The sequence below is a fragment of the Sminthopsis crassicaudata genome, chromosome 4, assembly GCF_048593235.1.
Source record: "Sminthopsis crassicaudata isolate SCR6 chromosome 4, ASM4859323v1, whole genome shotgun sequence".
Taxonomy (NCBI): domain Eukaryota; kingdom Metazoa; phylum Chordata; class Mammalia; order Dasyuromorphia; family Dasyuridae; genus Sminthopsis; species Sminthopsis crassicaudata.
The window spans coordinates 401,454,477-401,526,565 of NC_133620.1; the positions used below are offsets into that span (position 1 = coordinate 401,454,477).

Below are 72,089 nucleotides of genomic sequence, written 5' to 3' on the forward strand. Positions count from 1 at the left end.
CATTAGAATTACTTCTACTACTACTATTAGCTGATGTGGGTATTGTTACATATGATGTATAGACCAAAAAAATAACATTTTAAAAATCTGATCATTAGATACCCCTGTGATGTGTGTCTATAGAAATATAGCATATAAAAACAGAAAGGTTCATTGGAGATTATCTAGCTCAAGACAGAATTTTACATATGAGGAAACAGGTCCAAGGCATTTAGACGACTTGCTAAAGTCACATAGATATCAGGGCTAGGATTCAAACAACTCAGATCTTCTGGATGCAAATTCAATGTCCTTTTGACTGCTATACAAAAGGATTCTTTGCTACATGGAGGAATGTATAGTAAGACTTCATTCAACAAAGTTGTTTCATGTACCCACTCCTACCCAATCAAGGTGATTCTGGGCTGTGTGCTGTGTATAGGAGAGACACATGATTCCTGACTGGTTGAATGCAATGACATGCCCCTGCTATAAGGGACTTCAGTTTGCAGTAGAGATACTTCAAGGAAGGAGGCTAAGTGAAGTGGAGGAGGAAGAGAGAGAGACAGGGAGATCATTCACTCCTTTGAGGATTGTCTTTTACATTTTTGTTTGTATTGCCAACACTTAATACAATGCATGGCACATAGGAGGCACTTAATAAATATTTCTTGAATTGAAGAGACAGGGAAGGAGGGAGAGAGACTCAGAAGGAGAAAGGGGGAGAGTGAAAAAGAGGGTATAGACAAGGCTTGGACTTTCCAAGAGTGCACTTGACATCTTATAGCCACAAACATATAATAGGAAACTGACCCCATCATACCCTTTGGTTTCCAGCTCTAAAAACTGCTGACAGTGGACCTCCAGTTGGCGAAATTTCCTCCCCGCTAGTTTAAGAGATCTGATCTAGAAGTCTGCTCTTGAGCATTGTTTGGAGTATTTTAACCTGTTGAACATTTCTGATTTCAATTTTTTCCCCCTGGGAGTTTGTTCACTATTCATTATTTATGATAGTCTTTTGTGTAAGCAGTTTTTGGTGGAAAGGGGTTGGGCTAAGGAGAATAAGCTAATGGGTATGATTTATAATGATTAGAGAAGTAGCTTTTCTTTACAGACCCTTAGACTAGAGATTTGTAAAGAGTGATAAATAGATTTAATTTTGGACTGACACTTCTCTTGGATAGTGGAAGAGAAACCATCCAATCTCAGTCACCAGCTGGCTCTACTACTACTCCCCTCTCTTGGAGTTAGAATGGCTCTCAAGATTGGATCTCAAATTATATCTGGCTACCCTAAAGCCACATCTATATATTTAGACAACTTTAGATACATGTCCTAGACATAAATTAAATTTTTGTAAATGGAATTATTTTAAGTGATTCATTGAGTTGATAGGAAATTCATTTGTAGAATGAAGAATCTTTTTTTGTGAAGTGAATAATCTATTTTGTAAATCCAGGCTTTGAGCCATGAGACTTTTATTAAAGTAGGACAAAAATGTAAAGTGCTTTAAGCTCTTCTGGCTGAAGAACCCAGGAAATAAAAAGTCCCTTTTATTGCCTGTTAAGCGTGGGGATGGCATATGTGAGTGTGAGTGGGGAGAATCTGCATCCAATGTACTACATGGAAATGAGGCAAGCTGCTAAGCAGCCCTGCACAAGATAAAATAGGCAAGCCAGCGATCAGCTGGTCAGAGGCACCAGGAACGTGGTCCAGCTCTGTAATGACCAGTAGAGTCTTGGCTGACTTTACTTTCTCCCTGATCTGATCTGCCTTTCTTCCACTTGGCGAGCAATAAGAAGCAGGCTTGACTATACTCCTCCCTTATTCTGAAAGTCACTGTCTCCCTAAACTCTTAAATCTCACGTCTAAGTCTCACATTTGAAGATTTACATGAATTGATGCTAAGTGAAGTGAGTAGAACCAAGAGAACATTGTACACAGCAACAAGAAGATCATATAATAATCAATGCTGATGTACATAGCTGTTTTCAATAATGAGATAATTCAGGTCAGTTCCAATGGTCTTGTGATGGAGAGAGCCATCTGCACCCAGAGAGAGAACTGTGGGAACTGAGTGTGGATCACAATATTGTTTTTTCACCTTTTTTGTTGTTGTTTGCTTGCTTTTTGTTTATCATTTTTTCCTTTTTGATCTGATTTTTCTTGTGCAGCATGATAAATGTGGAAATACGTATCAAAGAATTGTATGGGTAACCTATTTTGTATTACTTGTTGTCTAGGGGAGGAAGATGAAGGGAAGAAGAAAAAATTGGAACACAAGGTTTTGCAAGGGTAAATGTTGAAAACTGTCATTGCATATATTTTGAAAATAAAAATCTATTATAAAAATTTTAATTTTAAAATATAAAATCTAATATAAAATTTTAAATCTATTATAAAAATTTCCAAAAAATCTGACCCTAATTTAGTTTTATTAGACTCAGCTAGCTAGCATGAGTGGACAGAATATGAGCTCTGGAGTCATTCAGGAAGATTTGAGTTCAAATTTAACCTCACTTCAAACCTATGAAATGCTGAGCAAATCACTTCACCTCTGTCTGCCTCAGTTTCTTCAGCTGTAAAATACGGATACCTTCCAAGGCTGTTGGGAGAGTCAAATGAGAAAATATTTGTGAAGCTCTTAGCATGTGCCTGGCAGGTAGCAGACACCTAATAAATGTTTGCTTTTTTCTTTTCTATACAGTAATGATGACCAGTGAGATCCACAGGGTTCTTTTTCATGTCTGATTGGGATCAGGAGTCGCACATACTTTCATGTCTTAACTGGGTATAATAAGGAAAGTCAGTATATCGCCAGCCAGTAGCTAAAGGATAAGTGGGTGGCTAATGTCTTATATGGGAAGGGAGGTAGCTCATTACATAGAGTATCAGCCCTGGAATTAGGGAGACCTGATCAAATTGAACCTCAAATACTTCCTAGCTAATGATTAATCGTGTCTACCTCAGTTTCTCATCTGTAAAATGAGTTGGAGAAGGAAATGGCAAAACTACTCTAGTATCTCTGCCAAGAAGACCCCAAAAGGGTCACAAAAGTCTGACATGACTTAAATGACTGAACAACAATGTTGTTCTCTTGATCCCTGGAGGACAATAAAATACAGGCTACTGTATTCAAGCGTTTGACTCCCTTCTTGCCTCCAAAATTTATCTGTAGCAGCCTACCTTCCCCTCAGTGGTATGTCACTAGTTTCTATGTCTCCCTTCTAGTTGTATGTTCATTTTCTCTTACCTTGACAAGCTTTCAGCAGCCTGTGTCATCCATGTTTGTGGTGGCTAGTCCCAGGCCGCAGTGTCAAGCACATTGGGCTCCACTGTATCCAGTGGGTGCTCATTGATGTGGAGGGAAGTGCTCTTCTTGATTCTGGCATGAATGGATCCCGTATCCTCAGATCTCCATCCTGAGCTCAGCCTTTTGCTCACAGGCTCCTTCCTTCTACTCCCCTCTCCCCACACTGTTAAAACAGGTTATTCGCCAGGCTCTAAGATAAAGCATCACTCATCAAGGATGGATCTGCTGAGCCAGTTTATCTTGCTCTCCTGGTCTCTGCACAGATACGGTTATGTCTCACATCTGTATGGTGCCTTAAACTTTAATTTACTAAGCATGCTCACGGACATTATCTCATTGAATCTTCGCAATAACTCTATGGAGCAGACAGCATGTACTTTTAGCACCATTTTCCAGTTTCAGAAAGGGTAAGTGATTTGTTTAAAACTTTCATAGGCAGTTGAGCTGAGACACAAACCCAGCTCTTCAGAATCCAAGAGCTGCATTTGGTGGCACCCTCTCACCACCCAATCATTCAACAAACTCAATGTGTCCAAAATGGAGCTCAAGATCTCTCCAGTGTCGTGCTGGAGCCAGCTGATAGATTTTCAATGCGAGCACTGACACCTTGGGAATTAGCAAACACTACAGTCAGTGCTCCATTAATTGTTTTGTTCATTTTTAAAAAGCCCTCATCATGGGGTCCTGGATTCTGAGAGGTCCCATCCCCAGCCTTCAGGACGATTGTCCTCATGGCTCAGATTATATCCTTAACATGGGAACCCCTTCTAATAAGGCTATTTTTGCTGTTTCCCAAGTTCTGACACTTACCCATGTGTCCAGTCTAGTAATGACACGCAATAGACTCTAGGCTTAAGAAAGCAATTGGGGAAAATGTTAATCATGCAAATTAAACTTAAAAATTTACCATTCATTAAAAGACAGCAAGGTGTCCCAGTGGATAGAAGTTGAGACTTGGAGTCAGGAGAATCTGAGTTTGAATCCAGCGTCAGGTACTTACTAGCTGTGTGATCTTAGGCAAGTCACTTAACTCTACCTCAGTTTTCTCATCTGTAAAATAATCTGGAGAAAGATGTGACAAAACTCTTCAGTATCTTTGCCAAGAAAGCCCCAAACTGGGGGCAGGAAGAATCAAAGTAAAACAAACAAAACAAAGAAACAAACAAAAACCTTTAAAGAGTAGATTGTTAAACATTTACCAGCAAAGCTCTATTTCTAGCCTATCCCAACCCTTTTTACAATTTCATGTTACTCCTTATCTTCTTGTCACTGATGTTTAAAACATTGACATCAACCTTGACTCTTGTCTATAGTTCCCCTGTCACCAATCTACCTCACCCTGCTGTCAAAGAAATATTCCTAAGAAACAGGTGTAATCCTATTATTTTCCTACTCTAAAAGCTTTACACTCTCTTCTTGGAAATTTCTCAGCCCAGCATTTAAAACTTTTATTAATAATCTGACCTCAATCTACTTAATATATTCTTTTTTTCCTATCATTTTCCTTTGCCCTCTCTGCAGTCCCGTTAAACTGGCCTGCTTACTGGGCTCTGAGCTTGACTTTGCCTCTCTTATTCCAAGCCTATTTCCTATTTATAGAATACCTTCCCTTCTACCTCTTATAATACCTGACTTCTGGAAAGATCCGACTCACTTCCCATAGGATGCTAGTCCTGGTTCCCTCCCTTCCTCATTTAACAGTGTTTTCTCTTTCCTCAAAATATTTTATTTATTCACCAATGTTATGTTTCATTTTCCATTCAAGTTCCTCAAAGGCCAGGGATTATTTCATTTTCTTCTTCATATTCCCAATGTCTGTCCAGTATGATGTCTTGCATGCAGTAGCCATTTTAATCAAGGTTACATGTCATTATTGGACTTGGCACATGGAGAGGTGTCAGGACTTGGGATACAGTGAAAATAGCTTTATTAGAAGGGGTCCTATGTTAAGAATATAATCAATCTGATAATTGTGGAAATACGTATAGAAAAATCACGCATGTTTAACATATATTGGATTACTTGTCTCTAGGGGAGGAGGTGGGAAAAAGGGAGGGAGAAAAAAATTTGGAACACAAGGTTTTGCAAAGGTGAATGCTGAAAACTCTCTATACATATGCTTCAAAAAGAAAAAGCTTAAAAAAAAAAAAAAAGCCTTTCAACCATGCCTGAAAGCTGGGGTGTGGAGATCCAAAGATCCAAAATCCCATGATGAGGGTTATTTTTCTAAAAAAAATTATTTTTTAACTTATGAAATAAAATTTCTATATCAATATTTTTAAAAAGATGAAATTGCATATGAAACTGCAAATTTGTTATGTACAACTTGTTATTCCTTTTAAATATATAATAAAATTATATAAAAAAAATTTTGCTTGTTTTTTTCATCTCTGCCTCCCTTATTCTCCCCTCAGAGATGACTACCATTAAATACAATATGTATATGTGTGTATATATATAATATACGTATATATATATATACATATATATATATATATATACACATACACACACACATATAAGAGATCATTCTATACTTCTATTTACCAGTTCTTTCTCTAGATGCAGATAGCATCTTCCTTCACATTTCCTTTGTAGTTAATTTGGGTAAATTATTTGCTCCAAGTTGTTCTTAAGACACTATTGCTGTTACTCTATGCAATATTCTCTTGGTTCTGCCCATTTTGCTACTGTGCTATAAGAAATGATGAGCTCCATGAGGGTTCTTAATAGCACCAGTTACATGTCCTTCTCCCCACAGCCTCCTCCCTGTTTAGCTGGAGAGTCTAGGAGCAACATAGCCACAGAAGCACAGACTGTCAGAGCTGGAAGGGATTCAAGAGGTCACCTAGTTTGGACTCCTTCCATTTCTCAGATGAGGAAGTGACTTAGTTTTGGGGACAGGAATCAGAGCCTATCTTCCACTCCAGGTTTTTGGATTCTAAATCCAGGCTTCTTTTGTACTACACCAGAGTGGAAACCTGCTTTGCCTTGGTACTGGCCATCTGCTAGGGGACTGTTCTTCCAGAAGCTGGGACAATGGGCAGGAATCCACCCCTCCCCCATCCCATAAATGGACAACGTTGCTGCTCATGAATGTAAAGCCTTCAGAATTCCATGAATTTTTCGTTAAATCCCCAAACTCTGGCTGATTTCCCTTTGGGATTAAACAGAGGCAGATTCTAGCTTTGGGATCTAAGGACTTTGGGATTTCTTTGGCCACATATGGATGGAAAATGCCTTTCTATTCTGCTAGAAAGGCAAAAGAAAGGCTCCTGGTAGGTGAGGGTCAGTGGCAAGAGAGCAGCTCCAGCTCCTGCTTGCACCCCCTGGATCTCCAGGCTGGGAAGTGAGTCAGACCGCATGGGAGGCCACATGCATGTGTATGGGTGTACAGAGAGCATCTCAAACAGCCAAAGAGCTATAATATACCTAATTACAAAATCATAGATTTTCTCCTTCATTTGTTGTTGTTCAGGTGTATGGGGCTCTTTGTGACCCCATGTGGGGTTTTCTTGGTAAAGATACTGAAGCAGTCGGTCCAGCTCATTTTACAAATGAGGAAACTGAGGCAGGCTCAGAGTCACCCAGCTAGTAAATGTCTGAGGGCAGACTTGAACTCAGGAAGAGGAATCTTCAGAACCAGCACTCTGTGCACTACACCCCCTAGCTGTCCCTTGATCTTCATAATTATTCTATGTCATATGATAGAGCAAGCACTAACCATAACAAAACTCTGTAATTTAATAATCTTTATATCTATTTAATCTATAACATTATTACTTTATTATTCATATCACATAATGTAATACATTGTTCATCTTTATAGTTATAGATAATGTATATTGTCATTTTATATAGCAGAATACATTGTTCATCTTTATGGTTATAGATCATGTATTTGTATTATTACATATATTATCATACTATATAGCAGAACACACAGTTCATCTTATAGTTTTATTTAATGTGTTTATGTTGATATTCATGTAATATAGCATAATCCAGTATTCATCTTTATAGTGATAGATATATAATGTAATATGTAACTAATCAAACATAAGGATAAATTATATAGATTATGTAATAATAATACAAACACATGATCTATAACTATAAACGTGACAGGAGGGTCACCAGCTAAAGCAGGTCTGGAGGGAGCATCCTTGGTGTGGATCCTTCCTCCAGTGGAAGAGAAACTCCACAATCAAAGGGGGAGATTTGTTGAGGGGAAACACTGCAAGTGTAAAGCTTTTCTACAGCCATTTTAAATTCTATCATAACTCATTTTTAGGTCATTTCTGTGTCAAAGGGTTCCCCATGATTAATATGTACTTTGACAGTCTTCTCTGTTTTGATCATCTGTTCTCATCTAAATGAAACTTTAGTGGAATCTAGCACTTTCTCAAGCATTTCCAACCAGCTCCCCTATAAGTACTCAGGCTAGCAGGGCCCAGAACAGGTTTTTTTTTTTCCTTAATAGTTTATTTTTTTTTCTTCTAGTAAATTTATTTTTAATACATCTTACTCTATGAATCATAGTGAGAGAGGAAAATCAAAGCAAAAGGGAAAAAACTAGGGGAGATATTAAAAAAACACAGAAATAAGAAATGAACATAGCATGTGTTGATTTACATTCAGTCTCAGTTCTTTTTCTGGATGCAAATGGCATTTTCGATAGTTTAATTTTTAAATTGTCTTTATTTTCAAAATATAATAAAAGGTAGTTTTATTTTTTAATAATAACTTTTTATTTCAAAATGCATGCAAAGATAGTTTTCAACATTAACCCTTGCGAAACCTTGTGTAGAATAAGTTTTATTTAAAATAATAAAGGACATAGAAGGAATTCATACTGACGCCTTCTCCTCTTGTCCTCCCCTCTCTCCTTCCTTTTCCTTTTTCATGGGTCACTTTGCCTTCCCAGAGAGACCCTATTCAGTCCTTAAGGTGAAGTTAGGGCCCCCAGGGAAGGGGGTGCTTCAGTTCTCCCTGGGAGCCAAGACAGGCACATTGGTGCTTGGATGGAGGTCCTCGTGAATGGTAAGGTCTGTGCTCAGCCTTATTCCACTGCTCTAGCTCCTGTCTGTGTTCATTTCTTTCTTTCTCATTAACACACTCCCATTCTGTGGGCACTATAATGCATTCCCAGCAATTGATATGGGTTAATGTGACCTGTACCATATCACCAGAGGCCATCAGTCTACAGAAAGCAGGAAGATGTCTGCAATGGGAGAGAAGAAGCAGCGTGTGCTAAGAGAGTCAAACAATAGCCACCACCTTGACTACTAATCCCCCTGAGACCTTGGTGGGGACCGCTCAGGACTGAAAGCCCCTGAACCCGTGGAATTACAGTGCTCTCTAGAACAATGGCCTTGCTTCCAACTCTGTTCCCCCCTCAGCCATCATCAATGACAGTAGCCATCATGAAGAATAGACTCACCATTATTATCATTATCATTATATAAATACTTGTAATTATTATTATGATAACTATTATCAGCAACATCCAACTTGGAAGTTGAACAAGAGTTTTGGGAAAAGCAATGATCTTCCCAACTGCAGTTCTACTATTTCCACAAGTCATTGTCCAGGGGAGTGATCCTTGTGGAGCAGGGCTATGTGACCTGCCTTCTCCACAGCCACTGCTACTAATGACCCAGAAAAGAAAGTTCTTGTCTTCAAAGACTTGCCATTGTCAAATAGCAATGTCAAAACAGATAAGATTTTTATTAGTTGAAATTGTTTCAATTTCCTCTTATGTAAGAGCACCTATCTTATAAGTTGTTGTGAGGATCCAAAAGAGAGCATATTTTATGTAAAGCACCTTGAAAACATGAAAATAATTTTTTAAAATTTTAAAGCATTTTATTTTCAAAACATATGCATAGTTTTCAACATTCACCCATGCGAAACCTTGTATTCCATTTTTTTCTCCCTCTCTTTCCTTCACCCCCTTTCCTAGATCACAAGTAATATATGTTAAATATATATTTCCACAATTATCATGCTGTACAAGAAAGATCAGATCAAAAAGAAAAAAAAACATGAAAAAGAAAAAAAATGCAAACAAACAACAAAAAGTGTGAAAATGCTGTTTTGTGATCCATAATCAGTTTCCATAGTCCTCTCTCTCTGGGTGTGGATGGATCTCTTCATCACAAGATCATTGGAATTGGCCTGAATCATCTCATTGTTGGAAAGAGCCACATCCATCAGAATTGATCATTACATAATCTTGTTGCTGTTATATAATGATCTCCTGGTTCTGCTCATTTCACTCAGCATCAGTTCATCTAAGTCTCTCCAGGCCTCTCTGTATTTGTCCTGATGGTCATTTCTTACAGAACAATAATATTTCATAACATTCATATATCACAATTTATTTAGCCATTCTCCAATTATGGGCATCCATTCATCTTCCAGTTTTTAGCCACTACGAAAAGAGCTGCCACAAACATTTTGGCACATACAGGTCCCTTTCCCTTCTTTAAGATCTCAGTAGTAGCACTGCTGGGTCAAAGGGTATGCACAGTTTGATAACTTTTTAAGCATAGTTCCAGATCGCTCTCCAGAATGGTTGGATCTATTCACAACTCTACCAACAATGCATCAGTGTCCCAGTTTTCCCACATCCCCTCAAACATTCCACATTATCTTTTCCTGTCATCTTAGCCAATCTGAGAGATAGTGCTATCTCAGAGTTGTCTTAATTGTGATGTCAAGCATTTTTTCATATGACTAGAAACGGTTTTAATTTCTTCATCTGAAAATTGTCTGTTCATATCCTTTGACCATTTGTCAATTGGAGAATGGCTTGTAACAAAAATAAATTTAAAGCAATAAATAAATGTTAGTTAGTATTTTTTATTATCATCATTACCTTCTGCTTCCCACAGTGCCTGTTTAAAAAATGTTGATTGACTGACTTTATCACCGAAGAACTTCTGGACCTTCCCAATTGAGTTGCAGCTGATACACTTATATGAATTATCTCTCCCTATTAGAATATGAGATCTGAGAGGGAGCACACACTATCTTTACTTTTCTATTTGCATTCCTGTCACTGAGCCAAGCGGGTTTTTTGTACATGTTTGTTCAGTCATTTCAGTCATGTCCAATTCTTTGTGGCCCCTTTTGGGACCACAGTGAAGATACTGGTGTAATTTTCCGTTTCCTTTTCTTGCTCATTTTACAGATGATGAAACTGAGGCAAGCAGGGTGAAGTGATTTGCCCAGGGTCACATAGCTAGGAAGTGATTGAGGCTGGATTTGAACTCAGGGAGATAAGTCTTTTTGACATGATGCAAGCACCATGGAGCCACTTAGTTGCTACCTTACACATAGTAGATGCTTAATAAATGCTTGTTGATCAGTTGCTTCCCATATATAGTTATAAAGATTTATGGTCTGGAGTGAGTGTCTGACTGCTACAGGAGTAGCTGGAGATTTCTTCCTGCTCTAAGATTTGGTTTATAGCAAGCAGTTTCTGACCCAGGGAGGAAGACCTACCCACAGCCCTTTTGAGCAGGCTGAGACTGGTGAGGGGCTCCAGGTCCCAGCCCTTGCTGCTTGGATTGAGATAGCAGAGCCTGAGAATCTTCCCCAGCACACCAGAGACTGCACCAGTGACATCAGCCCAAGGCCGTGGTGGATGGCTCCCTGCTGCCAAGCTGGGTCTGAGCCTCAGGTCTGCCTCTGGCAGAGCAGCCCCATAAGCACATGGGACTCCTGCACATGAGAGTAGGATAAGGACAGAAACTGAGCAAAGAGCCCTGCAGATTCTGTCCCGTTCAGTCCTCACAGGAACCTCCGTGCCCTGGGTACCGCAAGATTCCACTGATGGGAGAAAGAGAGACAGATAGAGGTAGGGGGGAAAGAAGGAGACAAAGACAAAGAGACAGAGAGACAGATAGAGGTGAAGGAAAGGAAGGAGACAGACAAAGAGACAGAGACAGACAGACAAAAGTGAGAGAAAGAAAGGAGAGACAGAGGTGGAGGAAAGGAAGGAGACAGACAAAGAGACAGAAACAGATAGAAAAGACAGAAGTGGGGGAAGGGAAGGAGACAAAGAGACAGAGGGACAGAAATAGACAAAGGTGAGGGAAAGAAAGGAGACAGAGACAGACAAAGATGGAGGAAAGGAAGGAGACAAACAGAGACAGACAGATAGAGGTGGGGGGAAAGAAGGAGACAGACAGAGACAAAGACAGAGAGAGGCAAGAGAAAGCAGCTACCTCACAGGGTGGTTGTGAGGTTTAAATGAGATGATATTGTTAAAAGTGTTAGCACATCACCTGGAATATATTAGACACTTAATAAATGCTTATTCTCTCTTTCCCTTTCTCTTCCCATTTTACAAATGAGGAAACTGAGACCTCAGAAAGATAATGATAGTCACCAGCTTACCTTTTTTCCACTACACCATTAGTACTGGACTTCTGATTAGAAACTATCCGGATTTGAATCCCATTTCTAATTTAAACATGACAACAACCCCAAAAAGTAAATTCTACATGAATTATTTTTTCAGATAAGTACACTTATCTCAGGCTAAGGGATCTGCCTGTACCAATATTCGAAATGGGATTCAAACCCAGACGGTTCCCAATCACAATACTAATGGTGTACAGATATATACACATATGCACATATATCTCTGCAATACACACATCTGGATCGTTGTAAATTTTAGAGCCATATAAGATGGGCAGCTGTTATTAAATGTACCCTACCAGTCCATGACACCTGCCCCTTTGCTTCCCGTCTCCCTCACTTTTCTCCCCCTTGGTTTCCTTCCTGTTGTCTTATTCCTCTTGTCTCTCTTTCTTAATTTTCTTCCTGTGCCTTGGGCTTGCCAATAGTTTAGCATCTGCTGATGATCTCTGGGGCTAGAGAGGCTGCTGAGTCAGGTGTCTGAATGCAGATTGATGGAGTAATGGCAACCCCAAGGAGGCCTAAGTCTGTAGAGATGACGCAGCTGAAAGAAGTCTGGTCTTGGAGCCAAGAACTCTGGATGCTAGCCTTGGTTCTGGACCTAGCTAGCTGTGTGGCCACAGCCAAATCATCTCTCCTTCTGGGGCCTCAGCTTTTTTTCCCTTTCCAATCCTAAGATTCTTGTTTAGTTTTTTTCAATTATTCAGCCTTTCTTTTTCTCCCTCTCCCTTTCTTCCACCTACTAATAAAAATAAGAAAGAAGGAAAGAAAGAAAGAAAAAGAAAGAGTTAAAGAAGGAAGGAAGGAAGAAGAAAGAAAGAAGGAAAGAGGAAGGAAGGAAAGAAAGCAGAATCCTTGTGTAATACAAGCAGAGTCAAACAAGACATATAAATATTTAACTCTCATTCTACATAACAGTTTATCATCTCATCACAAGGGGGAGCAGGTTTGAAATTATGGTTGATTATTTAGCTGATGAGAGATCTCAAATTCTTTGGTGATTATTTATTTTTACTCTATTGATATACCATAAAGCATTCCTTTGGTTCTGTTCACTTCACTCGGTGTTAGATCATATAAGTCTTCTCAGCTATCTTTGAAACCATCTTTTTCTTTCTTTCCTTCCTTCCTTTTTTCTTTGTTTTTTCTTTCCTTTTCTTTTTTCCTTCCTTCTTCCCTCTTTCCCACCTTTCCTTTCTTTCTTTCCTTCTTTCTTGCTTTCTTCCTATACATAGCATTTTTATATTTATCTGCCACAAATTGTTCAGTCATTCCCCAGTTGATTGACACCCCTCCTTAGATTCCAGTTCTTTGCCATTATAAAAAGTTGCTTTAAATATTTTATGAGTCTTTTTCCTTCTTTCTTTGATCTCTGAGGTATAGAACTATTAGGGATATAGCTGGGTCAAAAATAGGCACAGTTTAGCGATTTTTAACTTAAGATTCTATAATTCTACAAGTAGGAAGAAGAAGGGCAGGGCCCATAAAAGATGCTTCTATATAACCTGAATCCAGTCCATTGTCTGCATCTTTCTACCAAGAAGGATGGCTAGCAGACCTCTGAGACTCCCTGGGGTCTAACCTTATAAATGTGCAAAAATATAGGAATCACCAGGGCTAAGTGCTGCTGTGGTCTGGCAGACCGAGTGCTGTTTTAGAAGTCAGAGAACATGACTCAGCTCTTCCCCTTGATGATCTCTGGTGAGCAAATTAACTTCCCTGGGTCTTAGTTGTCTCATCCGTAAAGTTGGTAGCTTGGACTAGAAGGACTCAAGGTACCCCCCAGATTTAGTACTCTGATTCTATCACACCAGGGTCAGGGGGAAGGTGGACGTGATCCGAATGCCCTTGGTGAGCAGGGTCAGAGCCAGCCCCAGAACGCCCACTTCAAGCTGATCAGCTGAGTGATGAAGCACTTGCATGGAAACGATGACACCATTGGGAAGATCTATGTTTTACCTCATCCACCATTAATCCTCATTATTTTTCATCTCAGTGCAATCAAAATCAGGGAGTTCTTTAATGAGCCTTTCAGCAACTGGCTCCACCACCAGCACCACCACCTCTCCCTGGCTGCTTGGGGGGGCGATGTTCTCCAGCTAGTCATAGTCCCCTGGCTCCCACCTCCCCTCCTTGCCTCATTTCCCCCCAAACCACTAAGCTCCCTTCTAGGAAACCTAGTAAGCTAAGATATTCAGGAGGGCTTATCTAAGCCCCCTTCCTGTTTCAAGCCCCATGGAAGGTCCTTGAGGGCAAGGCTATCTCATATTTGTCTTTCTAGTCTCCTTGCCCAATACAGTTTCTGGCACATGGAAAGCCTGCGATTGTGTAATAAATGCTTGTTGAATTGAATTACTTTGAACTGAAGAATCTTTGCTTCTCCAGGCTAGCATTTAATAGCATTTAACCCAACGAACCCAGCTCTTTGGCTCAGCTTTGAGCTAGGTATTACTAATTATTTTGGACTGGGCCTCTGATTTCACTGCTAATGAAGAAAATCCTCTACCAGGCAGATAAGTACCAGCTTTTCTAATGCAGTTTTAGAATATGAACTGGGGCCCCTGAATGGTTAAGTCATTTGTCCAAGAACAAACAGCCAATGTGAGTTAGAGGCAGTATTTGAATCTAGTTCTTCTGTTTTTGTCTCTGTCTCTGTCTGCTTTATTTCTGTCTCTGTCGTTCTCTCTCCATCTCTCCTCTTCCCAATCTCTCTCTCTGTCTCTCTGTCTCTCTCTCTGTCTCTCTCTGTCTCTCTCTCTCTCTCTCTCTCTCTCTCTCTCTATCTATCTCTCTCTCTCTGTCTCTCTCTCTCTCTCTGTCTCTCTCTCTCTCTCTCTCTCTGTCTCTCTCTCTCTCTCTGTTTCTCTCTCTCTCTGTTTCTCTCTCTCTCCGTTTCTCTCTCTCTCTCTCTGTTTCTCTCTCTTTGTTTCTCTCTCTCTTTCTGTTTCTCTCTCTCTGTGTCTCTCTGTTTCTCTGTTTCTCTCTGTTTCTCTCTCTCTGTTTCTCTCTCTCTCTGTCTCTCTCTCTCTCTCTCTGTCTCTCTGTCTCTCTCTCTCTCTCTCTCTCTCTCTCTCTCTCTCTCTCTGTCTCTCTCTCTCTCTCTGTTTCTCTCTCTCTCTGTTTCTCTCTCTCTCTGTTTCTCTCTCTTTGTTTCTCTCTCTCTCTTTCTCTCTGTTTCTCTCTCTCTCTGTCTCTCTGTTTCTCTGTTTCTCTCTGTTTCTCTCTCTCTCTCTGTTTCTCTCTCTCTGTTTCTCTCTCTCTCTCTCTCTCTCTCTCTCTCTCTCTCTCTCTCTCTCTCTCTCTCTCTCTGTTTCTCTCTGTCTCTGTGTTTGTTGTCTGTCTCTGTCTCTTTCTGTCTCTCTGTCTCTGTCTCTCTCTCCCCCTCCTCCAAATACAATTGATTTATACAAAGCAATCCAGCTAAATGACATGGAACAGAAATTAGGGGAGAATGGCATGAATAAGGATGAAAAATTAGTATTTCTATTAGCAGCAGTCTTGCTCCAGCTTTATAGGGAGAAGGCTGATTCTGCCAGCCTAGATGAACCAAGTTCTGTAGGCTTCCATTAGGTAATTGCTGAGGGAATTTGGAGAAAGTAGGTCTGAAATGGAGGGAGAGAGGAGAGAGGTTGGAACCTGTGTGAAGTCCAATAGCTCTGCCCTTGGGGGCTCACAGTAGTGGGGGGTAGATTCGTGGAGCCCATTGTGCTGTATGGGGTGTGTATGGAGTAATTAGACAAATGAAAATGTACCAGGAAATGGGGGGCCACTGCTTGCCTATAGGAGAAGACATCCATGATGGGGGATAGTTTGGAAGAGCTGTTAGGGAAATAGGACCTACATAAGGATAAGGCGTTCTGCCTGTGGGATTGGAGGCAATTAGCTTAACCTTCCTGGGCCTGGATCGTTCTAAAGGAGGGGGTCACAGGACTAGTTGATGGGTTCCTTCTAGAGCTACATCTGTGGTTTTTGTGACAATGGAGACTCCCAATACAAGATTCCATGTGTAAAATGTCAAATACTCGGTTAGGGAAGTCCAGAGGGAGGCAAAATCCTCCTCAGGGGACCCAGAGAGAGACTGCTTGATGTTAATGGAGAGGGTATCAGACTAAGTCGATGAGAATTTATTGGGGGTCCACTAATATGCTAACCACTGGAAGGAAAAATGGGAAAAACCAGACTGCTCTCAAAGAGCTCACAGCCTCCTGGGGGAGATAACAAAACGCACAAATGAGAGCTGGACAAGACAAATCGCAGTTAATTTCACAGGGAAGGCAGGGGATTTGGAAGATTCTTGTTCTTCCTTCATTCTCCAGGAGGACCAACATCAGGAGGTGATGTCTTCACTTGCTTATGAATTGGATCTAAGGGAGGCAGAGCCGTGCTCTCTCCCCAGTCATTGGAGTCCAGGGACAAGACACAGGTCAAGAGGACTAGGGATGGCCCCTGGGATTGGGAAACAGCTTCTTGTCAAGAAGGAGGTTTTAGCTAGGATTTTGAAGGAAGTCCGAAAACTAGAAAGGGAGAGTGTTCTAAGCATGGGAGGTAGCCAGTGAAAATGTAAGTGGGAGATGGAATCTTTTGAGAAACACCAACAGATGTCAGAACATTGTGTGGAGGGGAATGAGGAATAAAAGGGACAAAGGGGTCACATTGTGAAAAAGGAAGATTTCATATTTAATAGTAATAGAAAGTCATTAGAATTGGTTAAACAGGCATCAATTGCTGTTTGTTGTGAAACTCCAAGGTAATTTAATATCCTAATTATAATATGGGCAACTAGGTGGCTCAGTGCATAGGGTGCCAACCTGGAGTCATGAGGACCTGAGTTCTGACCTCAGACTTTTACTGTGTGACTTTGAGCCAGTCACTTGACCCTTGCCTCAGTTTCTCATCTGTAAAATGAGCTACAGAAGGAAATGGCAAACCATTATCTTTGCCAAGAAACCGCCAAACAAGATCACAAAGAATCAAACATGACTGAGTAAATAAGAGCAACAAATAAACCTATATTCTTTCAGATTTATTCATTGTATTTATAATAACTACAATGATAACACTTGCCCCCCAAAAGCTCCAAATGAAAATCTACAGTATATAATTATAAAATATAAAATGTGATTCTATTTAAAATTATGAAACTTTATAACTATAAAACTCTAATTATACAATAATTACAAGTATTATTTGTGGAACATTCTATAAGAATTTTAAAAAGTAATTCAGTAAGACTATATGCTTACTATTATTTACATGAAATCATGTTAAAATCCTTTTTTAATAAATTTTGAATATAAATAACAGCTTGATGAAATGTTACAGCTTAGAAGATGTTTCACAATGTAATAATCACATGTAAAATTAACTTCAGTGTTGGACTTTTTTATTCAGACCAAGATTTGCAATTATTTGGTTCAACACCAAACATAGTCTTAAATCTGGTTCTCCATCATGTTTATTTCTGTATCTTGATTTAAAACAAGAATAAAGTGAAAATGATCACTTACACAAAAATGCAGTGGGAAATGGTAAAATTTTATGTGTTCTCTTGATGAGATGCAAATTCATTTTTTTTAATTTCTAGCCAAAAACTTATGACTGTCATTTTTGAATGATGTTTGTAGTTCAAAACCCATTGATGTGTCAATTAAATTTTCTTTTTCATCCATTGTCTCTTCATCAGCCAGAGACATAAAAGTTGTATTAAATGTATTGAGAACTCAATTTAATTTATTGGAAATTTCAGAAAAATATTCATTGAAAATCACTTCTAAAACTTTCAGATAATGACTGATGTCTTTCTTGACAGCCCGAACCAATGATATTTCATTTTGTAATAAGAAATTATATAATGTTGCAAAGTACTCAGCACTGTGCTCAATTGTATAGTTCCAAAATTTTGGTTTTCTTACTCACTTTTTTACTTTATCCTAATCATTAAATACGTTTGTATATTCACCCTTATAATGATATTTTGAATGCTAATTTTTGAAAATGTCTTCTAAGCATGTTCATCTTTGTAGCCATATCATATTACTTGTATGCTCACCCAAGTGAAAAAGATGGTCAGTGAAAAAAAAAAGAAACAATTCTTCTCTCAATTCAAATATATGAGTAATAACTCTGCCATGGAAAAGCCACCTAACATTTGTATATATTAGAAGTGTAATGTGCTTACTACCCACTTCTCTGCATAAAATGTAAATAATGGAAAGTTCCTAGGTCTTATTTTTAGAAAATGATTCTGATAATATCAAATGCACTTTTTAAGTCGTTGTAGCATTATCTCTGATTCCAAAATTTTTGCGTATCCTGCAGTGTATGTATATTATATTTGGGCCAATTTTTTCTACACGCAAAATAATATCCTCAAATTTCCCAGTCATCAGTTTTGTTCCATCTGTGCAAATTCCACAAGAGGACCAATTGATTTATTTTCCTTCAAGTATGAATTAATTAGAGTAAGGATGTCTCTCCCAGTTCTATACACTATCAACTGACAATAAAAGAGCATATTTTCTTCCACTTTTCCATCATGCAGATATCTAACAAATACAATTAAAATCACTAGCTTACAAACATCAGTTGTTTCATCTAATTGCAAAGCATAAATGTGACTTTTTTGAACTCTTTCTACAATAACTGGTTCAATATAATTGGGTACATCATAGATCCATTAAAACACCATATTGTTAGAAATGGGTATCATCTCTAACTTGTTAACAGAATTATCTCCAAACACACTTGACAATTGCTTTGGCACATGGCAAAATTAATTTTCAGCAATAGTATCAGCTTCTCCATTTTTTTGCAATTTGGTAACTTATTAAATATGAAGCTTCAATCTCTTTTCTACTTTCTTGTTTATTCACAAAAATAAATCAATTGTTAGTATTTTCAAAGCTAGTTCATTCCACTTTTTAAAAAATCAACATATTTATCAACATAACTTTCATGCTTTGATTATAAATGTTGAGACAGAAGAAAAGGTTTAAAGTTGCTATTTATAAGAATTTCTCCAAAAATTACACACAGCAGTCATGGATATTCATCATCTCCAAGAAATTAGAAAAACTGAACTTTTATATTCTTTATGATATTTCCTCTTTTCTTATAATACTAAAGATACAGGTATCTTGAACACCCATATATAATATTTTGGAATTGTGACCTATCAAACAGCTTTTTTTCCTACTAATTTCCTGATAATAGTGTGCTGAATCTGAATGAATATTTTGAGATTCTTCATGAACATATTTTTTACCATTCTTTTTTCATACATTTTCAGTCCTTATCCAGAGATCTAGATCTCCTAGTGATTTAGCTGCTAGAATTAATTTTTTTAAAATTTCATCTTTAAAATTCATCTTTATATTCTTTACTTCTTAAATATATAATGCTACTATACCAGGACAATTGATGCGAATATGTATTTTTCCAAGAAACTTTGTTTTGTAACAATAGACGGGCACTGGGGCATTTTCCCCACAGCTAAACATTGCCATTATGACATATGCAGAATCCATGAGATATGCCTACTAAACCAATTGATGAACAAATAGCTAGTGATGATAAAAACTATTTTAACTGGCTAATGACAAGCAATGCATTAAATGATAAGTGTTCTTAAGGTTCAGTTGCATATGTTGCTTCATTTTAAATAATATTTATCCATAAACTAATTCATGTAAGAAAAAGAGGTCACTCTTTTGCCACTGTCACATCAGCTGTACTCTCACAGAAACTCTATTGAATGATTCACCAGTGTTGCCAACTAGTTTATTTGAAAAGCTACCAGACAGAGAAAAATTATATAAGCAGAGAATCAGTTTAAGCACCTTTATTACTGCTATGAGAAGCATTGTAAAATTTGTGATGGTTCATTTTGGATTCAGAATGGCTTGTAATGCTCATGCCCAGCATCATGGTTTTCAAATAGCCCTGTAAGAATATAAATATTTGTAACATCTACCCAGCTGATGAAGTATGATTACAAGGAATTAGAAGGGAATGATAGAGTTACCTTCATGCAGTGTTCAGAGTGAAAATGAAAATATATACTTGTTTCTAATCATTCAATAGAAATCAGTTGTTGCTTAAATATCAAATCCTTATATGGTTTGGAAACAATTTGATGACAGGTTGAGAAACTACAAGAATATTTTGCACTTAGCGACTATCAGAGTTTGATGTAATCACTTCATGAACCTCAAAATCATTGTATACATAATCATGATGATTTCAAATAGTTTCAGAAACAAACCTATAATGCTTAAAATATACATATGATTGTTGTTTACGAAGAAAAAATATTTCTAACAAAATGGGAAAATTATTTGATACTTATAGTACCATTTAAGAATTTTTAGCAAAAATCCTTTGGACCATCATGATAAATTCCCAATGGTTTCATAAACCACTGGGCGAAACCAGGTTAATCGAAGAAGTTAAAGAATTTCTGTTTCTAGAAATGTTAAGAAAATAGGTAAATTTCTCTCTCAGATTGTTTGCTGAGAAATATAACATTGGTTCTTGGTTAGGAAAATGTGAATTTTTAGTTATAGAAACAACCAAAAGTCTTTATTGTAGTAATATATAGTAGCAGTAAATGGGACCATCAGAGATTATTATAGTACTACAAATGCTTAATTAGGCCATCGATTTGCCTTAATTTGTGAAGACAATTTCTCACTGCCCCAGGTACCTTTCTAAGGCAACAAACTGAGAACCTTTGCTCAAATTCAGTGGCAGAGAGAATTATCTTGCCAAGAGTTCCCTCAAATATTCATATGGTGCTGTGATTCTGCTTATTCAGAAAGACTCTCCAAGCCATCAATATCTGTGGGACTACAATCCATGTTTGCCACTGGAGGTCCATCTGGAAGTCTTCAACTTCTCCCCAAATCACAAGGATACCAGTGGAGCCTCCTGCCATGGGAATAGCCAATGTTCGTTCTTTTGCCCAGGGTCACCTTCCCATTATGCTCACTTTCAAGAACAAAGACACATCCCAAAGCTAACTAGAAATAATTTTGGATTATTTGAAATATATGTACTACATATAATGTATTATTTTATTATATTGTGTCAATCATTTGAAATCAATATCTCTACTTGCCTCCAGAGAGGCAGCTTACTGTAGTGAATAGAGCTGCTTCAAAGCCAGGTTTAATCTCACCTCTGATCTATGCTAGTTCTGTGACCCTAATCGAGTTTGGTTAACATCTTAGTGCAGTGGGCAATTATTTAAGATTATAAAGAGCAGAAAAGGTACCAACCCTGCCCTGGAAGGGGGAATTTTTTCACTTGAGAATTCTCTATACCAATGAAATCACAAGCTCAGTCTGGTCCTTTGGCAATTAGATGGCACAGTGCATAGAGCACAGGAAAACCTGAGTTCAAATCTCACCTAAGACACCAACTGTGAAAATCACTTAACCTCTGTCTCAGTTTCCTCTTCTGTAAAATGGAGATAATAGCACCCATATCCTGAGGTCGTCTTGAGCATTAAATGAAGTAATATTTATCGAATTCTTAGCACAGTGCATGGCACAAAGTAGACACTTAAATACCTCTTTTCTTCTTTCTTATTCCAGTTGCCTCCATTTCTACAAATAACTTGAGATGACTATTTCACACATTAATTTTTTTTAAAGTTTTTTTTTATTAATTTTTATAATTATAACATTTTTTGACAGTACATATGCATAGGTAATTTTTTTTTTACAACATTATCCCTTGTACTCCCTTCCGAATTTTTCCCCTCCTTCCCTCCTTCCCTCCACCCCCTCCCCTAGATGGCAGGCATTCCCATACATATTAAACATCTTATAGTATATCCCAGGTACAATATATATGTACAGAACCGAATTTTGTTGTTGTTGTTGTTGTTGTTGTTGTTGTTGTTGTTGTTGCAAAGGAGGGATTGGATTTGGAAGGTAAAAATAATCTGGGAAGAAAAACAAAAAAAATGCTCACAGTTTAAATCATTTCCCAGTCACACATTAATTTTCTACTTTACAGAATACATTATCTTAGTTGGATCTTAAGAAGCATGGAGGGCAGGTATCATCCTATATTTCCATTTTACAGGGAAAGAAACAGTCTGAGAGAGGCTCAGTGATTTGCCCACAGTTGAAGTGGTATTTAAAAGAGTTAAGACTAATGGCAGAAACTAGGCATGGACCCACATTTAACACCACATACTAAGATAAGATCAAAACGGGTCCAAGATTTAGGCATAAAGAACGAGATCATAAATAAATTAGAGGAACATAGGATAGTCTACCTCTCAGACTTGTGGAGGAGGAAGGAATTTGTTTCCAAAGGAGAACTAGAGATCATTATTGATCACAAAATAGAAACATCAAATTAAAAAGCTTTTGCACAAACAAAACTAATGCAAACAACATTAGAAGGGAAGTAACAAATTAGGAAAACATTTTTACAGTTAAAGGTTCTGATAAAGGCCTCATCTCCAAAATACATAGAGAATTGACTTTAATTTATAAGAAATCAAGCCATTCTCCAATTGATAAATGGTCAAAGGATATGAACAGACAATTTTCAGATGATGAAATTGAAACTATTTCCACTTATATGAAAGAGTGTTCCAAATCACTACTGATCAGAGAAATGCGAATTAAGACAACTCTTGAGATGCCACTACAAATCTATCAGATTGGCTAAGATGACAGGAACAAATAATGATGAATGTTGGAGGGGATGTGGGAAAACTAGGACACTGATACATTGTTGGTGGAGTTAGTTGTGAAAGAATCCAACCATTCTGGAAAGCAATCTGGAATTATGCCCCAAAAGTTATCAAAATGTGCATACCCTTTGATCCAGCAGTGCTACTACTGGGCTTATATACCAAAGAAATACTAAAGAGGGAAAAGGGACCTGTATGTGCCAAAATGTTTGTGGCTTTTTCATAGTGGCTAGAAACTGGAAACTGAATGGATGCCCATCGATTGGAGAATGGTTGGGTAAACTATGGTATATGAATGTTATGGAATATTATTGTTCTATAAGAAATGACCAACAGGAGAAATACAGAGAGGCTTGGAGAGACTTACATCAACTGATGCTAAGTGAAACGAGCAGAACCAGAAGATCATTATACACTTCAACAATGATACTGTACGAGGATGTATGCTGATGGAAGTGGATATCTTCAACATAGAGAAGAGCTAATCCAATTCCAATTGATCAATGATGGACAGAACCAGCTACATCCAGAAAAGGAAATGAGTGTAAACTGTGAGCATTTTTTTTTGTTTTTCTTCCCAGATTATTTTTACCTTCCAAATACAATTCTTCCTTTGCAACAACAACAACAAAATTCAGTTCTGCACATATATATTGTACCTAGGATATACTATAAGATACTCAATATGTATGGGAATGCCTGCCATCTAGGGGAGGGGGTGGAGGGAAGGAGGGGAAAAATTCAGAACAGAAGGGAGTACAAGGGATAATGTTGTTTAAAAAAAATTACCTATGCCAAAAAAAGTTATAATTATAAAATTAATTTAAAAAAAAAAAGGAGTTAAGACTAGAACTCAAATTCACTTACCCTAAACCTAGTGCCATTCCCACTATATTCTAATATTCTTGACTATGTTACCAGGCTATATTTAAATGAGCAGTGACAATATTAAGGGTCTTATTTAAAACTCAATTCTAATGGAGCTAGAAGAAGACAAAAGCCTGGGAGCATGGAAAATAAGATACCAAAAATAGACTACTTTGGGGTTTTCCTTTGAATTTATTTTTAGCAAGAACCAGTTTTTAATTCTGCATTATAATAGCTGAAGGCAAAAGCCATTGTTTCAGTCCCCTTTATGCTAAGACTGAGGAAAACTCTTGATGGGAAAAGGTCTCTGTCTGCCAGGGCTAGAAAATTATGGAATTTTTTTTTATAGAGTAGAACTCCACCCTCCCCTCCCCAATCCCTCTACCAGAATAAAAGCAATAGACTGAAGGATTTACAACTTAAGGCCTCTGGGCTTTTCCAACTTACAGGAGAAATTGCCAGAATCTTTCAGGGAACTTCTTAATTTAAAAACAAACAAACAAATAAATAAATAAATAAATAAATAACCTTTGGTTAAAAAGTCCAGAAGACTCATCTTTCTGAGTTCAAATATGGCCTCAGATATTTACTAGTTGTGTGACTCATAGCAAATCACTTAACCCTTTTTGCCTCGTTTGTAAAACGAGCTGGAGAAATAAATGGCAACCACTCCAGTATCTTTGCCAAGAAAAGTTCAAATGAGAGTCTGAAATGACTGAAAAAAAGAATTGAATTTGACTGAACAACATAAGAAGAAAGAAAAAGAAAGAGGAGGAAGAAGAAGAAAAGAGGAGGAAGAGAAGGAGAATGAGGAGGAGAAAGAGGAGGAAAGGAAAAGGAGGAAAAGGAAAAGAAAAGAAGAAAAAAGAAAAGGAGAAACAAACAAAAAGAAGAAAAGGAGAAAAAGAGGAAAAAAGAAAATGATGATGGATGATGATATGCAATGGTTAGAGCACTGGTTCTGGAGTCTGGAAGACCTGAGTTCAAATCCAGCCTCAGACATCACTGGCTGCAATCCTGGGTAAGCCATTTAACCCATCTGCCTCAGTTTCCATCTGCCCCTGATTGTTGTGAGCATCAAATAAGATAACTATAAAGTGCTTGGCCCAACACCTGGCCCATAGAAAGCACTATATAAATGTTAGCTATTATTTTTAATACTTTAAGGTTTGCCTCATACTTTACTGCTCTGACACTCTGGACTAGGTTCAATGCCTAGAAAGAGCTGTGAGAAGGGAAAGGGCACCAGAGAGGACATCAGTGGGAAGCCTTGCGTAGTCCACTACTTGTAGACTAATAAGGGATGTAAATGACTAGTTCCCAGGTGAGGAACTTTCCCGTTGGAAGGGGGGTGGAATTGGGATATAGGACCAGACAGTTGTTGGTGGAGGGGTAGACATGGCAGCTGTATAGGAAAGATGGCAGCACATAATTTGGAGCACCCCTGGCAGACAATTGTACTTCATTATAATGGCCTTCACTGGGCAATAGGGAATAAAAGGGGAAGGAAGGGCAGGAGTTTGAGCTTCCCTCCTTCCCAGATATCAGAGTCCTATGTATGACAAAGCCCAGTTTATCCTACAATGGTTACACTCTGGTCTTGATTCAATTAGATGTAAACACTTCATAGTTCTCCAGTCCCATGCAAAGGGCTGCAGTGTTCCAATACAAGGCAAGCATTATAGAATTCCAATGTGTCTCTTGAATGAAGACATAGATTTATAGCTTTGTTACAGAAAGGAGTAAATCCCAACCCTCCTCTCCCTCAGCTCAGACAGCATCCTACACCCCAGGCCTTGGGATGAGGAATCTTGTCTGGCCAGATGTTCAATAGCAGCACAAGAAAAAAGCAATTTCAGGAACTGGCAGGATGCTCTCCCGTGAGGGAGGTATGTTGAGGTCTGTTGAAAACAGGTTTCATTGGTCACAGCAGTCTAAATCTGGGCTGAAGCTGCATCTGCCTTGGAAGGAGCTCCCAGCAGCCACCTCAGGAAGGGTCAGAAGACCCAAGAATGTGGTCAATCATTCGCTCAGTGGCTAATACAATTTTTGTAATCACCACATTTTATTGTCTTTTTTGTTTTGTTCCAGAAAGGGAGAGACTGGTCTTAACCTGTTGCCTGAAAACTCTCCTAAAGTCCTGGTACCATGGAACTTTGCCCTTGCCTGCTTAGCTCTTCCCTCTTCCTGTTTGCTGGGCAGTGTATAACAATGGTGTTGTGAACAGTGGTGGAACCAAGACTATGGGATGGGGCAGCTGCCTCAGGCACCAAACACCCAGGCTTCAAGGGCTTTCTCCTTGGAAGCCTCACCTTACAACTATAACACTAAAGGGGAAAGGTCTGATTCACTCCGTGAGTGGAAGTGCAAGCCAGGTTCAGGAATTCCCTGGCTGGTTGGTGGAGAGAGCAGAAGGATTGAAGGGGTGAGGAGAAGTCAGAATGTGGTTCTTAGCTTTTGCCTTTTGCCTGTAAACTTGAAGAATTAGGTTTAATTTGTTCTTTTTCCCTGACCTGTCAAACCTCAGGTTGTGCATCCCGAGACTTCTTGAAAAAATTCACTCATTTACTTTTTCATTCAACAATCACTTATTAAATCCCGAATGTGAGGGGCTGTGCAAGGCACCATGGGAGCTATAAGGGGTCTAAAGGCTTGGGATGGGCTGGTGATCTTCACTGCTCAAACTATGGACCATCAGGAGCAAGGTGGCAAGTCTGAACTGTGCCGGACAGGGTGCAGCCATCCTGGCTCCCCAACCCACTCTGCAGCAGAGGGCAGCTGCCTCCCAAAGCCTCTTGGTTTGTTTTCCAGTTGTCGTCTGGACTTCCTAGCCCACCATTTTCCTTCCCCCTCACACACAACTCCTTCCCTTGCTCCAAACCCTCAAGCCAGAGACTTAATTGCTGACATCTGGTGGCAAAGAGACGCTGACACATCTGTGACTCTCTTATTCTCCCCTCCCTCACCCCAGCCCCCCTGGTGAGAAGCTCACTCCCTTTGGGAGCTTGTTCTTGGATGTCACTCATTCCTGACCCCAGCCACCAGAGGGAAAGCCACAGGATCTGTTCTTTCCCTGGAGCTATTTCTAGGCTCCGAATCTCCCCTTCAGATCCCCAAGGTGAAGGCTGGCCTTCTGAACCCCCCAAACCCACCCCTCACCAGGGAATGAGGTATCTTGTCTGGGGTCCTCCAGTTCCTGGCCCCAGGTGCCCAGGGTGGTGTGCTGCTGCTGCTGCTGCCCACAGGCTGGACAGCCAGCCTAGCCAGAACCCTGCCCCCCCCCCTGCAGTTACTTAAGCCGGCCCTTTCCCACACACAGCACTTAAGGCGGCTGCCAAGAACTGAAATATTAATAGGTACAAACTTCCTGGAAAGATTTTAGCCTCCAAAAGAGACGGCCCCACCTCCCCCCCCCCCCGAAATAAATAAATAAATGCAATTAAACTATGAGGTCATGAAGATGGGGAGATGGAAGCCGGTTGGAGCTATTTTATAGGCTCTGGCTGAAGGAACATCTCCCCGCCCCCACCCCCGCAGCCAGACTCCCCCCCTCCCTCCCTCCCTCCTTTCTCATCTCCCTCCTCCCTTTTCCTCCTCCCCCCCAGCCATTAACTGACTGGACCGCGAGGAAGCTGCAAACCCTCAGTGGGAGGATCTTCAGCCCTCAGGGCTGGTGGTGAGCCAGTGGCAGGAAGAGACAAGGATTTTTGCTGCCTGTGTGTGTGTGTGTGTGTGTGTGTGTGTGTGTGTGTGTGTGTGCCCTGACATGCAGCTGTGGAGGTACAGCTTCCGAAAAGGGCAGGTACCCAGGGAGCCGCACGGTCGGGTACCACCCTCTTGGTCCTCCCGGGACAGCCAGAGACAAGAAGGGCTCCGCGCTCCCAGAATCCTTCCCCGGGCCACAGTTCCTTAGCTCCTAGAGCCAGGGCTCCCCGGCTCCGCCGCCGAAGAAATGGTCAGTCTCACTTAATTGTGGAATGAGCCAAACGGAGCTGTTTCTTAGGAGACCAACCACTAGAGCGACAATCTCGGTCTGTTCTAAAGCAATCCCCTCCCTTCCCAAGAACCATTGCTTTACCGTTAATTATGATCGATTCCCCCAGGTAAGGGAAGGCCCTCTCACTAATGGGGCCTTAGTCATGCTGTTTAAGATTGGGGTGGGCAGTGGGGAGGATAGGAAGGCATTACTGACCAATTAAAGCTTCATTGAGAATGTTGATGGAAGGAAGTGTCTGCAGATGGAACCGGAGCTGAAGCCTGGGAGAGATCACAATTACGCATCTTACCCCAGTCGTGAGGAAAGCGGCTTTCATTATAGGTCAAGGTTCCTAAGGGACTAAAAGGGCCTGGCTTAACAGGGGCGAGGGCTGCCAGTGGAAAGGGAGGGAAAGGGGGAATTAAGGAGACCTCTCTCTGGGAGAAGTCTAAGAAAGCCTAGATACAGCATCCCCATTACTCACTGAACAGCAGCCCCAAGCTTTCTTACCTATTTCCTCTCCTACTACCGTATTTTAGCAACATGACTTCTGAATATTTTTTTTTGTTGGAAAATTGAATTTCAGTCATTATGTGGAAGAAATGGAAGGGAATACAATGTCTCCTTCCCTTAGTATTATCTTCCTCATCTCATAAAGAGCAGTTATTAAACCCCTGCTGTATTGCCTGCTACAAAAAGCATTTTTTCCTGTTCTCTGGGAGCTTACATTGTTCCTTTATTTTTCAATCAAAGAAGGATAGAAATGGGACTGAATCTATGATTTCACTGTTATTTGATTGTTCAGTCAAGTCCAACTCTTTGTGATCTGGTATGGGGTTTTCTTGGCAAATATACTGGAATGGTTTGCCAATTCTTCACTGGAATAAGGCAACCAGGGTTACGTGACTTACCTAGGGTCACAGAACTAGTAAGTCTGATGCTGCATTTGAATTCAGGTCTTCTCAACTTGCTCTATCCACTGCCCTAACTAGATAATGTCATAGCAACAATCCTATTTTAATTACATTGCAATTTTTTCCCCCAGGACCTTTGATTTCCTTGGTAACCGGTGAAAAGAGTTCTTTACCTATATAGATTGCTACAACTTCTAATCTTTGATTCTAGTCTGATAAAATGGGTGAAATCTGAAATAATTGAGGAACCAAAGATTAGAGCTTCCAAGAAAATTGATTTATTATGCAGTACATGTCAATTGCATAACAAATTATGACTAGACCTCCTCAGCTTGACACTGGACCCTGAATATAGGGAGGAACAGATTTTATGCATTAAAAGAAAACAATTAGGGGGATATAAACTAGGATACAAGAGTAGGTAATCTGATTTCTAATTGAAGGAAACCATTATGGAGAGCTATTTGGAATTATGCCCAAAGAGTTATTAAATTGCCTATAGCCTTTGACCCAGAAATACCACTACTAGATCTATTTTCAAAGATGATTAGGGGGAAAAGAAAAGGACCTATATGTTCTAAAATATTTATAGCAGCTCTCATTATGGTAGCAAAGAACTGGAAATTGAGGGGATGCCCATTAATTGGAGAATGACTGAATAAGTTGTGGTATATAATTGTGATGGAATATCACTTATGCTATAGGAAATGATGAGCAAATTGATTTTAGGAAAACATGGAAAGACTTACATGAAATAATGAAGTGAAATGAGCAGAACCAAGGGAATGCTGTATAGTGTAACAGCAATGTTGTTTGAAGAGTAATGACTAAGCTTAGTGAATGACTAAACTATTCTGAGTAAATTGAACATTCAAATCAACTACAAAGGACTTAGGAAGGAAAATGCTATCCACTTCCAGAGAAATAACTGATATATGGAAGTATGTATTATCCAATTTAACATATATAGCTATAGCAAAAGTTGAACTCTTAATTTGGGGTTGGGAAGGAGTGAGCAAGACAAATTGAACTAAAAATGTAATAAAAATAAATAAACTATTTTGAAAGACTTTCAAAATTGGGAGGGGGAGAATGAATAGAAATGAATTCCCTGAAATCAGAAAAAGAAGTGTCCCACTTCCTCCAATCAAAGGAACTAGAAGACAGTAACTGATTGATCTCAAATAGGACATTGTATGGTCCTATTTGAGTGTGTGATGGTTAATATGAGATATAATAGTGAAAAAATTCCTTGCTTCAATCTGTGGATCTGACTAGCATTCTAAGCACCAACTAGCCACAAAGAGCTAGGTTCAAACAATACAATAAAGTCACAATTCCTGTAATTGAATCAAGTTTTCTCACAAGACTAATATTGGACTAGATCCATAATTGAATAAAAAGCAAATTGAGGTAGATACAGAATTGAGTCACAAGATGGAGTCAGTAGGATTCATTCAATTCCCACACTAGAGGGCCTTGGGAGGTTTAAGGGACTTGTTCAGGTCATTCAGTATGTTCCAGAGAGACAACTTAAACCCTTATCTTCTGACACTGAGGTCTATTCTCTGGCTATTATAACATGGTTCCCTCAGATTGCATGTGTAACTTGGGTTTCCAGTCAAGCCCAAAGCATTTTATAGTTGCTTTTTATAGATTAGCATGACTCCTGATTGGTGGAGAGAATGCTGAGAAGTCTTTACATCTCTGTGTGAGAGGCAAAAGTAGTGCCTATTAGTGAGTAGAAAAGCCAGAACTGAAAATATTGAGTTCAATGCTTTTTAACTAAACTTCAAATTCATCATCTTTATTAAGTCTTTCTGGGGATAGGTAGATAGTTCAAAGCAACTAGGGAATGTAGCAGATAGAGTGCATTTCATCTTCCTGAGTTCAAATCTGGTCTCAGACACTTATTAGCTATATGACCTTGGGCAAGTCACTTAGCCTAGTCTGCCTCAGTTTCCTCATCTGTAAAATGAGCTGGAGAAGGAAATAATGAATCACTCCAATATCTCTGCCAAATTTGGTCACAAAGCATCAGACACACTTGAAAACAATTGAACTACAATAATAGATAGTTATTACTGATTTCCTTGAAATACAAGAAAATTCTGGTCAAGAATTTTTTTTAACTATAGTTTTTATTTGCCAGATATATGCATGGGTAATTTTGCAGCATTGACAATTGCCAAACCTTTTGTTCCAATTTTTCCCCTCTTCCCCCCCCCCCCAGATGGCAGGTTGACAATACATGTTAAATATGTTAAAGTATAAGTTAAATACAATATATGTATACATGTCCAAACAGTTGTTTTGCTGCAAAAAGAATCGGACTTTGAAATAGTGTACAATTAGCCTGTGAAGGAAATCCAAAATGCAGGCAGACAAAAAAAAAAAAAAAAAAAAAGAGGGATTGGGAATTCTATGTAGTGGTTCATAGTCATATCCCAGAGTTCTTTTGCTGGGAGTAGCTGGTTCAGTTCATTATTGCTCTATTGGAACTGATTTGGTTCATCTCATTGTTGGAGAGGGCCACGTCCATCAGAATTAATCATCATATTGTATTGTTGTTGAAGTATATAATGATCTCCTGGTCCTGCTCATTGCATTCAGCATCAGTTCATGTAAGTCTCTCTAGGACTTTCTGAAATCATCCTGTTGGTCATTTCTTACAGAACAATAATATTTCATAATATTCATATACCACTTATTCAGCCATTCTCCAATTGATGGGCATCCACTCAGTTTCCAGTTTCTGGCCACCACAAAGAGGGCTGCCACAAACATTCTTACACATATGGATCCCTTTCCCTTCTTTAAGATCTCTTTGGGATATAAGCCCAGTAGTAACACTGCTGGGTCAAAGGGTATGCACAGTTTGATAACTTTTTGCACATAGTTCCAAATCACTCTCCAGAATGGGATGTATTCACAATTCCACCAACAATGTATCAGTGTCCCTGTTTTTCCACATCCCCTCCAACATTCCGCATTATCTTTCCCTGTCATTCTAGCCAATCTGACAGGTGTGTACTGGTATCTCAGAGTTGTCTTAATTTGCATTTCTCTGATTAATAATGCTGGTCAAAGATTTAGGAAATTCCTCTAGGATAAGAATTCCAGGTTTTATTGCCCTTAAATTATGCCTTTGCTAATAAGTCTGCTCCCACTTGTCCTGCCTTTTCTCAAAAGTTTATGATAACTTAAATCCATTGTAACAATATATGATTTCCCTGTTTATGTCACCCATCTGTAAATGTGTAGTTGCAGATTGGCTTCCTACAATTACCCTGCACTCTTTTGTCTCTCCTCTCCTCATTGCCATTTCTTCCTATAAAAAAACATAGCACTATTGTGCAGAAGGGAAATTTATTTTAATATCAGGACAAAGAAAAACATCATTAGGGAGATGAATTAGCTACTGAAAAAAAAAAACAGATGAATGGTTCTTTGATAATGACTTTTTGGGGAAAAATCATCCCCTCCATGATTCACCTCCATTTTTGTTTAGTACCTGGCTCTTCCTGCCCTCATTTGGGTTTTTCTTTGCCATTTCCTTTTTCAGTTCATTTTACAAACGAGGAAATTGAGACAACAGAATTAAGTGATTTATTTAGGATCATACTGCTAGTAAGTAAGTGCCTGAGAATAGATTTGAACTTAGGTCTTATTGATTACAGGTCCAACCCTCTATACATTATAGAACACTTATCTGGCCTTTACTTCCACTATCTGAAGAATTAAGGTGGTTATATTTGTCATGGATCTCCTTAGCTTGTGAAATGATTAGCCCCCTCTTTATCCTCTTTTGATCTTATCTCTAGCTGTGTTTTACTGTCTTCCTGTTCTCATTTTCATTCCTAGGTAGAAGTTATTGAAGGTTAAGATACAGTGTGGTACTTCGGAAATAACACTGGCCTAGGGGTAAGGGACATGGGTTATAATCCCAGGTCTATCTGCTGTTAACTAGTTGGAAAAATCTCTGGACCTATTTCCTCATCTATAAAATGAAATGGGAGCCACATGTGTGAAAATATTTGTAGCAGTTCTTTTTGTAGTGGCAAGGAACTGGAAATCCAGTGGATGCCCATCAGTTGGAGAATAGCTGGATAAATTGTGGTAGATGAATATAATGGAACATTATTGTTTTATAAGATGATGAGCAGGATGATTTCAGAAAAGACTGGAAAGACTTACACGAACTGATATTGAGTGGAGTGAACAGAACTAAGAGAACACTATACATAGCCACAACAGATTACATGATAATCAACTGTGATGGACTTGGCTCTTTTCAACAATGAGGTGATTCAAGGCAATTGCAGTAAATTTGGGATGGAAAACGGTAATCTGCATCCAGAGAGAGAGAATTATGGAGACTGAGTATAGATCAAAGCATAGTAATTTTTTTTTTATTATTTTTTTTGTCAGGCTGGGGTTAAGTGACTTGCCCAGGGTCACACAGCTAGGAAGTGTTAAGTGTCTGAGACCAAATTTGAACTCTGGTCCTCCTGAATTCAAGGCTGATGCTCTATCCACTGTGCCACCTAGCTGCCCCCAAAGCATTTGTTTGTGTTTTTTCCTTTCTTGTGATTTTTTTTTTCCCCTTTTGATCTGCTTTTTCTTGCACAATATAACAAATGTGGAAATATGTTTAAAAGAATTGCACATATTTAACCTACATCAGATTCCTTTTTGCCTTGGGGAGAAGGGAGGTAAGAGAGACAGAAAAAATTTGGAACACTTAAGTTTTACAAAAATGAATGTTGAAAACTATCTTTACATGCATTTGGAAAATAAAATATTATTGGAGAAAAATAAAATAAATTCTACTCCTGATTCTAAAAAAAAAAATGAAATGAAATGAGTGCACTAATAATAAGGCAAGCCAAAATGACAGAGGTCTCACCTCAGAAAACTGATAAAATGACAAAAGTTGAAGATAGTATTATAAGGGCAGTAATGCATTGTTGGTGGACTTGTGAATTGGTATAACCATTCTGGAAAGCAATTGAAATTATGCCAAGAAAGTGATTAAAATGCCCAGACTGGTACTCAAAGAGTTAGAAATGTACCCTAATGAGATCAGTAATAGAAAGGTGCCATATTAGATCCAAAGGAAAGAGTAATACCAGACACAGTTTAAAAATTATGATATCAAAATTTGGCTGTGCAGAGGAGCCATGAGAATGCATTTCTCCTATATTTTCAGATATGGAGGATTATGGCTGTGAAATGCTACACAAAATGTCACTTGGTTGGTGTGTTGGGCTGCTTTTCCTCCCTCTCTTTTGTTTTTATTATAAATGATGACTCTCTGGGAGGAGAGTAGGGAGGGATATATTGAGAGATGTAGCTGACATAAAAAAATAAAAGGTATCCATAACAATGAAAAATGAAGAGGTAAATTATACGACTTCTGATGTCTCATCTTGCTATATAGCAAGTTATGATTCCATTAAATCATTCCTCAGTCCCGTTCCTTCAGTGAACTCTTTGCAACATTCTGTGTCCAGTGCTAGTATGCTCCTCCTGACCTGTCCTTTGCCCTCCCCCACAGCATCCCCACCCCAGGCCTTTCTTTACAATTCTACATGAATTTACAAATTCTACAAGACTGCTTATTTCCCTCTGCAAAGCTTGCTAGATCCATGCTTGCCTCCCAGAGATTGTTCTATCTCCTTCCTTCCTCTGACCTCTGAGCTCTTAGAGAGGGCTATTTACTCAGACCCAGTGAGCTTCCTGACATTTAACTCACTCCTAGGCCATAGATCCTGAGTTTCTGTTACATAGAAAGACCATCCTGACAAAGATTACTGTCAAACTCCTGCTCCTTACTCATTTTCAATCTCTTCTTTCTCTTTCCTTTTCTAGGAAGAAGGAAGGAAACAACCATTTATAAAGTGCTCAATATTTGCCAAGCACTCTAAGTACTTTACAAATGTTTCCTTTTTTGATACAACAATCCTGGGAGGTAAGTCCTGTTATTATCATCACTTTACAACAGAGGAAACTGAAGCAGGAAAAAGTGACCTGTTCAGAGTTACACAACTAATAAGTATCTGGGGCCAAATTTGAACTCAGGTCTTCCTGCTTCCATGTTCAGCGTTTTATCCACTCTGTCACCCTCAAATGTTAATATATTTTGTTTTTATGTCATCTGTATTTCCCATATCCCTGCCTCCTCCCTTCCTCTCTCAGAATCATTCTTTATAACAAAGCGGAAAAAGGAAATTTAAAAGAAAGTTAAAAAGAAATTAACCCACACATTGAACCAGTTTGACATTACCTGTAATTTTCCATAATCATAGTCCCCCCCCTACTGCAAGGAAAGTAGGGAGATTTTTTTCTCATGTCTTTTCTGTGGGGTCAGATTTAGCCATTATAATGCATTGCATTCAGTCCTTTGCTTTATTGTTGGTTTTCTTTCCATTTCAATTGTAGTCATTGTGCATATTTCTTCTGGCTCTCCTGATTTTATTTTGCATGAGTTTCTACCAGTCTTTCTATGGAAAAAATGCCTCACAGAGGAGGAAGGGAAAGAAAAGGATAACTGGAGACTTGAAGCTAAAAAACAAGTCTGAAATGCCTCTTGAAAAGAAGAAGGGCGCTGGGTGCTCTTAGGAGGAAGTAGCTGCTTCTCAGTAAATGATAAAATAGCATCATGGGAGCTATCAGATGAGAGACCATCCAGTAAAGGTCAGAGGAAGAAGAAGAGAGTAATGGTGATTGGTGACTTTCTACTTAGAGGCAGTGGGGCTGTGCTATTTGTAAATAGAGATGTCACTATCACTCTTTTTCCCAGGCAAGAATCCAAGACATAATAGAAAAACTTCCAAAGTTTGTCAAAAACAAATGACTAGTGAATGTGTACAAATCACTATTCCCATGTGTACAAATGATAATACTAGAAGAAACCTAGAAAGTATTAGATTATGAAGTCTTGAGTAAAATGTTGAAGACCATGGGACACAGGTTGTGCTTACCTTACTGCTACACATTGAAGACAAGGAATACAAAAGAGAAAAATAGGTTTGGGAGATGAACAGCTGGATAAACATAGCATTTGAAAGTGGCATTTGAACTACTGAACCATGGCCTAAAATATGGGAATGACAGGCTCCTAGCCAGGGATGGAGCATCTCTAAGCTTTTCTGATTGCATTTGCATGATTAGATTTGGGAGTCTAATCAAAAAAGTTTTATACTAAAAAGTATAGGGCATAGAGGAGAACTACTTATGTACTTCTTCTTTAAATAACATAGAGAATACAGCGAAGGAAGAATAACAGTTGAGGTATCCAGTAGTTCACTGATTAACTCTAAGGAGCCAGTAACATAACCCAAAGCTTCCAATGTCTATACTCAAATGTCCAAAGTTTAGGTAGGAAGAAGAGCTAGAGATCCTAATACAAGGAGGAAAAATTTTAGTTCATAGGTATCCCTGAGACTTGGCAGGATAAAAATGATGACTAAGATTCTTCAAGGGCATGTCATATTCTAAGAAGCATCAGTAGAGAGGCTATTCCGAAACATGTGTCATGCAGGCATTGTTGTGTAACCCAAAGGGAGTACAGGTAGACATCTCTAGCCTCTGCTTCCTCCATCTTTCTCCAAGTGGGAGTTCTCATTAGGAGAGGTAGGAGGCTGGGATTAGAAGCTCGGGTCACTCTACTTTCCTCAGAGAGAGGAATACTGGATTAGGACATCTTTCTGCTATCTTAAATACGATTAGTCTAAGGGGATGTAGTTTTCAGATTCATTAATGGAGAAAGGAAGACCCAAGTTTTATATCCAAGGCTTGATTCCCTTTTCACCAAATTCCAGTTCCACAATAAACATACATAGCAAGTAACAAAAAAAAAATTTTTTTTCAAGTTGATAGCAAAATGGAAATCAGAGAAAGTAGAGAAGAGAATATATATCAGACAATATAGAGGGAAGAAGCTCTTTCTGCCACTGGATGAGGTAACTCATCTTAGCCCAAGAGAGCCTTCCAGATCTCACCCAAGGGGAAGGTGGACCAAGCTGGGAATTGGGACATGATGGAGCCTGCTAGGTCCACTCAGGTGGGCTTCTTACCAGAGTCGTCTTATTCTTTCAGCAAACTAAAGTGGAGTGGACATCATATATATTTTCTCATTCCCAAAGCACCAAAAGCATCTGAAGAGCCAAAAGAAACTGAAGAGATGGCAGCTCTCCTCTTTCCTGCTCTTGTCAGTGAAGAGAGAGTTCCATATCAATGAACTTTGGAACTTGGATTACACAGAAGTAAGTCATATTTAATTTAGTATTATATATTAGGATTTATTAAAGTAAGGAAATCCAGAAACCAGGGTGAGGAAGCATGAGATGGAAAACATTTGGTTAAAAGTCAAGAGAAGGAAAAACAAATGTGATTTTTGTCATTTTGTTCCTGTCAAATGGAGTATACTAGAGACCACATGGACTGAAAGAGGAAATAGATGATGAGATCAGGAAACAGGTCATAAGCTTAGTACAGAGGCATGGATATGACTATTAGGAGACTTTCAATTACCCAGACTCTTTCTGCCAAAAATAGAGCAGCTAAAATTTTTCAACTTGGTTTTAATAATAATTTTAATAATAATAATAATATAAACCCTATAATAAATAGAAGAACCACAAAGGAAAATTCTATTGTAAATCTGATTTTCACTAACAAGGAAGAATTTTTGGAGTGGAAATTATGGGACCATTTAGGGCAAAAATAATTTTTTTCGTTTAGATTTTGTGATAGAAAAATGATCTCCCATTAACTTGAACTTGGGGAGATTTCAAAGGATTTAGAAAGAAAGGAAATATTCAATGGACTAAAGTTCTGCAGGGAAGTCAGTTGAAAAAAATGAGAAATACCCAAAAACTAAATTCTGAAGATAAAAAAGTAAAATAATCTAAATGAAGAAGAAAAATAAAAGTTGACTGAAGACAGCAATGTGGTTGATTGACAGGACACTAACCAATCATCCTAGATTCTAAAATGATATTTACAAAAGATAGAAGCAAGGTCGGGCAAGAGGATAAATATAAATGTATGCTGTGAAACTAGTTTTTAGAGCATTAAAGCTCAGAATGAGTTATGAGTTGAGGTTGACAAGGAGAACTAAAGACAACCAAAAGGGGACTTTTTAAAAAATATATATAAGAAAAAAGAAGAGGCTCAAGGAAGACACAGTACCAGAGTTTAAGGTGGAGAGGCATTAGTAATGTATAATATAGAGAGCTTTTCCATTCTTATAATGTCTTGTTGTCTTCACCAAAGTGAATGAATGAATGATCTTTGCACCTGAAAAGAATCGAGGGAAACTAATGAAAAAGGTTTTATTATTTATTAGGTGCCAACTGTGTACTAAAAGCTGGGATGCAAATAGAAAAGTGGAAGCAATCCTTGCTGGAGTTCATGTGGTAATTGGGGAAATATCTTTATGTCAAAAGATACAAAAAGCTTAGTTATTTTTCTTATATAATTCTTATAAATAATTCCAGAATGACTGGAATGTGTAAGTGAACCTGCCTGTTTTCTCTTGCTCTTGTTTAGTCATTTTCAGCCATGTCCAACTTTTCATGACTTCGTATAGGGATTTCTTAGCAAAGATATTCAAGTGGTTTGCCATTTCCTTCTCAAGCTCATTTTATAGATGAGAAACGGAGGCAAATAGAGTCAAGTGACTTGCCCAGAATCACACAATTATAAAGTGTGAGGTCTTCCTGACTCCAGAGCCAGCAGTCTATCTACTGTGCTACCTAGATGCCTGGCATCTGTTTTCTCAGATCCCTCTAACAGTGACTGTTTTTATCTATCATTTTTTTCCACTTTCAGAAATAAAAGGCAAAACTTCAAAATTTTTCTAATTTGCATTTTGCTTATTATGGATAACAAACCTCTTTCTCATTTTTTCCAGCTGATTTTTGTCCCATACCAGGGTTATATTCTAGAGCAGCAGTCCTCAAAATTTGCTCTTAATATCTTTATACTCTTAAAAAATTATTGAGGGATCTGTCCAAAGAGTTTTTGTTTATGTGGGTTATATTTATAGATATTTACCATATTAGAAATAAAAACTAATTTTGAATTTGCAGACCCCTGAGGTTCTCTGGACCATACTTTGAGAACCACTATTCTAGAGGAACTTTCAATTCGGAGTCTTGTTGTCATGTTCATGGTGACTACCTTTCCCAGACCATTATTGAGGATTTTCTCTGCCACTTGTGCTTCACATCATTCCCTTTCCTTCTGCCACTTAATTCACAGTTTCAGCAACTGCCTGCCCACGCTCAGTGACCAGTGGTCACAGTGACCACCACAATGATTCACTTAGTCATAAAGACAATGGAGGTACCTGAGGAAATAGGATTTATCCCATCCTCTCGCATCGAGACATCCCATGTGACAAATAGTATTTTTTAGAGAAGGAAAAAAAATCAGTGCCAGTGATCAACATGTTAAAAAAGTACAAAAATATGTAGAATGTGTAACACTTGTGACATTCCACTTCCAAAAAAGGGTGGACTCCTTAGTCTTTTCATTTCTCTTGAGTTCATATAGAGCTTTCTGATCTTGTTATATTCACTTTTGATTTTGGAGTGCATTTATGTGTTTTTTTCCCCATTTTTCATTATTGTAATTACTGTATAGATTGCTTTCTTGAGTGTTTGTTTTACTCTGCATCAGGTCATAAAAATTTTTCCATATTTTTTCTGATTCTTTCTGTTGGAAAATAATGGGCAGTTCAGAAAAGGGAGTTTTATCCAGCTGAATCCACTCAAGGTATTAACTAAATACATCTCCTTTTTTAAATTTGGCCCCACATTGGGCGCCAAACTGTGATGTTCTCTTCTCTAAGATGCAATGTTCTCTGGGAGCAGGTTTCTTGGGGAGCTTTTGGAGGTAGCCTTAGTTTCAGTTCAGTTCAATAATCCCAGATGCAGCCAGGAACTTTGGAATTAAAGTCCAAATCCTTTATTGTCTCCTTCAAAGTCTTATCTCTTTTCCTGAGGCCTGGTTAGCTTCCTTAGAGGCCTATCTCTCTCCTTGGTTCTGAGAGCTCTATCTCCAAATGTCTCCAGCCAGCACAAAGATGGAAGTTGGAATGAATTTTGACTCCTTCTCCAAGAGAGTGGGCTTGTGGGTTTCTGTGGGCTTGTCGCTCTGGCCCTGAGAGCTTCTTGCTTATATTTCTGCCCAACTTGTGAATCTCCTTGACTTGTGAATCTCCTCCTTATATATGCTCTCTAAAAGTGTGAACTCCTTTAAAGGTGTGAATTAAGTACATAAGCATTGTCTCTATCAGTGACTTAGCACCTTGTTTCAAGTTCTGGCCCATAACAGTTGAATAGCCTACAAGTGTCTTATTTTGTTCCAATATTGAACATAAACTCCTAGCCTAAGTTTGAGCCTGAGGAGATTAGCCTGAATCAGACCCAACCCAGAAAAACATCCCTAAAGTGTTAGAAGCTATGTCTAATTTAGTATAAGAACACATCTCTGAAATAATAAATTGTCAAAAGGAAAATATAATTGGATTTATTTTCATATACTTTTTTAAAGAATATACCTTTTACATGAAAGGAATATTTTCTGATATTTATATCATAAAATTAATTTCTCTAAAATAAAGAAATATCAGCTTTGAGATAAAATATGACACTATATTTAGTACATTATAATTAAAATGTGGTTTGTCAAGCTTAAAACAACTTATCTATTCTATTTTCCCTTCTAGACCTATGTTTTTTACCTGAGACCCATTATTTTCTTCAGATATGCTTTTCTGAAATTATTCTGGATGATCTGCTCTGCCAAAATTCATTTTTACAAACAACTTTTCAGTAGCACACTACATTGGCTAAATGTTGTAAGCCTTGATTTTGGATATGGATGCACATGGCATAGGGAAAATGGATAGCTAGATATCTCAGTGGAGCCTGGAGTCAGGAAGAGCTGGATTCAAATCCAGCATTCAATACTTACTAGCTGTAAGACCATGGACAAGAACTATGGAGGTACTTGAGGGAAGAGGGTTTTGTTCCACCACCTTGCATAGAACCATTCCATGTGACAAATAGTATTCTTTAGAAAAAGATAAAAAATCAGTACCAACAATCAATGTGTTGAAAAAGTCCAAAAATATATACAATGTGTAATACCTGTCAATTCTATCTCCAATGAAAGGGGAGGTTGGGGGTGCCTTCTTATATCTCTTTATTTGAGTCCAGCTGGATCTCATAGTCCTTGGTCCTATCTGCCTTAGTTTCCTCATCTGTAAATAGGGTATTAAATCATTTTTCTTATTGTTGTAAGGATCAAATGAGATAATATTTGGAAATACTTTGAAAAAAAGTAGCTATTAATGTGGGTGTGCTCATACAGGAGTTAGTACATATACAGATAGCAATATAGACATGTGATCTTAATGTATATTTAGATTGGTTTACAGGAATGTTATTAAAATGACCTTCTTACTGATACTAGTATAATACCAGTTTATGGGCTTGTTCTAGAAGTCCAGTCACAAACACACACACACACACACACACACACACACACACACACACACACACACAAGCACACACAAGGGTACATGTTAGGCAAGAGAAGTAGGTTAAGTAAGAGAAGCAAATTCTTAGCTGTTTAGCTCAACCCTAACCTGCACAATTCCATCATCTGAAGGTCACATTGGTCTAATTCCCACTGCTCAGTTATTTAATCATCATCATTATGAAAATCTAGGGCAAGATCTCATCCAGCCAGATATAGCCTTGGCCATGGGCATAATGTTGAACATCACCTTGAGGTTGTTCTGAGAAGTAAGTGATTTTCCCTTCTCACTGCTCCCCTGCCATCAGCCATCAGCCAGTGGGGGGGAAAAAACCTGAGTAATTAATGCCCAATCAGCCAGGTGACAGTCAGTGGAAACTGTACAGACAGATGAATGTCAGCCCTGGCTTTTGGATGTCAAGGGGAAAGTTGCAAATTCTAGGACTGGAGACTTTGGATCTTTGCATATAATCCAATACCCAATTCAGTTATTATGGTATCACTCTGGCAGATACCGGGCTGGGGAAATACAATGTCTTGGTAACCCAGGGTCCCTTCCCTCACAGAATTTTGCTTCCATTTCAGACTGGAACAAGAACACATGACCCAAGATTTCTCTGTGCCAGAATTGCTTACAGAAGCCCCCATATTACCCTTCCTGCTTTTCTCCCCACCTTTATTTTGCCACACCAATAGCAAGGGCCAGCATCCAGACATCTTGTTAATATATCCTGGATCAATTCAGTCTTGGACCCCTGTAGTCCCTCTTCCCTCTTTCAAAGTCCTTCTACAGTGCTATATCCATACCTGGCTTCAATTCATCTAATTAACCATCTCCCCCCCCTTATTTCCCTTACCTTCCACATCCCTTTACACTCACTCCCAGGCATCTTGCAGACTTCTGTGGGGGGCTTTAAAGTAGGATATTGAAGTAGAAGGGTTGGTAGAGATCATCTTCACTGATGGTTAAGCACAGTATTTTACCCAGTATCACATTATTCAAATCCAAGTCTTCTGATTGTAGAGCTAGAATGTTTTGTCTCTTTTTATACTTCCTCCCCCTCTCAGAATAAGTTTTAGAAAACTCTCCTCTGAAATTAGTTGTGTTTCTTAGAGATAACTTTTTCGGTGGTAGGATATGGGCAGCTAGGTGACACAGTGGATAGAGGGCTGAAGGTGGAGACAGGAAGACCTATCTTCCTGAATTTGAATCTGGCCTCAGACACTTAACCGTGGGACCTTAAGCCAGTCACTTAACCTATTTGACTCAATTTCCTCATCTATAAAATGAGCTGAAAAAGAAAATGACAAACCCCTCCAGTATCCCTGCCAAAAAGACTCCAATGGGATCATAAAGAGTCAGAATGAAAAATGACTGAACAACCACAAAAAAAAAAAAATGTTATTGATGGAAGGGACCCAGAGACCATCTTGTCTAACCTCCATACCAAAGGAATCAAATATACTGCCTGTGGGACATTCTGATGAACCAGATTAAATATAATTGGTAAATGTTTAATAAAATAAACATACAATAGAACACAGCTTAAAGTTTAATATGTGGTTTTCTGTGTCAATATGAACCTCCAAGAATCCTTTGTGAATGGTTTAGTAGCCCCCTTTCTAATGGAGTATAATACCATTGAACCCTAAGTCTATAAAAAGTTTTTTTTATTCCAAAGACTCCAGCTTCTGAAATAAGAACTCACTATTTGGCAAGAATTTCTGGGAAACTTGGAAAATAGTATGGCAGAAACAAGGAAATGACCAACATCTAACACTCTATAGCAAGATAAGATCAAAATGGATTCAAGATTTAGACATAAAGGGTGATACTATAAGCAAGTTAGTAGAGCAAGGGATAGTTTACCTACAGATCTTTGGAGAAGGAAAGAATTTGTGGCCAAAAAAGAATAAGAACATTATAAAATGCAAAATGCATAATTTTTATTATATTTAAAAGGTTTTGCAAAGGGGCAGCTAGATGACATGATGGACAGGGCACCAGCCCTGAAATCAGGAGGACCTGAGTTCAAATCCAGCCTCAGACACTTAACACTTCCTGGCTGTGTGATCTGGGCAAGTCATTTAACCCCATTGCCACAACAAAAGAAAATAAAATGTAGAGAAAACTGAGTCAAATTTATAAGAATACAAGTCATTCTTCAATGATAAATGACCAAAGGATATGAACAATTTTCAGACAAAGAAATCTAAGTCATTTCTAATCATATGAGAAAATGCTTTCCTTATTGATTAGAGATACTCATTAAGACTACTCTGAGGTATCACCTCACACCTCTCAGATTGGCTTAGATGATAGGAAAAGATAATGATGAATGTTGGAAGGAATGTGGGGAAACTGGGACACTAATGTATTATAAGTAGAATTGTGAAATAATCCAACCATTGTGGAGAAGAATATGGAACTATGCCCAAAAGGCTATAAAACTGTGTATACCTTTGATCCAGAAGTCTCACTACTAGGTCTATATCCCAAAGAGATCATAAAAAGAGGGGAAAAGGACCCATGTGTGCAAAATAATTGTAACAATTCCTTTTGTAATGGCCAGGAACTAGAAATTGAGTTTGTTGTCCATCAGTTGGGGAATGGCTGAATAAGTTATGGTGTATGTAATGGAATATTATTGTTATATAGGAAATAATAAGCAGGCTGATTTTAGAAAAGCCTGGAAGAGTTACATGAATGGACACTGAGTAAAGTAAGAAGAACCAAGAGAAATCTGTACACAGCAACAAGAAGATTATGCGATGATCAACTTGATAATTATGTGATGGACTTGGCTCTTCTCAAGAATGCAGTGATTCAAGACAATTCCAATAGACTTGGGATGGAAAATGTCATCCATGTGCAGAAAGAGAACTATAGAGACTGAATATAGATCAAAAGCATAATTATTTTCACTGTTTCTTTGTTTGTTTTCTTTCTCTTGGGTTTTTTCCCTTTTGGTCTGATTTTTCTTGCATAACATAAAAAATATGAAAAAAAAGTTTAAAAGAATTGTCTACATTTAACCTATATCAGATTGCTTGCTGTCTTGGGGAGGAGGAAAGTAAGAAAAGGAAGGAGAAAAATCTGGAAGACAAAAGTCTCACAAAAATTAATAGCGAAAACTATCTTTACATGTATTTGGAAAAGAAATACGATTGAAATCAAAAGTTATTTTTTATTATGAACTTGATAAAAATCAACACGAACATTTCCCAATATACGTAGGCAGCCAAATGTCTTAGTAGAGAAAATATTGGACCTGGCGTTACTTAAGATCTAAGTTCAAATCCAGTGTCAGCCATTTATGAGCTCTGAGAGCCTGAGCAATTTATTTAACCTTTATCTGCCTCACTTTCCTCATCTGACAAATGGGATAATAATAGTACCTAACTCTCATGTTTGTTGTGAGAATTGAAAGAGAAAATATTTGTTAAGTACTTTAAAAACCTTACAACACTATTAATTAAATGCTATTGACATTATTGTTGTTATAAATAAGAGAATTTTATAAGAAACACTGAATCTTTACTATATTCAACTTTAAAAAAATAATAATTCAAACTTAACATGGTAGCTCTTATACTGCCCTATTGGAGTGTTCCCTTCTGAATTTCCTTTTGTTCCCTTTTGTTTATTTTTAAAAAGATTCATTGATACTTTTCTGCTTTCATTCATTTTAAAATTATTATCCTACTACCATTTTTCCTACTTCTCAAATTCTTCTTAATTCTCTTTCCCTGGAAAAAAAATAAAACCTTATCTTGTAAAAATCAGTATAGTCAAACAAACAAACCAAAAAAAAACTCCAAATATTGGTCATATTTGAAAATGTATGTCTCTTTCTGCTTCTAATCTATCAGTTCTAGAGGTAGTAAAAGTCATTCATCATTATTAATCTTCTGGAGCTGTGATTGCTCATTTGCATTGATAATATTTAGTCTTTCATTGTTATTTAACTTTACAATAGTGTAGACATTGTATAAATTGTTCTGGTGGTTCTGCTCATTTCGCTCATCAGTTTATACAAGGTCTCTCCAGTCTCCAAGGATCTCTCCCTTGCATCATTTCTTACAGTACAATAATATTCCATTAAATTCAGATAGTTAGCATCTATAATACCCTTGAGTGTTGCAGAAGAAAGAGTTGGCTGGCTGGTACACAATCCTTCCTGCTCCCTTCTCCCTGATGGATACAGGCAGAACTGAATCTTTTCCTATCTCCTGGGGTAGTCGTTTAATGATAATAATAGCTAGCATTAATAAAAGGTACTTTGTAAACATTATCTCATCTGGGAGGAGTGATATTATTTTCCCCACTTTACAGCTGAGAAAACTGAAGCTGTTTTAGTTGTTAAGTGACATGCCCAGGGTCACACAGCTAACAAGTGATTGGTCTAGATTTAGACTCGGGTTTCCCTGATTTCAGGACCAGTGATCTACCTACAGTACCACCTACCTGACTTTAGTTTAGTGTGTGATTTCTTCTGAGTCCCTTTTTCCTTTAACCCTTCCTTCCTCCCTGGAAATTTAATCAATCACATACCCTGTTACAACAATCAGCTTGCCTTTTAGTGGAAGAACAATATAATGACCCTCAGGTTCACATTGGCCCTCCTTTATAATTTATGGGGTTTATGGTAAACAAACAAAAAAATTATACAAACACAATGTCTTGGAGTTCCCCACTTAGGAATATTCCTAATAGTTATTACAAAGGTTTGACTCTGGTCTCATCAACATTTAGGAATCTAGCTAATCCCTGGCCTCTTTATACTTGAGGCAAAAACCATGATATAGGTAATATTTAGATAAGATAATAATAATGATAATAACTAACATGCATATAGCACTTACTATGTTCTAGGCACTGTGTTAAGCATTTTACAAATACCTCTTTTAAGATAATTGAATAAATGAGAAATATTATACTCATTCCAATCCCTGTTACTGAACAGGTACCAGGAAAAGCTGGGGAAAGAGCTGATCTTTTGGGGGAAATCTTTCCTTTCTTAAAGAAGTGGCTATGACCAGGTGTTGTTTTCCAAGATGCTTTTAGAGGTCCAATAGCTCCCCCTCAATCTCTCCTTTGTCCCAGCAATGTCCACCTTTCAATTTCTTCTGTTGCTGCCACCTTTTCTCTGGGTCAGCTTGAGAATTCTGGTCCAGGGCAGAATTCACTATTTCTGTTGTTACTAAAATTCTTGCAGTACCCATTCCTTCATCCCAGCCCATATCTTACAAAATGTGTGTTTCCGTTTAAAAATTATACTTATTTAAAATTTTTATTTTATTTTTAGTTTATGGAATAAAGCAAACATTTCAATAATATAATAAAAATGATGATTGAGAATATTACCTTTTAAGAATTCCCAAATCTAGCTCATAGATTGCACAGTAACCCCAAATTGCTCTGATGAAGAAGGGGGAATATCTGTTCTTCTGAACAGTCAGTTTTCAAACTTCTATGACATTCCCTCTGAGGGTGTGAAATTTTACAATTCCTTGAAAAATTGATTGTAGTGTACTTGTTATCTAGAATTATATAACAAATTGCCTCAGTATTTAACATAATGATGAAGATGATGTCATTAGCAAATATATATCAATGACATATGCAACGGATCTAGTATAATTCAGAGCATCACTTGACAGGGAGTTACATAGGACATATTACATGTGCTTTATCTCTACCTCATAGAATGCCTCTTTTCCTTTAAGATGCAGCTCAGATACCATCTTCTTTTTTAAAATAATATTTTACCTCAATTACATATAAACACAATTTTAAACATTCATTTAAAAAAGTTATTGAGTTCAAAATTTTATCCTTCTCTCCCTCGTTTCCCCCTCCTTAAATTGGTAAACAATCAGATCAGATATGGATTATACATGTACAATAGTGTAAAAGACATTTCCATATTAGTCCTTTTGTGAAAGGAAAAAGGAGGAAAAGAAGGGAGGATGGAAGAAAGGAAAGAAAGAAAGGAAGAAAAGAAGGAAGGAAGGAAAGAAGAAAGGAAGGAAGGAAGGAAGGAAGGAAGGAAGGAAGGAAGGAACGAAGGAAGGAACGAAGGAAAGAAGGAAGGAAGGAAGGAAGGAAGGAAGGAAGGAAGGAAGGAAGGAAGGAAGGAAGGAAGGAAGGAAAGAAGGAAGGAAAGAAGGAAGGAAGGAAGGAAGAAAGGAAAGAAAGAAGGAAGGAAGGAAAGAAAGAAGGAAGGAAGGAAAGAAGGAAGGAAAGAAAGGAAGGAAGGAAAGGAAAATAGTTTGCTTTAGTATGTAATCATATACCATCTGTTCTGGAGGCTGATATTTTTCATCATGAGTTTTTTGAGATTGTCTTGGATCATTGTATTATTGAGAATAGTTAAGTCTTTCATGGGTGTTCATCAAACAATACTGCTATTGTTGTGTACAATGTTCTCCTGATTATGTTCACTTTATTCTGTATCAGTTCATGTCAGTCTTTTCAGGTTTTTCTGAAATCATTTTTCAGGTATCATCTTCTGCCTGAAACCTTTTCATTTACCGTACCCCCCCCACAACTATTATTGCCTCCCTTCCAAACTACTTTGTATTTAACTTTTTTTTGTATATATTTGTATTTAATAACTTTATGCTACATATATTTTATATGTACTTGTCTCCTCTATTAAAATGTATCTTACTAAATGCTGGTTAACTAATTGATACATGCATGTCTATATAACAAAAATATATGTAACAAAAAAGAAAGTTATAACATTGTAAGGCTACAAAAAGTACATGACTGACAGCAAAACTACACATAGTTGACAAAGTATTCAATTCATGATACTAACACAAAACAAATATAAATAATGTAGAAATAAAATGGGAACATATTAAATATACAGAGATTAATATATGCGTCACTAAACTTAACATGACTAAACAACTCATTTCTTTAGCCATTTTCCAATTGGCGTGCACTCATTTTATTTCTAGTTATTTGGTACAACACAAAGTGCTGCTATAAAAATTTTTGTATAAATGGGTACTTTTCCCCTTTCTTTGATCTCTTTTAACTTTCATATTTTATAAATAAATAAGTAGGGTCTAGACAGGTTCAAATGTATTCATCTAGCTATATTTCTCCTACTCTAGACCCATGGACAAAGATGGATTATAGAACTAACCAATTGGCCATATGTGTTATATGGGATTCCTTCTCTCCATTTTAGGGATAGGAATGAGTTGGAAGAGAATTATAGAACTGTCAGGAAGATATGGTAGAACCATCATTAAACAGGAGTCTAGAGACCTGGGCTATAGTCTGAATTCCATGTGTTAAATAGCTGTGAGACCTTGGGTAAATCATTTGATCTCTCTTTGATCTTCTCCTTCTATAAATAGAAAAGTTTGGTATAATAGATATATAGCTGAGCTCTAAAATGTTGATTGCTCTGCTGTCCATTCTAGTGTTTTCTTTTTTTTCTAACTTTCTGATATTAAACATAATTTGGTGGTCTTGACCCTAATATGGAGATCATTATATAACTCTTTAAGGTATCCCTAGTTACCTTGGAACATTTTGAAATTCTCATAAGAAAATTAAAATTAGGAAATGGCAACACTTAATTACTATAATAATTGGGGTTATTGCAGATGTTTATTTCCTAGTGAACTGTGTGATCTTGACTCTCAACGTATATATAGATGAATTCCATTCCAGAGTGCCCTAGACTAAAGAGACTTTGCCTTATTTTCTCCACTTTGCAGACAGAAACTTGGAAAAGGAAAAACATCTTTCTTGGACTTTTCTGGGGTATAGGATGGTATTCACTTGAGAATAAAAAAGATAATATTACTATTATTTTAAAATTTCATTTCTGCTCAATTAAATGGTTTTTTTACATAGCCTATGCAATTGTGCCTAGATTTTTGTAAGCAGGTTATAACTGAATTTAGATGTTCTTAGTCTTTGTCTGGATTGGGATACAGTGAGCCAAAGCCAGTGATAAACCAGAGCAGTAGTTTCCATTTAGAAATTCAAGAACTCTTTGGATTCTCTTTCCTAAGGGATTCACAGTAAAAATTATTTTATGGTGTCTCATATTATAAATAATTGCCCAATTATGTTACAAATACATTTTTTTTTCATTTTGATAACAAGCATGTGTGTGTTTGAAGCATTCTATTTGTTTCTGCAGCTATTTGAAACCATCATGATCATGTGCCCAATGATTTTGATGTTCATGTAGCATTTGCATCAAACTCTGACAACTTCTGACTAAGCCCAACATGTTCTTGGAGTTTCTCAGCTTATCATCAAATTATTTCCAAACCACCACAAGGGTTGGGCATTTGAATGCAAAACAATTCCCAATAAATGGTCATACATATCTGTATACCCTGATTTACATTCTATATTCTGAAGAGAATAGTTTCCTCATTTCCCTCTGTTATCAATAACCATCTGTCATCAGCTATGTAATCAGATAATTAATATATTATGTTTTCATTGGACATTTACATTCTTGCAGTTCATGCATCAGACTTTTTGAATACCATGATCTCAGGACATGCACATTCCATGGATTACCAGTCATCTTGAAACCATCACTGTCTATCACAAACATTCTGCAGGAACATCCCTTAGTCGTATTGCAATATTAAGGCTCTTTTTTGATTTAAACATATCCTCTGCTAATAAATCTTTTTTCTGAGATGTTTTCAAATGAACCAGCTGGCAACACTAGTCAATTGTTCAAAAGAGTTTCTATAAGAGTATAGATTTTATGCTAGTGGTAGAAGAATATAAAGTCATCATTGAAGAGATACTTCCCTTAAAAGTTAATCTACTTGTAATCATTGTTTAAAAAAAAATGAAGCAATATGTGCAACGTAATTTTAAGTACATTATATTTTAAAGTATGTGTATATTTAAATACAAAAAGTAAATATTTTATATCATAACTAATTATTCATTTTTGTTGATGGGTTAGGTGGCTAAAAGTTAAAAAATAGATTTCCATATCTTAGCAAGGGAACTTGTAAAATTCTTCTACCATTTTCTACTATGTATGTTTATAAATGAACATTTTCATTTTATTCTCTTCTTAAATCAAAACACAGAGACAATTTTATATGGACCCAGATTTAAGACTGTCTGATGTTGAGCCAAACATTGCAAACTTTTGTTAAAATAAAAAGTCCAGAATTGAAATTAAGTTTATATATAATTATTATATTATTTTAAACATCTATCAACTTGTAACTCATTTCATCAAAATACTATTTATATTTTTTAAAATTATAAAAAGAAATTTAATATAAAATCTTGTGCATATGAGATCTTTCTGGATTATTTTTAATTCTTACAGAATGTGTCATGCAAAATATTTGTGATTTTTTTTTTATAATTAGACTTTTGTGATTTTTTTATCTAGTTTTCATAATTAGAGATGGAATTAAGTCTTATAATTATGCAGTGTAAATTTCAATTTTGAGCTTTTTTGAACAAAAGTTATCACTATAGATAATGTATGAAATTAATGAATAAATCTAAAAGCATATTATGAGTTATATATTAAATTACCCTGGGGATTCAAAGCACATTTTTTCTTAGTTGAAAGGGGTGCACAAAACAAAAAATATTGGAAACAATTGGACTAGAGAATTTATCTTATAATATGAATCAAAATTTAGGAGGGGCTCATCCTCCCAACATGTGACATAAATGATGTGAAGAACATTATGAAGAGTAGTGTTCTAAAACACTGGATGTCACCTTAGACAAGTCATTGGGTGTCTGATCCCCAATTTCTTCATCTAAAAAGGAAGGGGATTGAATTAGATTCAGAGGTATCAACCACTTCCAAACTCTGAAGCAAATTAAAACAAATTAGGCAATGTTGAAAAAAATAAAAATACAACATAAAATAGAACATGTTAAATTATAATTTTTCTAAGTCAATATGCACCCTGAGAGATCCATTTCTATTTCAGATTGATACCACTGGATTAGATGACTTTTGTATCTTTTAGCTCTAAACTAATGATACTAATTCAGTGTAAATCATTTCTAAAATCAAATCTAAATTTACCTTGAACAACTTTCCCCATTAGATTGTAAGTTCCGTAAGAATAGGAACTATCTTTCATTTTTCATATTTGTGAAGTATGAATACTAGCACAGTACCTAGAATATTGTTGTTTCCTTTGTTTTTTTTTTTTTTTTTTCTTTCCTGAAACATTCAGGGCTAAGAACTTGCCTAGGGTCACACCCCTAGTAAGTGTCAAGTGTCCCGGGATGAATTTGAACTCAAGGTGCTCTATTCACTGTGCTCCTAACTGTCCTTCTCCTATTTTGAAGAGAACCAATGATATAACAGATAATGTCTTGACTTGTGCACAAATTAGATTTAAGTGAGTCAGAGTTAAAGTCATTAACCTTTACTTTCTCTTCCAGAGTCACTGAAATTCAATCAAGACAACTGGTGGTGGCCCAGGGATTGCATGGCATCTAAGGAAAGGGATGGAGGAAGAAGAGAGGAAGAAAAAAAAAATTTGGAACACAAGATTTTGCAAGGATAAATGTTGAAAACTATTTATGTATAGTATTTTTAAAATAAAAAGCTTTATTTAAAAATAAAATAAAATAGTTGAGTGGTCAAAAAATAATTGTTCTCATGCTTAGAGTAGACATCCTCTAACTCACTTACAGCTTTGAGGCCCACAGTTACCCTCAGTCTGGGTTGGTCCATCTACAGAGATGTTTATGGGTATGACCAATAGTGAGTGCATGCTATAGCTTCACAAAGCCACAGGTAAGAGTTGGATGAAAATGGACACCATGAATGGGGGAGCAGCCCTGAAAAGGCTGGGAAAATTCTCACAGTAGAAGTGCGAGTTCTCTCTGGTGTCATGGAAACAATGAACATGAATCTGGATAGAGTTTGGGAGATGGTGGAGCCTGGCGGACTATGGTCCATGGGGTCCACAAAACACTTGGCTATATGACTTAACTCCTGAACCACAATAACAGAAAGGCTTTTTGGGGGCCTCTCCCCTTGAAATGTAGGAGTCCCCAGCCAGGACCTTCTTTTCTCTATGCTACTCCTGCAGCAAAACCCTCGTCTATTCCTGCCAGAGCCTTCTCTGCATATACCTGGGGGAAGAGAGAAGGATGAATGAGTGATCCATCAACCACATGATGCATCAGTTCAGCCTTGTTCTAGACTATAAAAAATGGTGCTCTGACTCATTTTAGCCTGAGGGACAAGAGAAAAATCTTGGATGGAACTGGTTTAGCTTTGCCTTCTGGAAAATTTATCCAAAATAAAAAAAATCAAAACTATATGATGCTCTCTTGACTTAACTCTGCCTCTTTCACCCTCTCTACTACCCCCTGGAGAAAATTGGGAACTTTTGGACAAAGGCTCTATCCTTGGTCCTTTCTAGATCTCTGTATTCCAAAACCAAACACTGTTTCTCCATCCTGAAGGCCCTGTTAAAATTGAGGATACACATAAATCACAAAACAGTTTTTAAAAATTAGATCTTATTTATAATAAGCCAGCTTTTAGAGGAACCACTTATGATAGAAAATAAATAACTTTAACTGCTTTTATTTTTCCAAATACATGCAAAGATAGTTTTCAACATTAATCTTTGTAAAACCTTATGTTCCAATTTTTTTCACCCCTTTCCCTAGAGAACAAGCAATCCAATATAGCCTAAATATATGCAATTCTCTAAATATATTTCCATATCTGTCATGCAGCACAAGAAAAATCAGATCAAAAGGAGAAGAAACCACAAGAAACAGAAAAACAAACAAACAACAAAAGGTGAAAATAGTATGCTTTGGAGACATTGTCTTCATATTCTCTCTCTCTCTCTCTCTCTCTCTCTCTCTCTCTCTCTCTCTCTCTCTCTCTCTCTCTCTCTCTCTCTCTCTCTCTCTCTCTCTCTCTCTCTCTCTCTCTCTCTCTCTCTGGATGTGGATAGCAATTTTGACCATAAGTCTATTGGAATTATCTTGAATCATTGCATTGTTGAAAAGATCCAAGTCCATAACAGCTGATCATCACATAATCTTGTAGTTGGTGTGTGTGTATGTACAATGTTCTCTTGGTTCTGCTCAATTCTCTCAGTATCAGTTCATGTAAGTCTTTCCAAACATTTCTGAAATCAGTCTATTCATTATTTTTATAGAACAATAATATTCCATTACATTCAGATACCATAACTTATTCAACCATTCCCTAACTAAAAATAAATAACTTTAAAAGACAGAAAACTCTAGATTTCAAGATCAGAAATCCATCCATGCAAAGGTTATTCAACAATGAAAAAAAGGAGATAAATTTAGTTATGGTAACATCAAGATATTCCACAAGGGTGGGCATTGAGAATCCCTTTAATTGATTCAGTTGAGCTTAAAGTTCCCATTAAGATCCAGCCAAGTATGGAGGTGGGAGACAGGATCGTAGAGGGTCAGCTAGGTGTTAGACATGGACAGAGCACTGGGGCTAGAATTAGGAAGACTCATCTTCCTGAGTTCAAATCTGGCCTCAAACACCTACTGGCTGTGTGACCCTGGGCAAATCACTTAACCTGTTTGCCTCAGATTCTCGTCTGTAAAATAAGCTAGAGAAGGAAATGACAAACAATTCTACCTTTGCCAAGAAAACCCTAAAATGGGTAACAGAGAATCTAAAAACAACAAAGTATCTGAAGGCTCCTCTGGCTCCTTGTGATTGCCTCCTAGGGGATAAAGAAGTGAAGTCAACAGTCTGATTCTCAATTCCCTGAGTTAACCAAGTCTCCAAGTCTCCTTTTAAGGAAAAACTAACCTAATCTGTAAAGGATAAGTCGTTAGACTAATGTTTCTACCACATAGCCAAGCTGAATTCTTTTGAATGATTATGTCTTGACATTCTCACTCTTTTTGTTGTTGTTCGCTTGCATTTTGTTTTTCTTACTCATTTATTTTCTTTTTTTATCTGAGTTTTCTTGTGCAGCAAGAGAATTGCATAAATGTTTATACATATTGGATTTAACATATACTTTAACATGTTCTAGGGGAGGGGGTGGGAGGAAGGAGAAAATCTGAAACACAAGGCTATACAAGGGTCAATTTTGTCAAATTATCCATGCATATGTTTTGAAAATAAAAAGTTTTAAAAAGGAAAAAAGAAGAATGATTATGTCTAATTTAGAAGACTCTGGGTAAGGTTCTGGGGTTTAATAAAAATAGCAAAATTTCCTCATCTACATGCAGTTAATTCCTTTTCCTTTTGAACTCTATGCTGGGCACTGGGCATTTAAAGTGGCAGATACTTTAAATCAGCAATCTGTTTTATGACAATATAAATTTTATGTTTGATAGTAGTAATCAGAAGATCATCAAAGTTATTTTTTTTAAATAGATCAGGTTTATTACTATTTAATCCAATTTAACATATAGAGCATATACTTTTTCAAATGCAAACTGTATATAATAGAACTTCACAGTTCTTTTGTGCAGGCTTCTTTTTATAGCTTTTATTTACAAAATATATGCATGGATAGTTTTTCTTTTTTTATTAATTAATAATTTTTATTTACCAGATATATGCACGGGTAATTTTACAATATTGACAATTGCCAAACCCCTTGTTCCAATTTTTTCCCCTCCCTCCCCCCCCAAGATGGCAGGTTGACCAATACATGTCAAATATGCTAGAGTATAAATTAAATACAACATATGTATACATGACCCGTTGTTTTGCTATACAAAAAGAATCGGACTCATCAAAGTTATTTTGGTTGTGATATCTTTCAAGGAATCTTATATAATTCAATAAGGAATAAGGAAGACACCTTATTGAAATAGAGTCCTTTAAATAGTGTTTTGCTCTCTCAAATCAAGTACTTTTTTATAGTCAAAAAACTATAAGCATGGTATTATTCTCTGTACCTTTCAGTTAACTATGAGACTATAAGGATGAAGTTTTCTATATAACATTATTTTAAGAGATTCCTTGTTACTTCCTCTTATCTTCGTGTAGATTTGAAAGATGCTCTTGAAGTATATGTAGATTTTTCTTATAAAGATTTTGGAGAGAAAAGAAAATAGGCATTTTGACAGCAAATTATTGGTATTTTTCTTTTACTTTTCGTTTTTTAGTAACAAAAAAAGTGTAATGTTTTTCATAAGCAACTGCTATCATGCCCTCTTTCATATATCTTAAAAACTGATCTTTCAGTACCCTCAAAATTGTGTGCTTTTAGTTGAGACCTCTTCTAAATACATTAGGTGTAATACAGTTGTTCTTTTTCTCTTTATTAGGGACTCCAATGTTAGAGCACAAATTCCATTATTAGAGATGAAGAAAAGAGTTTGTTAAGTGAAACATTGACAGATCTTTTCCATTTTTCATTAGGTTTTGTCCTTATTCCAGTGTTGCATCCTTAATCTTCAAGTTTAACATGGATGATATTTATTGATGGTCTCTGGCCAAGTTTTCTATAAACTTATTTTTCTCTATATTGTTATTGTTTTATGAGTGATACTATTGAGGTAATGGGCATATATCACTGTGTCATCTCCAAAGAATTCCCGATTCAGTCTCCAAATCAAGCATGAGTAAAGTTTATTTGAGGTATGTTCCCAGCAGATTCTATTCCTTAAGGAAAATAAGTGTTCCAATGGAAAGAAGCATAGGGTTTACATAGAGCAGGAAATGCTAACAAGAACTGGGGACCTAGTATAAATCAGGTAGTCTGGTTATGGAGGCAAAGTGGAGCTGCATCTGTGGTCACCCATAATGCATACAAAAAAAGGTTACAGAAAGGGACAAAAATACAAGAAAAAATACATTAGTGAACTCGAGATCTGGCTCACCGAGATCACCTTTTCCCTTTCCTAAATGCTCACGATTTCTCTATCTGTACATTTTACTTCCTGCCCCCTCCCTACTTCCTTCAATTCTTTCCAGGATTTCAAGTAACAGAAGTATAGTTCCACACAGATATATTTTAGTGAAAAGGTTTATATATTATTATGATACAAACTACTAGTGTCATGCATACCTACACAAAAATACAAGATACTGGTTCTAGATAATTGAGGAGGAGGAACATTTTTTTTTAAGTTTTTTATTTTCAAAACATATACAGGGATAATTTTTTAACATGTTGTGTTTCAGATTTTCTCCTTCCTCCCCCCCCCAGATTGTTATCCAATATATGTTAATCCAATATATGTTATACATATTAAAATATGTGTTAAATCCAATATGTGTAAACATATTTATACAATTCTCTTGTTGCACAAGAAAAATCAGATCAAAAAGGAAAGAAAATGAGTAAGAAAACAAAATGCAAACGAACATCAACAAAAAGAGTGAGAATGTTATGTTGTGAGCCACATTCACTGGGGAACATTCTTTAAAGGGCTTCACACATAAATGTGATTATAGCAGAGGATGATCCCATCACCACCTAACTTTCTTTTATTCTGTACCAGGAAGTTGAGAAGAATACACTAGAACTTTCCAACTGATCAGAAATTGGAGCAAGGTAAATAAGGAGTTCCTCTCATTAAGCTCCATCAGCCCATCAAGATACACAGTGTCTGTGGGTATGTCAGAATCATAGACCGATCTGACAGTCTGGCCCTTAACACAGTGTCAAGCACACAGTAAGAGTCTAAAAAAGGTTTGATTGTATTTGATTGTATTCTAAGAGCTTTTTGGAATAATTTTTTTTTTTTTTTATTATATATATATATATATTTTATAATATTATCCCTTGTATTCATTTTTCCAAATTACCCCCCCTCCCTTAGGAATAATGTTTTTTTAATGCAAAAAATAAAATATGTAGAAATAGTTAAAAAATTATATTGACCTATAGTAATATATATTTATATATATATTTGTGTGTGTATGTCCTTAAGATACATAAACTTGGTTTGTGTGTGTACATATATATATATATATATATATATATATATATATATATATGTGTGTGTGTGTGTGTATATATATATATATATACACCATATAAACTATATTTAAGTTTATATATAGAGAGATATACATGAACTTGCTATATATATATATATGTATATATATTGTGCATATATATATACATATATATGTATATAAAAATTTAAAATTGTTCTTAACTTAAGGTACATGAACTTAAGGTATATATCATATAAACTATATAAACCAACTTCATGTACCTAACAAGTTTTTTTGTTTTTTTGTTTTTTCTGGAACTACATTCAGTAGTAGACATTCAGTATAGTGAGATGCTCAGCTGTGAGAGACAGATGGGAATGAGATCAAGTGAAGATTCAAATCTCTCCTCTCCCTCCCTTTCTTTCTCTCCCTCTGCATCTCTTCCCTTATAATTGGATTCTAGTAAGTTTTAAAATGGGTAACATGTAATTCCACCGGTATGAACATAAAGTACATTGTAAATATGTCATTATTAGTTTTATCATTAATAAGAACATGAGGTAAGGCATAAGAGAATTGTTGACTCTAGATTCTGAGTCATTAATACCTCTTCCACCCCAGGAGAGCTTTAAGTTAAGGGTTAACAGGCTTTCAGAAGGCCAAATGTTTGGTACCTTGTCTGACATTTATGTGGGAGGGTTGGGAGGAGGGAGGAGAAGGTATCCTCAAGGTAAGCAGGGAACAATAGACAGGCTTAGCAATTCACAAATGCCTCCCTCAGAGTTCTATCGATTAGAGATAGCTATAGGTCAAGTATTCTTCCAATCCTACAAGTATTTATTAAATACTTACTTATGTTCCAGGCCCTGTGCTAAGTGCTGGGGATTCAATTAAAAGAAAGAAAGACCGGCCCTAACCTCAAGAAGCCTTATTGTTTATCCTTCATTCTTGAAGAGGGATCATGAAATCAAGGAAAAGTGCCATGACTTACAAGTGTCTTGGATTTAGGTGAGGGAGGCCAGTGCAAGGTCACCTGTCTCACCTTCCTCTCCAAAGCCACCTGGGTCCAGTGGCAAGGTATAGATCAGGATGACGGGAGAACGCCCTAGATGCAGTGAAAGACCTTGGCCTTTTAAAGCTAAGGTCTTTAATGGGTCTCAGTTTGACTGAAGAAATGCCCAGTGATCAAAGTTACTTAAGAAATGAGGCAGAAAATGATCTCTTTTACCTTTTTAAAATCAATCAGTCTGGGAGGGGAAGACTTCAGGGTTTCTGGCCAAAACAGAAACAATTGCTGTTTATCCTCACTCTGAACCCAAACCATGATCGTGCAGTTTAGGATGGGACCTATTGTTGCCCAGTAAATGAAAGCCAAAATGATTTGGATTTAAGGCATGGTTCTTAAGAAAGAAATGTAGCTAGCATTTACACACTCTTTCTGTTATTGTTTGCTCGCATTTTTGTTTTTCTTCCCAGGTTATTTATTTATTTTCTTGTGCAGCAAGATGTATACATCTACTGTATTTAACATATACTGTAACAATATTTAACATGTATGGGACTACCTGCCATTTAGGGGAGAGGGTGGGGCAAGGAGGGGAAAAGTTGGAACAGAAGTTTTTGCAAGGGTCAATGTTGAAAAATGATCCATGCATATGTTTTGTCAATAGAAAGCTATAATAATAAAAAATAAATGTAGCTTGTAAACCCCAAATATCTTGTGAGGTTCCAAAAATTATAAATTTACATTTTTTTGGGCAGAGCACCCTCAGATAAAGTCATGATAATCTAAGTGGGTAGAGGGAAAGGAGGGAAGGAGAGTAGGGAGGGAGAGAAGGGGAGAAAAAGCAAAGAGGGAGGGAAAGCAGGAGATGGAGAGAGGAAGGAAGGAAGACAGAAAGAGTGAAAGGAGGGAGGGAAAGAGTTGCTTTATCCAATTGGAACTGGCCAGTTGAGTTCCAAAGGGGATAGAAAAGAGGGAGGGAGGAGGAACAACACACCAGAGCGTACCTGGCAGGAGGGCAACTTGTTTTATGGAGTTGACACCAGGCAAAGCAGCAGATGCAAAGTGGAGTTGATGTGGCTGATGTAACAAATAATGTGACTGTAGACACCAGAGGTTGGGGTTTGGTCTTGTGAAGAATTCACAGTGACCATTCTCTGTGACAAAAGGTAAGTTTATTTAGGAGAAGAGATTACAAACAAAATGAAGGGCTACAATAGATACCAGAAATGGTAAATATGAAACAGATTGGGAGAGCATGTAGATAGCAAGAAAGGAGTTTAATAGTTAATGATGGGAAAAGACAAGTTCCCTAATGGAACATGCAATTATCCAAGAGAAAGGAAACACCCCATGAGGCTGGAGTGTGCCCTTAGTTGGCAGGCTCAATCCTAAAAGAGTTCGTTAGCTACCAGGAGGAGAAGTGGTGTCTGAGAGAAGAGAGACCGTAAGGCAGCCAGGTTAGGAGAGACACCATGGGGCATGAGGGAGGGGTAAGGGGACAGATACAGAATATCATGGCAGAGTGACCCAAAGGAGATTCAGCAAAGGGCATGAGCCATAAGCAGATTTACAGGGAAAATGTTACCTCAGGGGTATGAATAGGATTTCTGGCAGGATTCAGCAAGGTGAGGCTGCCCAGGACCCCCACAGAGGGTGGGCTCCAGGGACTTGAACTGATCTCTGCCCCAGCCTTCTCCCGGCCTGCTCCAAGGAACAATTCCATCAATTCTCCAGTTTCTCTCCGCCAACCACACCCAGCCATTCAGGACCTCATCAGAATGATCTTGTTTCTGCCTTCTATAAAAGAAATCCTCCATACTTTCAGATCTCCATTCAGAAGAGGAGGAAGCTGAGAGATATGGGATCAATCAAGAGTTAGCAGCACAGTGATTCAATTAGAAGTGCTGAGCTTAATCTGGAGTTGGAAAAAGGCACAAGTACAGATGTAGGACGGAGTGTCTGCCTTTGGCAGACTAGTGATACCCATGTAATGAGGCTGGGTCAGCAATTCCTAACACAAAATACAAGATGCAAAGCACATATGGGGAAGGCATTCTCTTTACCAAAAAGGTACTTTTATTTCAGAGAAGAGGTTATCTGTTAGGATTACTAGGTGAGAACTCAGGTTGTCTGGACAGTTCTCTTTGATGATTTCCTGTAAAATAGAATCTAGGCTCTTTTTTTGGTCATAGTTTTCAGGAAGTCCATGATCCTCAGATTATCTCTCCTAGATCTATTTTCCATGTCTATAGATTTTCCCAGTAAATATTTGACATTATTCTCCAGCTTTTCATTTTTTTTTTGTTTTGTTTGACTGATTCTTGGGTTCTCAATGAATCATTCATTTCTATTTGTTCCATCCTGATTTTTAATGAGTTATTTTCTTCATTCACATTTTTTAGTTCTTTTTGTATATGCCCAATTGAGTTTTTAAATGAATTATTTTGCTCTATTGAATTTTTTCCATATCCCTAATTTTTTTTAAAGAATCATTTTCTTTTTCCAATTCAGAAATCCTACTTTCTTGAGCCTTTTTTATTTTTTCCAATTCAGAAATCTTACTTTCCTGTGATCTTTTAACCTTTTCTAATTCACAAATTTTGTTTCCCTGAATCTCCTGTGAATTCTTTATTTTTTCCAACTCAAATTTCAGAATGTTGTTATTCTCTATCATAGCTTCTCTTTCCTTTCCCCATTTTTCTTCAAACTCTCTTAACTTTTTAATTTTTTAATAGTCTCTTCTAGGAGAGAGTTATGTGATGGGGGGCAGGTATCGTTCCCCTTTAGGCTGTTATCTGCTGACTCTCTGCTATTAACTTCCTCGGGGTTGGATACCCGCTCTTTCTCTGTGTAGAAGGAATCAATGGTTCTCTTTAGCTTTTTACTCATATTTTAAAAATCTTTTGGGGTCATTTCTTGGGGTAAGAAATTATTTATTTATTTCTTTACCAGCTTCCTCCCAGACCAGATGGATGCAGCGGCTCCTGCGCCTGAGCTAAGAGAGAGCTCTGAGATCAGAGAAGCCACTGAGATAGAAGAATTTGGCACAGGCTGTTAGCCCTTCTCTGCTTATAAAACAGCAGTTCAGAAAAGAAATCAAGCCACTTTGAAATATAAAGCCAGATACTAGAACCACCCCAATCTGGAAGTGACCTAACAGATCTCGGCATGGTAGTGAAGCCTCCATCTGCCATCCGGGACTTCACCTGGGGGTAATTAAGAGCTTGAAAAGCAGGGACACAGCCCAAAGCAACATATAGTGCCTGGCTCGACTTGAGGCTGTGGAACTCAGCAGCAGAAGTCCCAGAGAAGCGGAACCTTTGAAATAGGGACCATAGTTTCTGGGCAGACACTTCCAGTTTGAGCATAGGGGCTTTTCACATCAGCTGCTGATATCCATGCCCCACAGGACACATTGCCTGGGCTTTGTGTCGCCTTTAACATTCAGTCTTAAACCTCAGGGAAGTCTCTAGGACACACACAGGGTCCTCCACTTTACAACCCTAATAGCAGCCATACTAATCACCCCTGAGGCACTTCCAGGGAGGGGGAGGGGAACTCTCTCCCAAAGCTCTCTCTTAAATGAAGACAAAATGAAGAGATAAAATAGTAGGAATGGTAAATATGAAATAGATTTGGGAGAGCAATAGAAAGATTATAGTTATCAAGGAAAGAGGTTTCAACAATTATCGGTGGAAAAGAACAGTTTCCAGTGGAATTCACAATCAACTAGGAGAAAGAGAGTAGTCATGGGGGACTGCCAGGCTAAAGCCATAGAGGAGTTTAGCATCCAAAAATAGTTAGTTGGCTATAACAAGGAGAAAAACCACCGTGAGGCAGAATACCAAAGTGGCCTAATCCCAAAAGGGATCTAGCAAAGATGGCACCGGCCATGAGCAGATTTATAGGGGAACCTCCAGGATTTAAATCACAACTCGGCTCCCTGGAGACTGTAAGGTGGGGACTCCAAAGACCTCCACTGGGGGTGGGACTGTAAGGCTGAGCTGATCCCAGCAGGGCCCTATCTTGCTTGCCTCAGGGACTAATCTTATCAGTACTTCTGGCTTTCTCTGCCAACATCCACCCAGCTCAAAATAATATTTTTTTAAAAGTTCATAATGGAAATAAATGCTAGATTCTAGCTAGAGGTAATGAAAAATAAAATGCATTTTTTTCCTATCCAAGTTTACAGATATCCTGAAATCCATCCCCTGACCCTTCTGATAGTTGTAAATCTATGATGTGGTGAAATCCTGGATGTTCATGGATATCAGCTTGAGCCCCTGCCATACAATAACAAACTCTTTTTATTATAAGTTTGTTTTTTTTTTTTTTTTTAATGATTTCTTCCAACATAAGCAAGGAAATTCAATTTGAGGGAGAAAGGAAGGGAACAAGCATTTATTTGGGTACTATGCTAAGAGCTTCACAAATATTCTCTCATTTGATTCTCACAATACGCCTAGGAGGTAAGTGCTGATATGATTTTTATTTTACAGTTAAGGAAATTGAGGCAGATAGAGGTAAAGCTAATGAGAATCTGAGGAAGACCAGACTTGAACTCAGTCTTCTTGACTTCAGGCTTAGCACTCTCTTGGGGGAGAGTGAAGAATTAAGAGAAAGGAAATGGGAGCAGGTCAGAGACAACCAATTTGCTTCTTTTGGGCAACTATTGCCATACCCTGAAAGTCAGCTTTTGGGGGCCTGAGTGGGGAGTACTGAGGAAGGTGGAATTTTCAGCATTGTTTCTGCACTGATTCTCAGCTGTCCAATGTAAGCCACCTACACACCTACAGGCCAGTGGGAGTGATCAGCAGCAGTCCCCTGTATACATTTTTAAGCCTTTTTCTTCCTTCCTTCCTTTTCATTTACTTGCTCTCCATTCTCATTTCCCCTTCCCTTTCTTCCTCTGATCTTCCCAGACCTCAGACCTGCCAGCAGCTTCCTCCTGTCTGGTTCCACAGGTAATGAATGCCCTGTCTGAGTTTCCTAGCTCTGTGTCCTAGCTCTTCCTCCTCTGAAAGAGAGGAGACACAAAAGCTTTGGTTGCCTTCCCCAGAAAGAGGTTGAACATTAATTTGTGTAACATGGGCAAAGCATTCTCCACAACTATGTTGTTATTGTAGTAATTGTCACCATCAAGCATGCTATTACGCTCACTGAATGGTTTCAGTCCAAAACCACTTAATGAGAGTGTTTTTGCTCCACGGTCCTGAGCGTTTCTGTCTGTAGTTGGGGAAAAAAAAGTAGAAGTGTCATAATAACTCTTCCAGAACAAGGCAGGATGATGACTCACTGACAAAATAATTTCAGTGATTAAAATGAGGCCTAGGTAAATACAAAGCAACTAGGTTCCCTCATGAGCTTGGGTAAGCAACACAAAGCTCTGGATATCAGGGGCTTATTTTTGGCATTTCACAGAGGAACTCTTGTTCTAAGACATCCAGAAGCCCTTGCTCAGGGGAAGGAGGAGAGAGGAACTTCACAGAAAGGAATATAATTGTCTGGACACATTTGAAGAACTAGAATGTAGGTAAATGATTAGATTCATTCCATGAGGCTCCAGGAGGCATTTCTAGGACCAGTGTCTTCCTGCACCTTTTTCTGTGGGTGTGTATGAGACCCATAGTTTGTATTCTAACAATATAAACCTTATAATTAGAGCAGATCTGTGTGGAATTGTGCCTCTGTTCCTTGAAATACTAGAAAGAACTAAAAGGAAGTAGGGAGGAGGCAGGAAGTCAGGAAGTAAAATTTATAGATAAGGAAATGGGGAGCATTTAGAGAGAGAAAAAAGTAATCACAAAGAGCCAGAATGTGTTCCTTACAAACAAGTCCATTAGGACTTCCTTAAAAAAAAAAAAAAAAAAAAAAAAAAAAAAAAAAAAAAAGCTCTCTGAATGGGAGGCAGGTCCCTTAGCTCTTTCACAGCCATGCCAGCAAAATTCTGAAATTTGTCCTAGTTCTAATCATAATCAAGAAATACAATGACAAACTATAGTGACTTCTTCTACTTATGCAGTATGCAAAAACCCACATATAATATAAAAGGGGGCCTCTCAAGCAAAATGAATGCTAGAATGACCCAGATGGCCAGGAATATTCAAAGCTGGCAAGGATGTACCTGGAGACAGTAAGAGTGAAGTGTTCCTCCAAGGACGTCCTAGAGTGGTCAGAAGACCCCCAAAATCATCAGAAAGTCCTGGGGGGGAGAGACCTTAAAACCCTTGGAGAAGAGCAATAGGCAAAAATCTGTGATAGGGAGACCTTAGGGTTTAGACCAGGATAGTCCAGGCCTAGGAATTCTGTAGTCCTTAACACACTGCTTTGAGAGGTCAGAGAAAGATGTGAAGATCTGGTCTTCTGAAATGTAAAGATCCATTAGAGGTTAAACCCTGAAATGGGGAAGTCACTGACAGGATTCAGGCAATCCAGAATAAGACCAAACAGGGCCAATCAGTTCACTCAAAGTACAGTGGGGAACAGAATCTGGCCCTGGCACAAATCCCCTGTTTAGGAGCTAAAGCTGGAGACATGAATAAGTTACAGAAAACACCAACCAGTATTTTTTTAAATAATTGCAAAATTAAATCCATAACAATCATAAAGAGAGTCAAAGGGAAAAATAGATTTTTTTCCATTTCCAGTTTTCTACTCAAGGATTACATAAATAGCAAAAAGCATCAAAACAAATGATAACAAATGAAGTTAAAAACTCTAAAAGGAGGAATCAGAAGGAGAATAAGTAGCTTAGCAGAGAAAATGGTAAATCTGACCCAAAAAATGGAATTCTAGAAAACAAGAGTAGACCAAATACAAATCAATAACTTGAGACAGAAAGTAATAATAGAACTTAATAAAAACAATGAAAAAATAGAAGAAAATATAAGGCATAGGATATACATACACACACATGCACGCGTGCGCGCGCACACACATATATTTTAATTAATTTATTTATTTAAATTAGCCTGGAAACAAGTCATGGAGAAATCATATAAGAATCATTGGATTTCCTGAAAACCATGAATTTAAAAAAGAGCCCAAACTCTGTATTTTAAAAAATTATAAGGAGCAGATAGAAGGTGCAATGAATAGAGCACTGGCTCTGGAGAGGACCCAAGCTCAAATCCAACCTCAGATACTTAATACTTACTAAGAAAGAAAAGAAAAATCATAAACAAAAACTGCCCAAGTGTATTAGAGTCAACCTTGTTGAATTCATAGATGATACAAACTTAACACATCAGGATCAGGATTGAAACAATAGTTTAAACTTAACAAGATGACCCATATAAAGTTTTATGTGTGGATTTTTTTTTTTTTTTAATAGTAGCTTAAGTCAAGGCTTCTTAAACTTTTTCTACTTGCAACCCCTTTTCATCTGAGGAATTTTTATAAGATCTCAGGCACATGGATACATAAATTATATATTTAAATCAAACATTTACTGATAATAAATTATAATTTAATGATCTCCACATTGTTATACCACTCCATATGAAGTCAAGACCCACAGTTTAAGGAGCTATGGCTTAGGTTGCTGGACAACAGAGATAGAGCTAGGAAGTGTTTCCTATGAAAAAGACATAGGGATTTTAGCAGACTGAAAACTACTAGATGGAATCTGGATGGTCAGTTGTTGTATATGGCATAGTGGGAATTTTCTTTTTGGGTTTGTGTTGTTGTTGGGTAATTTTTTAGTTGTGTCTGACACTCTGTGACCCAATTTGGGATTTTCTTGGTCAAGATACCCAAGTGGTTTGCAAATGAGTCTTTGACTCATTTTGCAGATGAGGAATTGAGACTAGCAAAGTTAAGGGACTTGTCCAGGATCACACAGCTGGTAAGTGTCTGAGGTCGGATTTGAACTCTGGAAAATTTAAGCCCCAGACTGCTAACTCCAGACTGGCACACAATCCACTGCACCACCTAGCTGCTCCATCTTTGCAGATGGTTTGGACCTCCAAGTTCCTTCCTCAAATTCTGTGACATAAAATGAGCCATTATTGTGACATGACAACCCAAAAAAGCCTAATGTAACCTCAGGCTGCATTAACAGAAGGAATGATCAGAGCAAGGGAAGTAATCACGTCCTTGTGCTCTGTCCTGGTCAGACCACAGCTTTAATTTTGTGTTTAGATCTGGATACCACATTTTAAAAAGGATAGTGACAAACCAGACACTCAGGAAGCCCACAGGTCATAATGGGTCCAGAAGCTGGTGACAGTGACAGTGAGATGGTTTAAGGAACTGAAATGCTTAGCCTGGAGAAAAAAAGATTGCAAATGGGGGGGGGGGGGGCACAAAGGGTTGGTGGTGAAGGGGCCACCTGAGCACTGTGTACAAATATTTTAAGGGTTGTCTTATTAACAAGGATTAGAATTGTTTTGCTTTACGCTGGGTCACTCAGTGGATGCAGCGACAGGCCTAGAGTCAGGATGATGAGTTTAAATCCAGCCTCAGACACTTTCTAGCTATAGAACTCTGGGCAAGTCACTTAGCTTGGGCTAAAGTGAGCTTCCTGTCATAGATGCTATTCAGGGAAAAGCTAGATGGCCTCTCTCTGTCCATGGGATTCATGTTTCATGGGGGTGTTGGTAAATCTGATATTCCTCTGAGTCAAAATCTATTATCCAAAAGGAGGAGTCTAATAAATTAGATTTTCTGAATGTTTTAAGAAACATGTTTTTTGTTTGTTTTAGGAGTTGATCAGTATTTCTTCTCCTAAAATAAAGACTTGTCTTTTAAAAAAATAAACAAATAAATAAAGATTTCCTGTGAGAGGGCTGGAGTGGAAGAGATGTAAATCTGGTCTCTCTAGATTCAAGCCTCTGACACATACTGTGACCCCAAGAAAGTCTTCAGTGCCTCAGGCAACTACTCTAGGTTGTAAGGTGCAGAATAGATGTAGGATCTCCTTAGGGGAAGACAGCTTCCTTACCAGAAATTCCCTATCTCAATGAAGTCCCAGTTTTGCTCTAAAATAGAAAAAAGAGGAGGAGAGGGGAGCAAGGGGATAGCTCAGTGACGCATGGACAGAGCACCAGACTTGGAGTTTGATTGTGACTTCAGATAGTACCCAACTGTATAACCCTGGGCAAGTCACATAACCCTACTTGCCTCAGTTTCTGCATATGTAAAAGGAGCTGGAGAAGGAAATTTTAAAAAAACATTTTGATAGCTTTGTCAAAACAAAACAAAACATAACAAAACACCAAATTCTTCACAAAGAATTGGACACAACTGAAAAAACAAACCAAAGCTTTCTAGTGGACAATCATGGGAAAGAGTTCTCCAAAGACTTTGGGAGGTCACCCAAAGGGTAGGGAGAGGCATATGATGGATGTAAGTAGCCTGCAACATATGGATATTACCACTTCAAGGCACCGAACATTTATTAAAACTAAAACAGTCCCTGATCTCAAGGGGCTTCTGTTCTGGATGTCATGGTGCAGGAAAAGGGGGGAAGATAGCCCTGATATCTGGATTCCAAGGGGAAGCAGAGCCCAAATAAAACCTGAAAAGAGGCAGAGGGGAGAAAGGAGTGTGTCCCAAGAAATGGAAGCCCACGTGCTGAGCTCTGGGACCAGCGCTAGAGCACAGAGTGTATAAAATGAGGTGAGAAAAGGTAAGGCAGCAAAGGGCTACCAAATTGTGCATACCCTTTGATCCACCCTTTGTCTATACTGAGCCTGTATCCCAAAGAGATCAAAAAAGGGTAAAGGGACCACATGTGCAAAAATGTTTGTGGCAGCCCTTTTTGTAGTGGCAAGGAACTGGATATTATGCAGATGTCCATCACTTAAGGAATGGCTGAATAAGTTATGGTCGATGAATATTATGGAATATTATTGTTCTATAAGAAACAACAGGATGATTTCAGAAAGGTCTGGAGAGACTTACATGAACTGATGCTGAGTGAAATGAGCAGAACCAGGAGATCATTATACACTTCAACAACAACATTATATGATGATCAATTCTGATGGAAGTGGCTCTCTTCAACAATGAGATAATTCAGACCAGTTGCAATGGTCTTGTGATGAAGAGAGCCATCTACACCCAGAGAGAGGACTGTGGGAACTGAGTGTGGATCACAATATAGCATTCCCACTCTTTTTGTTGTTGTTTGCTTGCATTTTATTTTCTTTCTCATTTTTTTCCTTTTTGATTTTATTTTTCTTGTGCAGCATGATAATTGTGGAAACATGTAGAGAAGAATTGCATATTTAACATACATTAAATTACTTGCTATCTGGGGAAGGGGGTTGGGAAGAAGGGAAGGAAAAATTTAGAACACAAGGTTTTATAAGGGTGAAAGTTAAAAATTACCCATGTATATATTTTGAAAGCAAAAAGCTTTAATTAAAAAGAAAAATTAAAGAAAAGGTAAAGCAGCAGGAACATGCCAGATTTTGTGGTTGTTCAGTCAGTCGTGTCTGACTTTTTGTGATCCCTTTTGGGGTTTTTCTGGGCCTCATTAACCCCTGCACCACCTAGCTGCCTCACGCCTAATTTTAGAGGGCTTTAAATGCCAAGTCATTTATCCTAGAAGCAATAGGGAGTCGGGTCTTTTGTTTTTGGCCCTATTCTTAGATCTCAATTACCAACCATTAGAACTTGAGAAGTGTTCTTTGTTCTTATGATTTTACTCTATGTAGAAGGAAGAAATATGAAATTATCAAGTGAAAGTTTGAGGATAGAACCCATCAATCAATCAATCAACAAGCATTTGTTAGGGGCCCATTATGTGCCAAACCTTCTTACTGGGGACACAAATAAGTCAGATAGCACAGTCTCAAGGAACTTGTATCTAGTAGAGATGAGAAAGGCTCCTCTCCAAGCTCTCTGGTCCTCACCGCTATAAGAAAGAATTTAATGAAGTGTATGAAGCTCAAGGCTGTTAAAGAATGGGACCGACTAGGTCCTTGTCTTCCAGAAGATTACAAGGCAAGGATCTACTAGAAGATTACAACGGAAAAGAAATGACCTTGTACTTATAATGTGGCTACAGAAGAGAATGAGGGGAGAGGAATAAAGTTGCATTAAGAACCATAGTGATATGAAACAATTTACAATTGCCAAGTCATTTTAATTATTATTTATTTAAAGCAAAAAATGTAGAAATGCAATTTGAGTTATACTATCCCTTAATCCTGTTTTCTAATGTAGCATAAGAAATGTCCTGGGCTGTAGAATAATTCTGCCAGTAGATGACCAGTTATGAGTGAACCTATTTTCAGTTCCAAGTCTTTTGCTCATTTTAAAAACAATTTACAAATGTTTAGTTTTTGTATCTAATCTCTGTTAATTAAACTGTTTAGAAAGTTTATTTTTACCAAAGAGATGCAATTCATTAAGATAAAGTATTGCAGAATAAACTTTGTTTTGTAACATTAAAAAAAAAAAAAAAGAACCTATTATATGCCTTAGACTAGGTTAACCTCTTTTTTTTTTTTTTTTTAATCCATATCTCACCTGGCCCTCAAAGCCCCCCTAGAAGGGAGCTGCTAGTAGTATTCTCTCTTACACATGAGGAAACTGAGGCAGGCCGAGGTTGAATGATCCAGTCAGATAGAAGTGCCTGAGTCTGGCCTTGAATTTTGGATTCCAATCCCACTGCTCTTCCCCACCGGACCATTAAGTTGCCTTTGGCATGTAGATCCCAGAATTAAAATATTAAACCAATACTTTACAAAGTCAAATTCTACCCTAACAAACATTTAAGTTGCTTGCAATACACTGGAATACAGGGAGCTAGAAGGCTCTGCAAACTGCTGCCTCCTTCCTCCCCCCAGCTCCCCCTCCACCTCCTCCCCATCCTCGGGTGTTCCGGGGGCCATCAGCTCCGCCAGCCCGAGCGCAATCAATCTTGGGCGCGAAATCAATTGAAAATTCCCGGCAGTGATAAACTGGGCCCTGCAGCCGAGCAAAGCAACCCAGGTTAATGAAAGCGCCCGCCGCCCAAAACTGTTTTCAACTAGTCAGGCTCGCCCACGTTAGGGCCATGAGAGGAAATCAGACTCTGGGGGGGCTTCAGGAATCCCGCAGGGCGGAAACCCCCGTTATCTCGGCCGAGATGGAGAGACAGCCGGTGTCGGGCTGCAAGGACGAGGCCCGAAAAACAATTTGGAGAGGGGAGAGCGGGGCTGCTAAGGAGTCTCTTTCCCCTTTAACGATGTTCTCCTGGAGGCCGGGACTTTATTTCTTCCCTGGTTTCCCTTCATTACATTGCCTGATGTCAGCTTCCCCACTGGAAACACTGACTTCCAAGTCCCATTTCCACCCTCCACGCTCTGTATTGTCTATTTAATGCCTCACTGGACAAGGGGACTAGGATTTTTTTCTTTGTGGTTAAGGCCAGTCTATTGGTCCTTCAAAATCAGCTGACATTTTAAAAGTAAGTTTTATTGATGCGCTAAAAAAAAAAATCTGAACATGGATTTATATCCCCTTTCCCACCTTCCCCAGACTCCAAAACTTAAACCTTCCCCTGTGCCCAAAAAAGTTAAATAAAAAACAACTGAACTTCCTCTGATCATGTGCAACAACCTACCCAGGGTGGCCGCAGTTAGTTTTATTACCCATTCTCTAGAATCATTACTGGGTTTTTAGGGCCTCAGAGATTGCTTCTCCGTGATTTTTTTCATTAATAGTCTTATAGTCGTTATGTATTTTGATTTTCAATCATTTGATTTTTTTCTGCCTTCCTGACCACAATGATATTTGTCCAAAGCCTAGAGTCAGGAAGACCCATCTTTCCTGAATTTAAATCAGGCCTAGGACACTTCCTAGCTGTGTGGTCCTGGACAAGTCTTTTAACCCTGTTTACCTCAGTTTCTCATCTGCACTGGAGGAGGAAATGGAAAGCCACTCTAGAATCTTTGCCAAGAAAACCCCAAGATTTGGACAGGACTGAAATAACTGAAAAACACCCACCACACTCCAGCTAATGGCTGTCCCAAGGACTGGGTTTAGGGACCATGGTTGGGTTTTTCATCACAGTTTTTACCCATCATTGTGTAGTTTTTGGACAGTGGGCACCCACATTTGAATTTACCGTTTGGCATTACAATAAGCAATGTTATAAGGGGAAAAAACTTTAATGGGAAAACAAGTATATTAGGGCAGTGATAGTGGAGCTGTGAAACCATTCTGGAAGCCATTGGGAATATTCTGAAAAAAATTATTTAACTGTGCAAAGGGCATACTCTCATTTGACCCAATGATACCACTACTAGGCCTGAAGAAGGAAGAAGACCATAAGAACAAAAATATCCATAGTACTTCTTTTGGCAGTGGCAAAGAACTGGAAACAGAGCAGGGTGCCTAGGGAGTGGTCAAAGTATAGTATAAGAATGTGCAGGACAAAATCATATTATGAGTAACTCTGATGGACATGGCTCTTTTCAACAGTTAGATGATAAAGACCAGTTCCAAGGATCTTGTGATGAAGAGAGCCATCTACACCCAGAGAGAGGACTGTGGGGACTGAGTGTGGATCACAATATAGCATTCCCACTCTTTTTGTTGTTGTTTCCTTGTATTTTATTTTCTTTCTCATTTTTTTCCTTTTTGATCTGATTTTTCTTGTGCACCATAATAATTGTGGAAATATGTATAGAAGAATTGTGCATGTTTAACATATTGGATTATTTGCCATCTAGGAGAGGAAATGGGGGAAGGGAAGGAAAAAAATTTGGAACACAAAGTTTTGCAGAGGTGAATATTGAAAATTATGCATGTGTTTTGAAAATAAACAGCTTTAATCAAAAAAAGAAGAAAAGAACGTGTTGGAGTACTATTGTGCAATAAGAAATAAGTAAGGAGACAATTACAGAAAAATCTGAGAAGACTTGTATGAACTGATGCAGAGTAAAGTAAGTAGAATCAGGAAAACAATTTAACAATAATTATATTATAAAGATAACTTTGAAAGACTTGGGAACTCTGATTAACATGATGACCAATTACAATTCAAGATGAAACATACTATTCATCTCCTGATAAAGAGATGATAGATTCAGAGCATAGATCTTCCTGATTCCAGGGGTAATGCTGTATCACCTTGCCCCTATGATATCTTTTGAAAGGGATTAATTTTTGTTTCCTAGAATCATGGTGTTAGAGAGATTTAATATTGCAATGAAATATGCATGTAATATACTTAAAGTAATTATGTTTAGATTTCGTATCATCATACTTTGTTTGCAGACAGCTCTCTAATGGAAATAAGAAAAACCTTTCCAGATACTTAAGCTGTGAATTTGCCTTCATTAAATTCAATTCCTATACTTCTTCTTTCCTATACTTTAACCTATCTTCAAAAACAGCTCAGGTCCACAGGAGGAACAAGCCATCTTTCTTCCATGTTCCAATTATACTCTCCTAGAA

General features: G+C 37.8%; 1 long non-coding RNA gene across 2 annotated transcripts; it reads left to right on the forward strand.

Annotated features, from left to right (window-relative positions):
* Positions 1 to 27,048: 27,048 nt before the first annotated feature.
* Positions 27,049 to 51,309, forward strand: LOC141539605 (uncharacterized). Of its 2 annotated transcripts, none has more exons than XR_012481336.1 (4): positions 27,049 to 27,412; positions 34,074 to 34,173; positions 36,303 to 36,469; positions 51,199 to 51,309. It is a non-coding gene; the product is annotated as an uncharacterized LOC141539605 (long non-coding RNA). The 2 variants fall into 2 exon arrangements; XR_012481337.1 differs by lacking the exon at positions 51,199 to 51,309 and adding an exon at positions 43,417 to 44,263.
* Positions 51,310 to 72,089: the final 20,780 nt, after the last annotated feature.